At 37.2% G+C, this 70,953-nt stretch overlaps 7 protein-coding genes across 11 annotated transcripts; 2 read left to right on the forward strand and 5 right to left on the reverse strand.

The window, feature by feature from the left end:
* Window positions 1-8,100: 8,100 nt before the first annotated feature.
* Window positions 8,101-11,438, reverse strand: LOC113573395 (heterogeneous nuclear ribonucleoprotein A0-like). Of its 3 annotated transcripts, XM_081698593.1 has the most exons (3): window positions 10,291-11,438; window positions 9,348-9,474; window positions 8,101-9,021 (listed from the first exon to the last, which is right to left on the reverse strand). In XM_081698593.1, exon 1 carries the CDS (start codon window positions 11,362-11,364, stop codon window positions 10,441-10,443), a length of 924 nt encoding a protein of 307 aa, XP_081554719.1. In that variant the 5' UTR covers window positions 11,365-11,438; the 3' UTR covers window positions 8,101-9,021; window positions 9,348-9,474; window positions 10,291-10,440. The 3 variants fall into 3 exon arrangements, with proteins under 3 accessions (XP_081554719.1, XP_035388098.1, XP_081554718.1); XM_035532205.2 differs by lacking the exon at window positions 9,348-9,474; XM_081698592.1 differs by lacking the exon at window positions 8,101-9,021 and having other exon boundaries at window positions 9,076-9,474.
* Window positions 11,439-14,758: 3,320 nt separating this feature from the next.
* On the forward strand, window positions 14,759-26,580 carry spdl1 (spindle apparatus coiled-coil protein 1). The gene is made up of 12 exons (XM_027003623.3): window positions 14,759-14,853; window positions 15,270-15,434; window positions 16,617-16,793; window positions 17,546-17,740; window positions 18,516-18,665; window positions 21,055-21,153; window positions 21,247-21,357; window positions 21,439-21,579; window positions 21,671-21,771; window positions 22,556-22,743; window positions 23,226-23,505; window positions 24,786-26,580. Exons 2-12 carry the CDS (start codon window positions 15,270-15,272, stop codon window positions 24,940-24,942), a joined length of 1,764 nt encoding a protein of 587 aa, XP_026859424.3. The 5' UTR covers window positions 14,759-14,853; the 3' UTR covers window positions 24,943-26,580.
* A 428-nt stretch (window positions 26,581-27,008) lies between these two features.
* On the reverse strand, window positions 27,009-34,817 carry gsr (glutathione reductase). 3 transcript variants are annotated; one of them, XM_027003647.3, is made up of 13 exons: window positions 34,480-34,817; window positions 34,112-34,138; window positions 33,197-33,285; window positions 33,054-33,123; window positions 32,514-32,661; window positions 32,088-32,142; window positions 31,723-31,822; window positions 31,549-31,635; window positions 30,858-31,025; window positions 29,804-29,915; window positions 29,108-29,239; window positions 27,800-27,933; window positions 27,009-27,708 (listed from the first exon to the last, which is right to left on the reverse strand). In XM_027003647.3, exons 1-13 carry the CDS (start codon window positions 34,705-34,707, stop codon window positions 27,559-27,561), a joined length of 1,500 nt encoding a protein of 499 aa, XP_026859448.2. In that variant the 5' UTR covers window positions 34,708-34,817; the 3' UTR covers window positions 27,009-27,558. The 3 variants fall into 3 exon arrangements, with proteins under 3 accessions (XP_026859448.2, XP_026859449.2, XP_026859451.2); XM_027003648.3 differs by having other exon boundaries at window positions 34,488-34,625; XM_027003650.3 differs by lacking the exons at window positions 34,112-34,138; window positions 34,480-34,817 and adding an exon at window positions 33,483-34,058.
* Window positions 34,818-36,120: 1,303 nt separating this feature from the next.
* Window positions 36,121-38,816, reverse strand: uqcrq (ubiquinol-cytochrome c reductase, complex III subunit VII). Its single transcript, XM_027003570.3, has 3 exons — window positions 38,721-38,816; window positions 37,574-37,740; window positions 36,121-36,292 (listed from the first exon to the last, which is right to left on the reverse strand). The coding sequence occupies exons 2-3, from the start codon at window positions 37,725-37,727 to the stop codon at window positions 36,198-36,200; spliced, it is 249 nt and encodes an 82-aa protein (XP_026859371.2). The 5' UTR covers window positions 37,728-37,740; window positions 38,721-38,816; the 3' UTR covers window positions 36,121-36,197.
* An 801-nt stretch (window positions 38,817-39,617) lies between these two features.
* Window positions 39,618-41,668, forward strand: timm8a (translocase of inner mitochondrial membrane 8 homolog A (yeast)). Its single transcript, XM_027003565.3, has 2 exons — window positions 39,618-39,849; window positions 41,273-41,668. The coding sequence occupies exons 1-2, from the start codon at window positions 39,739-39,741 to the stop codon at window positions 41,432-41,434; spliced, it is 273 nt and encodes a 90-aa protein (XP_026859366.1). The 5' UTR covers window positions 39,618-39,738; the 3' UTR covers window positions 41,435-41,668.
* A 1,965-nt stretch (window positions 41,669-43,633) lies between these two features.
* On the reverse strand, window positions 43,634-47,085 carry zgc:101583 (magnesium transporter NIPA2). The gene is made up of 6 exons (XM_035532283.2): window positions 46,959-47,085; window positions 45,610-45,751; window positions 45,414-45,470; window positions 45,038-45,128; window positions 44,765-44,925; window positions 43,634-44,624 (listed from the first exon to the last, which is right to left on the reverse strand). The coding sequence occupies exons 2-6, from the start codon at window positions 45,749-45,751 to the stop codon at window positions 43,951-43,953; spliced, it is 1,125 nt and encodes a 374-aa protein (XP_035388176.1). The 5' UTR covers window positions 46,959-47,085; the 3' UTR covers window positions 43,634-43,950.
* A 5,424-nt stretch (window positions 47,086-52,509) lies between these two features.
* On the reverse strand, window positions 52,510-69,908 carry btk (Bruton agammaglobulinemia tyrosine kinase). Its single transcript, XM_027003636.3, has 19 exons — window positions 69,803-69,908; window positions 64,237-64,309; window positions 63,423-63,586; window positions 62,993-63,097; window positions 57,529-57,610; window positions 57,298-57,426; window positions 57,036-57,091; window positions 56,746-56,933; window positions 56,219-56,281; window positions 56,034-56,088; window positions 55,354-55,442; window positions 55,013-55,140; window positions 54,843-54,917; window positions 54,533-54,704; window positions 53,855-54,071; window positions 53,668-53,732; window positions 53,388-53,506; window positions 53,146-53,303; window positions 52,510-52,946 (listed from the first exon to the last, which is right to left on the reverse strand). Exons 3-19 carry the CDS (start codon window positions 63,561-63,563, stop codon window positions 52,875-52,877), a joined length of 1,914 nt encoding a protein of 637 aa, XP_026859437.1. The 5' UTR covers window positions 63,564-63,586; window positions 64,237-64,309; window positions 69,803-69,908; the 3' UTR covers window positions 52,510-52,874.
* Window positions 69,909-70,953: the final 1,045 nt, after the last annotated feature.

The raw sequence follows: 70,953 nt of genomic DNA on the forward strand, positions 1-70,953 counted from the left end.
CCTATTATGAATATTCATAAAAGTAATTCTTAACTGATTATAGACTATAAATTATTTGATACGGTGAGATTCGCATCCTCACGTAGCCTACCTTAAAACGGCAGCATTAGACAGCAAAGACAAATGTTTTAATCTTTATCTCCCTCTACTGGTCCAACAATGAAACTCGCTTTGTTAATAGTGTTAGAGGCTATAGGATTAAAGCTCCTGTAAGCAATTCCATTTTTAAGAACACCAACTGCCGTTACACCTTGATAGCTATCACTTTCACTCTTGGGAACTGTCATCAGTAACTGTAACAAGGTTCGGCTGGAATGAATTAGGAATCAGGAATCAGGAAACTGAATGATAATGAATGATAATGAATCAGGAAACTCATTACCTGTCCATTATTATGCTTGTGCATGCAATACTGAAAATAGAAGGGTAGGCTAAGCACTAAATATGCATGTGTTTGGAGGAAGGGACTTTGGAGAAAGGTTTAAATGGGAAGTGTGGGAATTAAGGGAGTAGCTAGACATCTTCTGTGATTAAATCTGCCGTAAGTCAGCAAGAACTGTAACACTGAGAGGTTTGATATAGTGTAGTGTGTAACCCTGCTGGAACGCATATGGGGTATTGGGCTTTAATCCCTGTCTGGGTAAGTGCTCTATGCTATACCTATAAGAGTCCTTGGGCAAGACTCCTAGCACTACACTTGGCTATGTCTGTAACATGACTGAATATTGTAAGTTGCTCTGGATAAAAGCATCTGCCACAGCTGTAAAATGTAAACTAATAAGTCATACAGCAGGGCTGGCACCAACCTTCCTTGGTGATGCACTAATCAAGATTGTTCTCCTCTCCTTGGTTACACTTGCTTTGCAGCTGAACTTGTATTTAATAGGCTAATATATATTTTTAAAAATAACAAACAATAGTTCAAGTGATTTGTTTTGTTAACAGTGGGTGATTTGCACAGGTTTGACAGTTCTGATATTTTTTGCATCACTTGCAGACATAAACCTGGGGAAATATGAAACATACCAGACAGAAGCCCAAAGCCACTGAGAAAAACATTATATGCACGAAACCACACACATAAAGCCTGTTTGGGTACTCCTGTATCTTACCTATTAGAGCAAGGTGCTAGGAACACAAATTTTGGGGGATTGGGAGCACACACACCATCTTATATGTGCGTGCTTTTTTACGATACTGTTGTTATTCCTTCCATCAGCAAAAGTAAAGATTGGAGTAAGAAATCTCTAACTTTTCTGTTACTCTAGCGTACAACACTACATTACAGTGGAAGTTAGTGTGGTTAGCTATGTCATTGAATCCCACTGCAAGGTGCGAGAGAGCAAAGGGAGAGCAATCAAAAGGAGTTTAATAAAGATGAAAGTAAACACGAGCATGCGAACCTCCAAACAGCAAACATTATACGATCATATAAAGAAGAGCGGATGGACTTAGTCCGGGGAGTGGCAGGATTGTGGGCGGAGCAGGGAGAGAGGGACAACAGAGTGCACATGGTAACGTGCGGGGCGCGACTCGGACAAGGGTAGCCGACAAAAGGTGTAACTTGGCTATGTCATCATGGCTATGGTTGGGAAGTAATCTTGTGCCAGATCTCATAAGATTTTAGCAAGATGCATTTGACTTAAATCCATGGTATGTGGACAGAAATTATGTAAATAAATTAAGTATAACCCAAAGGCAAACGACCAAGCAAAAATCACACTAATTGCTTTAACAAAAGGAGGTTTTTCTGAATATAACTGCACATATGTGAGGTTACTGTAGTTTAGAATATTTTACTGTTCCAAATATTACAGTTTTTTTGAGTCAGGGAAATTAGGTCCCTGACTCACAATTGCAAATGGTTAACCAACCATTTAAGGACTCTTAATTGCAAATGGTTAACCAATTACTCAGAGGTTTAACCATGATTATCATTCAAATATGTACATAAGCAATATATTGCTGCAGAAATTTTCATGACTTTGCAATTTTGTCCATACATGCAAGATCATGTTACCTATTCAGATATTAGCTTGTGTGCATAAATGCAAGGCAGTGTACCCATATAGCTCAATAAGGTCACATGTTTGATTCCCAGGGAGCACTCATGTTGTCATATGATAAATGTAACATAGGTATGTGGCATGGTATGCTGAAAACACTAAAGATTAGGCTACATTAGCAAGGAGCCACCTTTGTACTCTAGTCAGATCCTTTGGCACTGATCACATCTGCTAGGTACATGGATAAAACAAAAGACATATGCCTTAATCCCTTTCATTTATAAGAGAAACAAAGCAGAATATGTGAAAATCTGCCTATAAATGACAAAGTATAAACACTGTGTTGCAGTGCTGACCTCATGTGGTGTAATGTGAAATAGGAGCATATGAGTACGAGTGCATTTTACAGATGTATAAAGTAAGTTGATCTAAATATTTTTGTGTGTGTGTGAAAAATAGCACAATTTACATACATTTTTCTATTATATATGCCATTCAGTATGAATAATTAAAATGGATGTGATATGATGCTCTGGTTAAATCAGGAATGTATGGATTTGTAGGCACAGGCAAGTGTGAACTATTCCTAAACCACGTGATTAGTCAGCACAAACTACAGCATGCATTATTTATGGTATTTTATTTAAAAAAAGAAAAAAGAAAAATGCATGAGGGATTTGACTAAATCCCATGGTATATACATATATCATATGGTGTATATATTTTATATAAATGTATTCTATGGTGTAATTCAACATTGGTTTTTATGGTATAATTCAACATTAGAAACACTGTGTCATGTTACAAAGTTACTGCGTCCACTCCTATTCGAGGTCTGCAGACCAGTCATACCCTCCTATAAGAGTTAGTGTTCATCAAAGAGAGAAGCACAGGAGAATAAATGTGCTGTGTTTTGTGTACCTATGTCTACTTGTGACTAACCTGTATGACCTTGTTTTTCATCCTCGATTACACGTTTGCTTTCCCCTTATTGTATTGGCTGTTGTGTGTATATATATATATATATATATATATATATATATATATATATATATATATATATATATATATATATTGTGGTCCTTACAATTGTGGTAGGGACTGGCTGACTTTTCTGTAGGACTTGGGCTTTGTCTTCTGTTTTTCTGTTAGGGAGTCAAAGTAGTCAGTTGCTTTTTGGGTAGAATGGTTAGCTGTTTTATTGTTAGCATGGGTTTTGTTTATGCTGGCCTCGGTCACTCCCAAAGCACCAGTCATCTGTGCACCTGTATGTTAGTATCTACTTAACAGCTATTTTGCAAATACACTTGACATATTGAGATTCCGTTTTTGCTTGACTCTTCACTTTTCCTTGGTCATTTACCATTATATAGCCTTTGTTACTCACAACCCTGTGCTATGGCATCACTGCCTAGAGGAGGTTGTGGCGTATTACCCTCCTCATGTGTTTTACCTGTATTTATTTCTACCTACATTTCGCCCCAATTTGGGAGCCATACTCCACACAGCTGCTAGTGGTTGCACAGCATCATAACTGGTCACGTCACCATGACCATTCAGCCAATCAAAAGGCAAGCAGAGGAAGCGTTAACAGTCAGGCAGCTGTTCCCAAAGAGAGGGAGGCTACAGGGAGAGTGGATAGGTGTGTTGACGAGTGAAGCTGAGCACAATGATTCAGCAGGCATACCTGGTGTTTGAGAAGGCTGTGCAGGAAGAGTTAATATTAGAACACTTCCTGAATGTGTTGCTGCCAGAAGAGCTGAGGCAGCATGTGCAACTCACAGCACTGGCTAGCCTCTAAGGAGCTGTTGCCAAGGCAGAGAGGGCAGAACTTGTCATGCAAAGGAACTGTGGCAAGCAGCTCAGTGCTATGAGGCAGAAGAGCTCGAGGAAGATGCCAAATTTTGAGTGGCTCCCTAGAAAGTGGCTGCCGAACGACTAGTGTACTGGTGGTGCAGGAAGCGTGAACATCATGCTAGTCAATAGCGAGAACCTGAGCTGACAGGAAACGGGAGTAATGTAATTTGGGCAAGTGCAGTATAGAAAACATGCTGCATAAGGAACCATCTTACCACCCTCATGAACAGATTCATCAGTAAAACTGCTACCGCCAGACATGCAAGTAAAGACGTTATAGTGACATTGTCGTGGCCACAGAGAAAGACTACATGCACATCAATTTAGTGCAGCTCAGCATTAACACTGATTTGGCTCTATCCCTACATGTTTCCTCTGGATAAAAAAAAAAGTCTGTGGAGCAGAAAATTATATATATATATGTATATATACATGTATATATATATTGTGGTCATCAAGCTGTCAAACAGCCCCTGGTCAGTGCCTGTTGTCCTGGTGAAGAAAAAGGATAGCATCTGTCGCTTCTGCATGGAATGTCGGTGGCTCAACTTTGTCACAAAGCCCAACTCACACTCACTCTGATGCACTGACTACACCTCAGATCAGCTTGCAGACTCAGCATAGTTCAACTTGCTGGATCTGCCAGTAGGTGTTGGCAAGTGTCAGTCTGAGGAAAACTGAGCTGGGTGTGGTGCACCAGCTAGTTGGCAAGGGGCACTTTGCTATCGGAATAACACTAAAATGGCTGCAGCAATTCTACTAGCTGCTGTTTTGCACAGACATAGAATTATACATGCACTGCTGTGACCACTACATGATGAAGAAGAAGGTTGCCACAGCAGTCACACTCCCTGCTTCAGTCTTTCTGCTCCCACTAGCCTATGGAGAACATTGCCGTGGAAGTCCTGGGCTCCTTTCCCACCACCAATGCTGGGAACCTCTATGTCCTCATGGCCATGGATTATTTCACGAAGTGGCCCAAAGCTTATGTGGTCCTGGACCAGAGCACAGCCACAATGGTGCAGTAGATACTAGAGGAGTACTTTGGAGTTCCTGGGGAACTCCACAGCAACCAGGGGTACAACCTAAGGTAGGAGTCATGGCTGAGGTCTGACACCAAGTAGGAGACTGGAAGACAGACCACTCCGCTCCAGCCACAGAGATATAGCCTCTTGGAGAATTTTTACTAGCTGCTAACAACTCAGTTTGCCATCATCACCACCCAGCACCAGCAGAACTGGGACCACCCCTGGTCCTGCTGTCATGCTTCTTCACTGAATAGCAGTCAACTGGGTTCATTCCAGCACTCCTGATGTTCAGCAGTGAGCTCAGCGTGCCCATGGAGCTTATGTTTGGTTGTCTGCTGTAGTCTGAGAAAAACAGTGCACTCTGACCAGGGTAGGACAAGGAACCCCACCATTGTCTCTACACAGTACACCACAAGTCACCATTTATATTACATTAACAGCATTTAGCTGATGCTTTTATCCAAAGCAACTTACAGTTATTAGTGAGCACAACTTGAGCAATTGAGGGTTAAGGGCCTTGCTCAGGGGCCCAACAGTGGGAACTTGAACCAGCAATCTTCTGATTACAAGTCAAGTACCTTAACCACTGAGCTTTCACTGCCCTCACCAAGATGACAGCCACTCTCATGTCAAAGGAAGGGACGCTGCCACAAGTTCCACTCACCTTGGAATCGTCCCTGCATTGTTGCAGGGTGTTTAGGTCTAAGCAGAAGCAAGCACACTGCAGTGCTTTTACTTGCCTATGAGCAGACTGGGACTGTGACTTTAACAGTTTGAGGGACACAAACTCGTGCATTTCAAAAACTATACTCGAGCTGCCTGCAAGGACTGACCCCTTGGGAGTGGGGGGAGGGGGCGCCTGCCATGGAATACATTTCTGTGGTAAAATGCTGACCTCTTGTGGTTTATTATAGCACTTCGGAATGTTACAGGTAAAGCTTTTTGTTGCCATTTCAGCAAAGAATTATTTAGAAAATCTTCATCCTGGCCAAGAGGTGAAAAACTATTTTAATTTTTCGCTTTTAAACGAAAAGTTTATTTTGGACGGTTTTGGACTCTCTCGAGCGCCTCTAGCGGCGGACAAACCCGCCAGACACTACACTGTGGTTATCCTCTCTCTCTAACTTCTCTGTTGGATAGTCAGTTGTTTTAAAAGGAGCAGTTTCTGAATGGCGAGAGATTTTGGTAGCTATGGAAAGGACCAGGTTTTCTGGGGTCTATCTGGTAGCTGCGCTCCGAGGGAGTTTTGGTGTATATCGAACTGAAATGCGTTCTCAACGTGATTCTTTTAATCCGTATTAATTGCAGATGTCGCAAGTAATCGGTTAAATGAACTGTGAAACAAGAATATTGGATTGCAGTGTAATTAATTGTAAAGTGAAGAGTAAATATTGTAGTGCGGTGAGTTCTCTAATACTGATAGAAGTACTGGGTAATGTCGTCTGATGCAGTTATGAGTGCCCTCTGGTGGTGGCAGACATGGAAGCCTGAATTAAATCATTTGTTTTAAAGAGGGTTAATTATGGTACCATTGCATTCTATAATCGAAATTGCTTCCATAAATGCTCAAGATGTCATTACTGAATTTGGATTTTTACACTGGTTTAAGGAAATGTATCAGTTATTGTGTCCGTTTACGCATTTTATTGGACAACCTTATGGCACATTTAGTTTGATTTTAAACAAAAAAGAGACATCAAATGCATTAACGTCACATATCCTGTAGCAATGCTTGCACAGATTGTCATTACACAAATCCTTTTCACATACATACTACCCTATTTGTTCTTATAGTTATATGCTTGCTGCATACACACGGGTTGTTAAATAATATATTTAAGGTCAACTGTCTTGCACGTGTGTCCTTTATCGCACCTCTTTTAATTACCTGTACAATATGTTTGGGGCCTTAAGTCATTATTCAGGGTAAATGTATAAAAGATATTTACTTTTGGAATTCAGAAAATTTGACTTTATCTCATGTGCAAAGACCATCCTTTCTCCACAACATTCCAAACATTTTAGATTCACCACTGCTGTCTGTACATAAGGTATTAAATATGTGCAACTATCATTTAAATATGTGCAGCTCGACACTTCCCACATAGTAAGGAAATGCTCTGCTGAGAAAAAAAAGTGCAAACCAAAAACATTGTATCTGAATGTAAGTAGGCATAAAACATACTTTTGCAGTTTTTTGGCTAGTAATCTCTTTAATCTACCTACCACTGACATTTAGGACAAAAGGTTTTTGCCATGTGTTGTGATATCAATAGAGCTGTTTTCATATTGTCAAACTGTCCCTAAAAAACCTGCCCCTCTGGAACAGATGTTTGAAATGATAATGTCACATTCCACAATCATGGGTTGTTGTTTTTTATCACAACAGTGTATATTTAGTGCTGGGGGCTGAAGCAATATATAAAATAGGCCTAAAGGACATGTAATATTTTATTGGAAGAGGCCTCTGTGATGACCAAAATTGCTTTAACTAAGAAATCCCTCCCCCAGTAAGCTTACTTTGTTCATGATCAACTGGTCTCCCTCCAGATTAAGACAAACAACTGGGGCCTCAAACCTTAATTTCACTTTAAAAATCATCCCTTGGCAACAGGCATGCCTACTGCTCTTAAAGTAATACTTTGTCAAAATAAACTAACAAAAAAAAAAAAAAACTAAACACAGTGAATTAACCTGTTTGTTGCCTCAATTTCTTCATTAGTGTCATACCGGAGCTACAATAAGAAGCTTGCCCCTAAATAACACAAAACTGCATAATATATGTAATATTACATATATTACATATATCATGTAATAAAGTAGATAAGAAACTTTACTGTGTGTCAGATTTTAAACTACTTCACACAACACAGCATGCAAGATGCTCATTGGTGGGCCAGTACCTTTCCATAACAGCTAAGAAGGGTGTCCAAATTGAGCCCAACACATCTCATCTTGGGAGCACTTAAACCATTTAAGAGAAGACCGTGCCTAACTGATCAATGGTTGATTCCACAGAAATGGAGGAAAAAAACAAAACAAACCCCACCACCACCCATAAATGGGTGTTCAGTACAATACGCTACCACAGAGGATATTTATACTAAGGTGACTGTGAAACTGTATGGTTTAAAAATATCTTGCCACAAATTCTCATTCACAAGGCTGAAATCAATGACCAACAGCCCATCATTTCAGGATACACAACCAAGCTTCCATAAAATACTTTATTAGCAACAGCCACAGCAAGTACACCAGCCTTGTAGATGCATTTTATAGCATAGCAATTGCACCTAATTTTGCAGCCAACATTATACTCAAGTCCTATGGTTAAATACCAACTACTGATGAAAAGCTACAGTATTGTATACAAATTATGCATGGCAACATATGGGCTATAGACTTTCTGTATACCTACCTATGTGTTACTAATGCAGCAGCTGGTAAATGCATGGCCTGTGCCCAATTTGAGAACCATTGTGAGGTCCAAAACTGCTTAGCTTAAGACATTACTTGCTGATTTGAGTGAAGTATTTGCTTTCAGAATGTAATGACCAAAGGCCCATTACTACTGGTTTCAAACCACCAAACATGCAGCTCTTAAGCCCCCAGGCAAACTTAATATGTGCATTGGACAAAATGTGTTACCCCTTTGCATTACTTCCCAGTTTTGAACATGCCTTCAGGCAATGCACCAGCATAACCTTCAAGAAAAATTGCAGTTTCCAAAATAAAAAGTTGCATGGTTACAATGAGAAATGGTGAATGCTTACTTGAGAACTTGCCTTACTGATATATGACTTCATTTAGCACAAAACATTCAGATTTTTATTTTGATATAAAAAAGTACATTTGCAAATTGAAATCTAAAAAGTTCATCTTTAAGACATTTTTTTCCTTAAAAGCAGTACTATTAAAAGTCTGTTAAACGTGAGAAAATTTGTAATAAGTGTAATTTACTTCAGGTACCTGTGCAAGATTTGCAGTTAAAAAAATAAAAATACATAAAAAGCACAGGCACACTGCCCTGAAGTCCTTCATATTTCAGTATCAACAGAATTACAGTGCAGATCTGAATCCTTGGGTGTTGAAGTCCACGGTCACAATTGATGTGCGACATCAGTGACTGCCTAGGAGGAAGACAGGGGGAAAATGAGAAAGGGTAAACCACACACACAAGAAAAATACAGATTCAGACAGGTTCAAATTAAAAGCTTCAAAATGCTGTACAAAAAACAAACAAACAAACAAACAAACAAACAAAGACAAACCCTTAAGCAATTCATGCCAAAATTCCTATTATGAGCCCAAGTGCTAAAAAGGCCCTGAATTTGAATACGCACCATTTGATTTGATCCACCATGACTAGTTATTGCTATTGAGCAATCAAATTACACAACTATAGAACAAAGTAATACTTGACCAACACGTAGTGAAGACAGGTTGATTTACATACCTAGATTGCAGGATGATATCCTAATGAGATATTTCAGTCATATCACAATCGAACCCAGGTACTGAACAGGTTCCCTGTATAAACAAACTTCTACGGCTATTTTGAAGTACTGGAATAACTGAAACACCTAAATATAGGAATCAAAAGTAAATAAACCCTTAGTTGTTCATTGAATACATAATCGGTGTATCTCGTTAATTCTTTACATACCAAAAGACATTAGTCCCCCCCGCGTTGGCATAAATATTTTAAACCTATTCAAGAACTAAAAGGGACGAAATTTAGCGCACAGAACGAAGTTAGATTGGCCTCAAATGGCCGGTCACTTCAGCCAAAACGTCTCCAAAGACTAAATTTAAGCTGTCGTAGATTTTTTATTTAAAAAGTAACATACATTTGCATATCAGTGTTTAACAATGTGTATGTTCTGCAAACAGGGAATACAATACAATGACAATGCTGGAAGTAAATTTGTATACAGCGGATAACTGAACTACAGGAGTAGAGTGTAAAATGAAAGACTTCCCCGCGTTATTTCACAAAGTAAAAAGGCATCAATTAAACGTAGATATTATAATCTATTCTGCCACACCGGAAAGAATATAAATGGGTTTTACAGAGACGAACGATTGAGCGCAAAGTGATGTGAACAGCACCAAATATACTTTAATCTCACCACCCAGCAGTTCTGGCAGAAAACCAATTAGCCTTTAGCTGAGACAATTCGCTTTTGTTGACCAAGTCTAAAACCCAATGGACTGCAAACACATTAACAAGACTTGCACGAAATATCCGAATCTAAAAACAAAAAGGGGGAAAAGTCAAGCCAAAAGAGATATATATATATATATACACCTTTAACTTGGAACATAAATGAAATCGATGCTGTCCTACAACAAAAGGTGGTCGAACAAGTCAGGTTTCTTGGAAGGAATCTTCCTACCTGTTAGGAATTGAGGTCTTTAAGGTAAAGATTCACAGTGTCCGCCATTTCTGAAAGGTGTTTAGCAGAGACCGGATGAATGATGGATTCTGCCCAATGTGACTTCGACGAAATATACGGACAGTCTCCCGAGTCTCTCCTACTCGTGGTTTAATATGCGCCCCCATAGCCACCCCTACCATATCCAGCTGCTCCACCGCGGGGATAAGGAGCACCGCTCCGACCAGCATACGTGTTTCCGCCCTTCATGGGACCGTAACCAGACGACTGTTGACCGTATCCACTGCCAAAGTCACTGTAGCCATTACCACCACCGTATCCCCCCATCTGATCTCCGTATCCTCCTCCATAGCCACCACCATAGCCGCCGCCGTAGCCACCACCATAGCCGCCGCCGTAGCCACCTTCGCTGCCGCCATATCCTCCCCCGTAGCCTCCCCCATAGCTATTGTAACCGCCTCTTCCACCGCCGAAGCCATTTTGATTTCTGCCCATTCCTCTACCCCCTCTTCCTCTGCCTCCCCGGGGTCCACCGGCAGCTTGGATCTCTTGTCGTGTGAGCGCTTTCTTCACCTCGACTTTGTGTCCATTTATCGTATGAAACTTGAGCACGACCGCCTTATCCGCGGCGTCGTTGTCCTCAAAGTGAACAAAGCCGAAGCCGCGCTTCTTGCCGGTATCTTTATCGGTGATGACTTCAGCTTTCTCGATTGCACCAAACTTAGAAAAATACTCTTTCAGGTCGTTTTCTTCGATGTCTTCCTTGAGGCCTCCCACGAATATCTTCTTCACTTTGGCAAGAGCTTCGGGCTTGCCCGCGTCTTCACGAGCCACCGCTCTTTTCAGCTCCACGTTTTTTCCATCCACAACATGTGGCCTAGCGGCCATTGCTGCATCTGCCTCCTCGACGCTCGAATATGTGACAAAGCCGAAGCAGCGGGACCGCTGAAGCTGGTCATTTTGAACCACGACGCAGTCGGTTAGCTGACCGTACTGTTCAAAATGAGCACGTAGTCCTTCGTTGGTGGTCTGAACGTTCAAGCCGCCGACGAAAAGTTTGCAGAGCTGGTCCATTGTCGTAAGCGTACAACGTAGTCGACTTTTTCGGATGAAGAACTGAGCCGTGGCGTCCTTTAAAATGTCGCGTAATTACGTCAGTAACGTATGCTCGTTCAGAAAAACACGCCCCTCCAGTGGAAAAGTCTTTTGTATGGTTTCGTGGTATGTCAAAGGGCGTGGTTTACAAAAAACTACAATTTTCATTGTATCTTGAGGACTGGAGGTTTCGTCACTGTTTTACATAAACATATAAGAGAATTTTTTTAATTAAGTTCCAACAAACTTGCATCGCGGGTTTTCTCATTTGCTTGCCCATTCAGAAACCACATTTTAAACTTTTAAGCCACGCAGCCTTAAGGCTTGTGCTATGGAATTAATTATTTACTCCTTAGAAAAGAATGGATTTAATAAGCACACAGCAGTTTTTGCAAACTGCTTTTTGCAGTTTGTACTTTGAGATGCTCTTTGGAAAAAAATAACATATTTCCTGTATTTAAATTTGTGGGAACAGTTTCTATAAACTTTCACCAAGGGCCGTTTTTTTTTTTTTTTTTTTTTTTCAAAAATTCGGCAGTATCAGAACAAGTAAATAACGTTTTCCAAACAATTGAACAGTTCTGATTATTTGTATTTGTATTTTTGAGTTAGGATTAAATCCCACATTTTTTTTAAACAAATAGTTAAAATCTAGATCTATTTAATACCAAAAAGAGGCTTATGTTGTTACCACATAGCAAGGTTTGAACATTTTTTTTTTTTGCAGAAATAACATAAAAGTCAACTTGAAGTAATGAACATTGTAAACCATGATGAATGTATGCTATTGTGAAGGTATATTTATCAAAACGAAATTATTTTTTGAAATATAAAACTGCATACCGCTGTCACTGTTTCTGCCGTAAAAACCAATGTATTCAATATGTAGTTGCAGAAAGAGAATATAAACAAGTTTTCTATTGAAACTGTTTAGTTAACGATGTCTGCAACATAAATAGGCATTCCTGATGTTGAATGTATAAAACAATAATACAAGAACACGTATCCTTATTTTCATCCCCACCTACTGGAGCAAGGTTAGTTAGACTTGCATTTCAGATAGCTGTATATATTTTCCTGCCCTTACTGTTTCCATGCCCAGGAGCTTTTTCCTGGGTTGGGATGATGTTGGTTCAGCATATTGTAGAGTTCTTGAATCTGTTGGCTCTACACTAATGGCCTCTTCAGGTTCAGCCTCCACAGGCATAAATGTTATCCACTAGGTGTCTAGGGTCAGTTAAGAGGTTCACTGTTCTTCTGAGTATTTGGTCCACTCTGAGGCAATGCAAATTCCAGGCCAAATTCCAGATTGGGATTTGGGTCCACCGAAAATGTAAATTCTCTTCACTATTAACTCTCTTAACAGTCCAGTGCCAGTGGCATTAACACAGTCACAGATTGAAATCCTAACATCATGCTTCCTTTTTGAAGTAAGTGCATTCTTATGGCATGGAATAGCAAGGTGAAGTAATGAAAACATACACCTTCTAGAAATAAATTTGTTTATGTTAGTGTGACATTGGTCCCCTTTTCATGAATAATTTTACACAGACCACATTTACAACATCACTCTGAAAAGCCATGTCTTGACTGTAGGCCAATGGGTACTAATTGCTTTACAATTCTATCTAATGGGACATTTTGACAAATTATTGGGGGTGGTGCATGTGTGACAAAATCCACATATTTTAAATCATTCACAGAGTCTCATCTCTGTTGATAAACCTTCTGAACCAGTAAGGTTTTTTTCTGAAAATCCAGAGAACCTCAACAACATAAAACATGACTTTTTTCAATGTATAAAATGCTCAACATTGCTGTGTTGGACTGCACTGAGGCCCCTCATGAGAGAGAATGATAATCTGTGAACAGAAAATGAATAGCATAAACCTACAACTTGTGGGAGATGCTGATCTAATCATTATAAACTGTGCTGGCGATGGTCTGGATCAGTTCATGATGCCCCAGTATGCCAAGAGAGCAATATTTTCAATAAATTCCAGCAAGAGCACCCAGATGGCATTATACTTGGTGATGATGTTCACCCTGTTACCATGGTTATTTAGACCTTCTCCAGCAACTGGCACCTCTGCAGAGGTGGCATTCAACTAAGCTCACACAGCAAGAGGAACAACTGGACATTTGAAGGGGGTGCTGAAGAGACTGTAATTTAAATTTAATCCAGATTAAGAGTTTTGAAATACTGGCTCCAGGTGTTTTTATTTATTTAAATATTTACACTGTTATCTGGTGGAGTCTGTGATGTGGCAGTAATGGAAATTAAGTGAACCCTAGATTAATTTAATGTTTTTTTTGCAAAAAAAAAGTACAAATATATACATTGATTCATTATTTTAATAAAAGTATTTGCTTCAAATGTAAATATAAAATGCCTAGTTTGGTGTAGAGTATATTTGCAAATATATGAATTATCAGAGATCTCAATCAGTTAGCACAGTAGCTATATAACGGAGATGAACACATTAGCTATCTTTTGTGTTCATATTTAAATAATCACAGGTTGTATTTTTAATAGGGTTTATACTGTATTTATAACAAACTCAATTTTATCAAGGCTATCTTTAAGTCTTGAAAGTATTTTAATGAGGTGAAAAGTAAAACTAATAAGCGGGCTCTTTTTTGGGTTTTTGTGTACCTTTTTTGCTTTTTCTTCATCTTCTGTAAAAACAACGGATGGCTTTTAGTTCTCATTTAAGGTTACTCTGAAAAATTAATCTGTTTTAACACAATTTTAGCATCAACTTTGATATTCATACCCCATCGATACCCAGATGAACTATATAATAACTTTCTAATACCTGCATAAAAACATGCGCATGTATTTACTGCCAGTAGGTTTGATTTATTGTTTGATACTTTGAAAATTCTTTCCAAAGTAGTTTATAGCACAGCTCCTTAAATCCTCTGTGATTTAATGCAAACATAAAACTATGGGTGAGAGAGCTTGAAGACTAAATAAGGGGGCATGAGAGAAGGTGAACTATTCATCATGTGAGAAAAATACCATGCATTAAAAGATAAAATGTATTGTCATTCCTCTATATAGTGACTATACATTGGAATGAGATCTTTTTTTCTGGCCCATGGTTAAACCCTGATTAAGAGTCGTGTAATAATGTAGGCCTATGTTTGGTGGCTGTTTATATCTCATCTGATGAGGTCTGTAAGGCCTGAAAATTGCATACTGTTTATCAAAAATACTGTGAGGGGAACATCCCCAATAGCGGCATCGGAATTTGGGTATGTGTGTATCAGCATCGCCGAGATTGATTGCAGTGGGTGAAGTGCAGTTTCCACTCAGTTCGCACTGGGTTCGTTTTCAACTCCGGCGCAATAGGGGGCGGTAGCTAGCAAATGCATCCGTCCGGTCCGAGACGCGCGTAACTCAAAGAACAGGAATTCAAACTTATTGAGTTGGAAGCATAGAGATCAAGGACGCCGAAAAAGGTATGGGATATTATTATTATTATTATTACCTCGTTAGAGGTCGTGTACTGAAACTGACCAAACAGTGCAGTTCACTTTTTTTGTTTGTGCTGTTAAAAAAATTAAGATCGAATAGTTGTCTACCTGCAGTTCTGTTAACATGAAAACTTGAGTTGAAAACACTACAGAATTTGTAAATATTACCGCTAGCTCTCTAGCTCCGTGACTGTTTTCTTAGTCTGTGTTAGGCCGTGTTAAGCATAGACATAATGTTATGTAGTGTATGGTGTTGGTGGTGGCGGTACCATAATATAATCATAGCATTACTAGCAAGGAGCTGGTATATGATGGTATTTATTTATATGACGGTTTTGTTACTATCCAAACGGTGAGGTGCTACAAATGTATTCATCACAATAAAACACCTTATGCAAAAGATGGCAGTTCCAGAGGCAGAGATTGAAAGGTTACGAAAAAAGGTGGAGGATACAGATGAAGCTCTTCAGAAGGCTGCACAATATGGACTTCAGCTCTTGGATGACAAAATGGAGCTGCAGAGTAAATTGGAGGAGCAGCGAATTGAGATGACTGCTCTAATTGAGGTAAGATTTTAACCAGAAAAAAATCATTTACGAAGCAAACTCACACATTTATCATGAACTGTACATGCATGACCTAATAATCACTATGGTTATATTACCTTTTATGGATGTTTTGTGTTTTCAAACACAAAACACGGGAGACTATATTTTGGGAATTTCATTTCCCCTGCCTGTACACTTCTGATCTTCTAAGGCAGGCCTTCTCTCCATCCCTAAGTTCAGATTTGTCTCTGTAGGGGGCACATCTTCCAATGTCATGGCCCTAAAACTATGGAAAGCTCTTCACTTTCTCAACTTAAAACACCTCTTCTCTCAACATTTTTGTAATTTCTTCTGTAACTTCTAAGTAGGAGTAGGCGATCTACCCCCCCCCCCCAAACACTGTTTTCAAAATGATAATTAAATCCTGAGTTAAACTTTATTTTAAATATTAAACAAAGATGTAATCTGTAGTCAATAACAACACAATCATTAAATAACAGATTTTTCAAGTATTCTAGGAAAAAGTACACTAAAAATGCAAAGTAAAGTGTAAACAGAACCTTTGCCATGCTATATTTGTGCAGTCCTCTGTCATCATTCAGTATTAGGAAAATATTTTCAGTTTCATCATACCATGCATCTAGAGTGCATCAGTGTCCTAAATCCCACATACACAGCTTTAAACAGCAACATATCCATAGCTAGAGAGAATGTGACTGCCTCAGTCACCTCTTTGTGGTCTGCTGCTTTTGTCATATTTTTTTCATGCTCTAATCTATACATTAATAATAACTGGTTATGTTTCGAGACCCCATGAGATACCAAAGACTGGGGTTGTATGACCAGAGTGAAACATGCTTGGTGTGTTCCTTCAGATAAGTTGGATGAATAGATTTGTCATATTAAATCTGAAAATGCTAATCAATGGCCAACACAGTTTACAGATAACATTGATTTGATATGTGACTGTACATAGCCATCACTTTCACACTAGTGAAAGTTGAGTCAAATCGAGTCCCTTTTTGATAGCAACATGGTGACACTTTATAATAACCATACTTTTTAAGACATCAGTAGCCTTTCGATGTTTGATGACATCCAGGTTTTATTTAAAAAGAAGTGCGAATAACAATTAAAAAATCTAACTGTAAAACATTTTGTTGAAATCAAATTAAAATATGTAATACATAATGTTCACAGGGCTTGGAGCAAGAGAAATACTCACTGCAAAGAGAGGTGGAGCTGAAGGGCCGTATGCTGGACAGTGTTCATTCAGAATTTGATATGGTTAAAAATCAGCAAAAATATCTTTTAGAACAGCAGCAACAAATGTTGGAGAGGAACCACGCAGTAGAACTAAGTGACTTCAAGAACAAGGTCAGACCATAACCTGATGAATTATTGATCTATATCCATTCATTTTTTAAGGCTTGCCACAACTTGTGATGGTAAGATTTGTGCAAATTTCTTACAAAGTTTTTGAGATTTATGATTAGAGGTTAAAAAAAATCTCTGATCTCACAGCATTGTGATTTGATTGAGTCTTTATAATCATGAAATCTCAATTTTTGCCATGGTACTGTTTATCTTATTTATCTTGGTCTTGATTTGTTTTTTTGTTGTTGTTGTTGGAACAATTTAGAATTTAAAAAATACTTATGTTCCTGTGGGGAATTATTCACACAATAGTGGAATATGGACAATAAAAACAATACCGTAAAAATGGATTTAGTGGATTGTTACATTGGACAGTCTGAAAAATTTAGATAATGTTTTGTTCAAAATATGAGCATTTACTTGATAGTAACACACTGGCAAAACAACAGAACAGATATATTTGAATTAATTCTAATACAATTAAAATGTATAATTGTAAATTGTAAAATCAATGCTGTTGATTCGTCACACTCAGATCAAAACATACTGATGCGTTTCTCCCAACTTCTTTAACTTTCCTGAAATTGAAATTGAGAAAATTTGTTGATTTTCTTTTGCATCAAATAAGTACTTTTACAAAGATGCTAGACAAGATATGCTTTGTATCTTACATTTTGGTTGTTCCAATATAATTCGTGGGTGGTGTTTAAACATCTCTTTAAGGTGATTTCACCTAAATCATGTTTCTGCAGGTGGAGAAAATGATAGCTGAACTGGAAGAAGCTCAGCTACTTGAAAAACAGATGAGACACAAACTGGATGTTCAATCGCAGTCTTTAAGCAGCACAACTGAGGAACTCCGCAAAATGAAGGAACATTCCCATGAGAAAATGTCTTCAGAGATCCTTGACCTCCAAGTACAAAATATGGATCTGGAATCTTCTTTGGTAAATTCAGTTTTTTTTATTATCCTGGGGGCAAGTATTGTTTTTAATCAAAGTATTCTCTCTGAATAACTAAATTTGTATTATTTGCACACACATGAAACATATGTAGCTAGCCTAATTTACAAGATGGATTTCCACTCTTAAAAATCCTTAAGTTTAACAATGTCAGTGAAACTGGATTTAAGAAAATAAGCAATCTAGATTTTTTTACTGTATCGCCATCTTGACCTATGAGTAGAATGTGATGTCACAAGGTTTGTTGTCTTGGAAATCTTGCATTAGTTTACATTAGCTAACAAAGTTTTCCTGTCTCAGCCTTTATCTGGCATTGAAGACGTGTGGTTTTAAACATGACCACCATTTTACCAGCCATAGCCAGCAAACAAAATTGAGCTTGCTGGCTAGCTAGCTAAGTAGCAGGCCTACTGTCTCCCAAACTGAAGAACTGTTTTTATCAGCCAGACAGCAACTGCACATAAGTAAACTAAATGTCAACTTGGGCATAAAGACAGACACTTGAATTGTATATGAAGAAAGTTAAAATGTTTGTACGTTCAAAAAATGTATGAAAACATACCTAAACAAAAATCAACAATGTATTTTTCCTGAAGTAATATCTTCGTTAGCCTAGTTATTGCTTGTGCACCATTAATATGCATCTTTAATGGTTTTACTGTGCTTATAATGGCATAATATCAGTATGCAGGACACATACATGGAGAGGGTTAAAAGCACAAACATTGCTTTTGGAGTGTTTAAATGTCTTTTATTTCAGGCTGCCTTCAAGCAGGAGCTTCAGGAGTCACAATACAAAGAACAACAGCTACAGCTAGCTAATGCCATCCTCCAGAGGCACGTTGAGACACTTGTGGATGCTAAACAGGAAAAGGAAAGAGAGGTGGTTTCCCTTTACAATGCTTTGGAGGTAAGGATAATTTTGGTTAAATAACCCAATGGCTAAATGTTCTATAGCACAGAGTGAAAATTTAAAAGGGACTGTCCATAGATCTGTGTTTTCCCATTCAGTCCTTTGGAACCTCCAGACTGTCGACATTTTATCTGAAACATGGTGAAGTGGCTGTAAAGTGGGAACAACAAGGGATCTAAATCAATATTCTTGGCCAACATAAGAGATTCTGAAAAATTCCCATTTATGCTAACAAGTTGGCAATGATGTCATTATATTATACCAGGCAAGGACTTATCTATCCAGCCTATGTTTAAGCCTGTTTATCAAAATGAGGGTCAATGGTTGGAAATGCTGCACTCATGTCCAACAGTACACAAAAAGTAACCTGTGCACAATCCAAGGCAAGCAGTAGATTCTTAACCAAACTAGTGATTGCTGATTCGATAGTGTGATGCATCCATACACTGTGTGCACAATTATTAGGCAAGTTGTATTTGAGAAGTCATTTTATTATTAGACAACTACAGTGTTCAGTCAAATCAAATGTTAACCTTCAAACCTGAATATTTAAGAAGGGAAAAGTGATGTTTTGGCTTTCCTAGGAGAATATCGATGTGTGCATAATTATTGGGCAACTATTAGTATGCAGAATTATTATGCAACTAAATGAAAAATGGAAGTTTTCCTATCTCACTTGTTTTTTCTCTGTTAAAGTGAGAATAATAAACAACTTGATTTAAACATTTGACATTTAAAAAATAATAATAAAAAAAAGCCATCCTTTTTTTTTTTTCCAATAACAGTCATAAGCCTTCAATTCATGGAGTTTGTCAATTTCTTAATCTGTTGACAATCAACTTTTTTTGCAGCAGCAACCACAGGCTCCCAGACACTATTCAGAGAGCTGTACTGTTTTCCTTCAGCATAACTCTCCAGTTTAAGAAGGGCCCACAAGTTTTCAATAGGGTTTAGGTCAGGTAAGGAAGGGGATCATGTCATTTATTCTTTCATCTTTAAGACTTTCATTGGCTAGCCATGTGGTGGAGTACTTCGAAGCATGCAATGGAGCATTTTCCTGCATAAAAGTCATGGTCTTCTTGAAGGATGCAGACTTTTTCCCTGTACCACTGCTTGAAGAAAGTGTCTTCTAAAAACTGGCAATAGGTTTGGTAGTTGGTTGAGTCTATCTTCAACCCAAAAAGGTCCAACTAACTCATCTTTAATAATACCAGCCCATAGCAGTACCCAACCTTCACCTTGCTGGCATCTGAGTCGAACTGGAGCTCTGTGCCCATTACTGATCCAGTCCATCTGGTCTGTCAAGAGTCACTCTTATCTCCTTGGTCCATAAAACCTTTTGAAGAAAAATCTTTCTTCAGATATTTCTTGACATTTCACCTTGTGTGTCTTGTTCAGTGGTGGTTGGGTTTTAGCCCCACTTACCTTGGCCGAGTACTGAACACTCTGGGCACTCCAGGTAGGTTGCAGTTTTGGAACATGACAGCACTGTAGGGTTCCTGGTCGCTTCACGTTCAATTCTTCTCAAATCTTTGGCAGTTTATTTTTGTGTCTCAGTGTTACAAGAAACCTAGATGTTTCTGGTAACCCTGTTGGCTATTTGCAATCATGCCCCAATATCTTAGCAATTTTAAGAGTGCTGCATCCCTCTGAAAGATTTTACACTTTTTGACTTTTCAGAGTTAATTAAATCTCCTTTTTTTGGCCCAATTTGCCTGAGGACAAGAAGTTACCTAATAATTATGTACACCTTGATATAGGGTGTTGATCTCCTTAGGCCACACCCTCCCTCATTACACAAATCCACATCACCTGATTGCTTAAATCCAATAAGCATCAAGTGTATACAGCTTGCAGTTGGAAAATATGCATAAAAATATGGTCAAAATACTCTGTCCTAATAATTGTGCACACATTGTAAGCCAGACTAAAATATAGTGTGCTTTTAATGTGTACAGCAATTTAGCCAAGATCTTAAATGGATAATGTGTTGACAAAATAATGTTAACTGGAGAGGTCAAAGGAGTATCAAAGCAGGTTTTTGAGGGAAGGCTTTAACAATGAGTGCTAAATCATCACAAACTCTTGGTTCAGCCGCACATGCTGTGGCCTACTATGACTGGAGACGTGTATAGTTTAGCTTGGTGTCTGCCTTTTGAGGACCATGCAAATTTGCTGTTGCTGTAATAAGGTGGGAGCTAAGTATGTTGTGCAAGTTTAATTAGAGGTTGAGTTTCATTATAATGTGCAATAATTATTTTTCTAGGGTTTTTAAAAGGGGCTGGGCTAAAGAAAAAGGCTGAGTACATTTAAATATGCAATCTATTAGAATCCATTACACACACACACACACACACACACACACCGATCTGATATCTCATCCTAGAAATCTAGGGAGTCTAACCAGGACCTTCAGATCCAATTGGACCAGGCATTGCAGCAGGCACAGGATCCAAACAGCAAAGGCAACTCTCTATTTGCTGAGGTATAATCTTCAATATTACGAATGTTTTATCCGTACACATGAAATTAATGTTCTAATGTTATAAAACATTTGAATAATCTGCACTTGTTACAGGTAGAGGACAAGCGTGCGGAAATGGAAAGGCAGTTGATCAGCATGAAAGTGCAGTACCAATCTCTTCAAAAGCAGCATGCGTTCACCAAACAACAGATGATTCGCATGAAGGTAAAAACACTGCATTTTATGCACAAATCTTTCTAAAATAATACATTTGATCATTTCAGTGTCATTTTTTTTTTCTTGCAGGTACAGATATCTAATCTTATGCAACTCCATGGCAGTAGAGCTGACCCAGCCCAACTTGAGCGATTGCAGTTCATGCTGTCAGAGAAAAACAGCGAGATAGAATCCTTGAACAGAAAAGTACAAAAGCTAGAGAAGTTGGAGGTAAAAAACAATTTCCAGTAATTTTTGTTTTTTTGTTGTTGAGTAGACGTTTTAGAGAGTAAAATGGGTACTGTAACTCCTTTACCAACAGATAACTAAGGAACAGACCTCAGCTGGTCCATCCAAGACGGCAGGTTTTGTAGATGAGACATATTATACAGATCTGTTAAAAATGCAGCTCTCAAATTCCAAGTAAGTGACAATCTCATGATTAAGTCAGCTTGAAGTATTTCTGCATCCTATATAAAATGCATAGAGGCAGCATAGATCTTTGATTTCCTAATTTTAGTCTGACCTCTGGGAAGAAAACTTTGTTGTAAATATTTAGATATTTAAAAAAAAAAAGTAAAAGTAACCAAATTCCCTGTTTTGTGACCTTGTCATAGCTTAATGAAGAGAGAATATAAAAGCCTATCTTGTAGCTAGACTCACTAGACACTTTATTACATGTCTTATACATGTGTTTTGTGATGTACAGTTGTATACTGTAGTCCACTGCATAGTAGTGGATGTTGTGTTGGTGAGGGTGTACTGGGCAAAGCAGTGTTGGAGTTATGTCAGAGTCCCTGCTTGATTGGCAGATGGACTAGCTGTATGCACACAAGGTGTTTCTAATTAATGTGTCTAATATTTGTGTTTGGCGTACCACGTCATGGGGAGAACTGGAAGATTACGAGCATCATCCTAGCCACAAGGCCTTGGTTGTCATGGCTTACATATGGCAGCAGACATGGTTTCATGTCACTGCCTATTCAAACTGTATAAAATGGGTTAGGACATTTGGTTTGTTCAGTCCTTTATTCAGTTTGTTCAGTTCAGTCCTTCAGCCAGAATTAAAGTACTGAATATGATTATGCAGAGTAATACCAGTGTTAACAGTCCAGTCATCTGTTCGTTTTTTTTTCCCTTTGTCTGCATTGTAATCATTTTGCGCAAATGTAATCCTGATTTTATTTGTTTTGTATATTTTTGATAGGAAAGCTGCAGAGAAGCTAAAAGATGAGTTGTCCATGGCAAGAATGAAAGCTCTTTCTGAGAGTCAGAGAGTGCTTGAGTTGGAGAGGAAACTTTTTGGAGCAGAGAATGCCCTAAAGCAAGGACAGAGTGATAATGTCACGCTCCAAGTGAAACTTGAAGAACTACGGATGAAATATGAGCCTCATGGTAAATAGACACACATTTCAAAGCATTTTCCTTTAAATAGATAAGTGTGGTCATTGGGTCTTGTAGTTAATGCAGTTTGACCAAGCAATTGGTTTTCCCTAATCATCTTGTGAAGCTGACTTATCAGAGATTAAAAAAAAAAAAATTCAGGGGCTCAGAAAGCTTCTGAACATCAACACATTAAATATTCAATCTTAAACCAACAACAGTTAGAATAGTAAAAGTTAAGATTTGTTCCATTTAAATTGACATTTTTGGCATTTAGCTGATGCTTTTATCCAAAGCGACTTACAATTATGACTGAACGCAACTTGAGCAATTGAGGGTTAAGGGTCTTGCTCAGAATTCTGTATTTGTTAAGCCAATTTAGTATATTTATTTACTAGCCATTTCTATTGCTCTATCTCTTTTTGTATAAGTAAATATGAAACCATCGACCTGAATCAGAGTACTCAGTTAATAACAGTGCATTCTGTCTTCAGAGGTGACTAAGGCACGAACTCAGAAACGCAAACGAGAGAAATTTCCAGTAAACCTTCCTGAAGGAAGGCCAGACCATAGTGTGGATGCTCCTGCTCTGGGAAGTGAGCCAACCAAGACTCCAGGCACTGATCCAGAAACTCTCCCATGTTCAAATAAGAATCTGGTTGTGGACACAGTACAGTCAGCACAAGCCCCTGACTGTAACCATGGTTTGCTTCGGGACAGCAAATGTGTCCGCATTTGTGAGGATACCCCAGTCTCAATACCTGATCCCCCAAGGTAAATACCACTCACAGTCTGCAAAATCCTTGCTAATATAATGCCAGTAGTACTTTACATTAATCATACTTATTAAACACACCACTTAGTTATATCATGAGTCTTTGGTGTGACAATGTCACCTAATAAGTTACTGAATAAAAATCATATTCTCATGGAATATTAGCCCTTCTTCCCCTGTGGGCCAAACCTGGTGCTTGAACTTTGTTCTACAATTCCTGGTCCATTTCCGTTGGTCTGGAATAGATTTAAACAGGTTTTAAACAAGACAACTTCATTTTGACCAAGCAAGTTAAACGTAAGACATTATCTTTACTTTTAGTGAAGCACTTTGGCATGGCAGCTGCATCTTTTTTTTTGTGCTCTAAATCCTCCTACTTTCTCCTTGATGGTAGCATCTAAAAATGTAATTATCAGCATGCAGACAGTTTTGTAAGCCTAACAAAAAAATTATTAACTTTTATCATAAAATGTAGTTAACATTTGCAACGCTATGAATAACAATATATAACATTTTCATTTGGAAGATCTCACTTACTGATTGCGCTAGCAACACCCTAGCGGTATAAACTTTATATAGTTCACAAATGCATATCAGTTCTTGGCAAACCATCGAAAGGAATATTAATTGTTAAATTTAGTGTATCTAGCTAGAAGCATAGCCGACAAGCCAAGATGCTTTTTGCTAGATAGCTATTTGTTACGCATGTCTTAGATTTAATATGTAAATAACAAAAAAAAATATTTTAAAAGAAAATGTATACTTAGTCATGATCATGGAAACCCTGAATTTTACATTTTAAAACATTTGAAAAATAATGTTTATATAAAATCTTAGAGGCAGGTGAAAACAGATTTATTCTTCCATGTTTGATGAAACAATAGCATAAAAATCTATTATAATACTAATCACAGTTTGGAAACCTTGTTGTGGAGAAACTGTTTTAATAATACTGTCTAACCTTGACAAAATATGTAAATATTTGATAAATTTAGGAAAAATGTCACCTGACTTTTCAAAGTGCTACCTATACACCAAAGGATAAAAAGATAGCTGTATAGCTCTGTCTGGGACCTAGTAAATGCTTTCTTGATTGGCTAGTATATTGATGTACATCAGCTAATGTCCTCTTTCTGTCTGAATATACATCCTGCGAATATACAGAGAAACTTCTCTGGGCCTCGTATTCTAATGTTTTTACGTACCAAGTTCAGTGTATTTACTGTGTGTGATGGTTTAGATAAATTGTAAATACCACACTGGTTTGCTTTGACTGCAGGTCTTCGGTGTCAGGCAGCAGTAGCAGGACAGAGCAGCATGTGCTTAAGCAAAATGAGGAGAGAGAGAACTGGAGAGCTGAGAGACAAAAGAAAACTCAAGCACCTGTTCACATTGATCCAGAGAACACAATGGAAAGACAGTGTGCTCAACAGTAGTTCAAAATTCTCATTGTAAAGAAACAAATGTATTATGTTTTTTAATTACTTTCTTAAATGTTATCGGTGGACAATAAACACTTTAACTGTTCATTTACATAATTTATTAGAACTAAGCTCTATAACTATAGGCTATCAATTCTTTTCAGTCAGTCAGTCAGATGCACTAAGAGGTTAACTGATGGTAACTGACAGTTGTCATGTTTCTAGTGTCTTCTTTCAATAATGATCCGTTTCAAAAAGGTGAGGTAATGTTTGTATATTTTGTGCATGCATAAATGCATATACGTATCTGTTTTATGCCGATCATCTGAGTGCTTCCATAAGCAATATTTACAAATCGCCTTTATGGTATTATTATATATTAAAACATCTAGCTTCTACCTGTCCTTTGGTACGTCACAAGGAAGAAACCAAGCATGAGGGTACAGGATTCCAGTACAGCAAAGATTTCCTTCTGGCATTGTCAGTACCAAATAATATTGACTGTGCCAGGGAAAATTGTGTGACCTGAAAGCTTTACCCAAGAATTCCTGTCAGTCCAAGAGCCATGAGCTCTTCAACAGGGAAAAAAGTCAACATTAAATACCCACCACACTTCACTGTGAAGTTATTGTTCTACATGGGCATTTCTTGGTTTATACCAAGGTATATTTGAGCAGGGAAACTGTTGCAAACATTTATTAAGAATTGAAATTGCCTCCAGTTTCAAATGACTTGACTGACTCAAAATATTTACTTCCAATATTACAAAAAATCTTAATGATTTGAAAGTATATATATACACACACACACACACACACACACACACACACACATACTTTTAAAATATAAAAATATAAAGCACCCAAGCCCCCTGGGTAAAAAGGTGATTGCGTTATATACACACACACACACACACACACACACTTTTAAAATATAAAGCACCCAAGCCCCCTGGGTAAAAAGGTGATTGCGTTAGCATGACAGGCAGTCATTTTAACTTTGGGCTTATTTGTTATTTGTCCTTAAAACATTGTTTCAGAACTGGATAAGGTGTGTCTTGTTGCACTTGAGCATTTATATTCTTGGTTAGCAAAGCTTTCTGTTGTGATACCCTGCCATGGCTCATGTTCATGACTCAACCATCAGGGGGGAAAAAATGGCAAGATCACTGACCTTATTCGAGGGTGCTGTTCTTCAGATTTTGTTTTGGTCCTTGCTCTTGGAGAGATTTTAGGTGGGCATCAGCTCCTGGGAAAACTGACTACTGTTCCAAACTTTTGGACAATATGCCTGAATAGTTTGGTGGAGTCCTAGAGTCTTAGAAATGGCTTTGTAATCTTTACCAGACTGATAGGTGTCCGCAACCTTTTTTTCTGAGGTCCTCAGTAATCTTTTTTTTTTGAGGTGAGATGTGCCCAAAGTTAGATTTTGGTTGGCAGGCTGCCTCGAATCATGACTGGTGGCTAACTGACACTAGTTACTAATCACTGATCCTGACTAACTATTCGGTTAGGTTGCATTATCTGAGGTGAGGCAAACATTATTTCACACCCAAAGACTGCAGAATTGATACCTTGTACACCAAAGACATGAAAGAACTTGTGCAACGTTTTGTGCCACTTATCTATATACTACTACTACAATTCACTCTAAAACCTGATTAAATATGTGAAAATTTGTACACAAATCCAAGAATTCAAAAAGGCCACTTTTTCATAGCACTGTAAAAAGGAAAATGTACATTCACAAGTGGAGAGAAGAAATGCCATATATTATTTGATCCTTTGTTGAGGAGTAAAAAATAAATAAATTATGGTATATTTGTCACTCTACTACCCATCACAAACATACATGAAATAGTATGGGTTGTGACCCAACAGCAGTGCTTTCATTTGTAGACTATATGCAGTACACTTGCCTTACTGTTGCAGTCTTTCACAAACAAATTATCATTGTTCTTTAAGAACAAAGTGTTCTTTAAGCACAAAGCTTAGTTCCATCAAGTATAAGCTTTCTTTTTGCAACTAGTTTGTGCACCTGAAATCACTTTGTCAGAGTGAAGAATGATTTAGAGTACAAAGTAAAATGCAGACAGACCTTTTTAGATTTTTTAAACAACTATTACTACATATCATGATCTTGGTTACTGCAAATTGCGATGATGCACAAATGGGTGTTTTACATCAAATTTTACAGGTGTAATGCTAATTTGATGTTACCTTGATTTAATTCAATTTTGTTCCTCCATGAATTAACAATATTGACTCACATCCCATTAAATCAGCATAAATAAACCATTTGGGCTGCTTTATAATACTGGTTCCTTATGTCTCCTTCCCAAATGCTCTTAATTGTTTAATTCTAAGTGTGTAAATGAGGAATGAAGAGGATATGAATCAGGTGCAGAAACAACTATTGGCACATTCTTGTCCTTTTCACATACTCTAAATTTTACTTAACTTGCAGCCAAATAAACACAATGTACTGAGTCAACACAAACAAATCTTAAACTTCCAACCTATACAACCTGATATTCATTCTGAACTTGTCATTGCCATCTTGGCTACCACTACCCCCTACATTTAGGATAGCCTAAGCTTGATGTGGACTCAAACTAAAAACTGAATTTGGTTAACGCATCGTGACTAGCTCTTCTGAAGATGTAGGGTGAATGGCAATAGTGTTGTCAAAGTCTGCTTTTGTGGCACCCATCTTGATGGCCACAGCAAATCCCTGAAGCATTTCATCACAGCCCGGACCCTGCATGTGAAGGCCAACTACCTGACAGGTGGAGAGCATAAGAAATATGACTATTGATAGAGGAAACATTTTGAGAAAGAGCAAAAGATCTGAATAACAACTCAGCACTTACCTTCTCTTCCTTTCCTACACACACCAGTTTCATGACACATTTGGTCTTGCGTGATGTGATGGTATAGTACATTGGCGTGAATGAAGTGGTATAAGCCTTCACACTTGTCTTTCCCCAGCTTCTGATAGCCTCATCTACAAAACATGATTCCTAATATGACAGCATTTCTAAAAATATTATTCTAACAAATCAACTAGAAATAGAAGTGGACTAAATTTTTTACATTTTATAATGAATTCACAGCGGTCCCTCCTTTTACACAGTATATAATAATTAAAATAACAATAATAGTTGCATTGTTTAATAAACAAACAAACAAAAATAGAATGATTTAGCCACTAGAAGGTGGTGTTAAATGTCCAACATACCACTCCAACAATGAAATAGTGTTCTGGGCTAATTTGTTCAGAAAAGTCTAAATTTCTCCAATTGTTTGCTGTCTGTGCAACATGTGACCCCTAAATGGAAGCAATTCAATTTAAGAAAGTGAAATGTAAAATAATATTTTTATATTTTAAATGAACCTTATTCATCATTATAATATGTAGGCTGAAAATGCAAACTATTATTCGATAGAGAATGAGGTCAGTAGAGTGCATTTCATTCATCAATATAATATATTTCTCTTCAGCATGCATATTTGCAAAGTTGTTGAAATAAATCTTTTACACTATTAATCCACTACACTTATCAAGGGCAAGGGGTGTGTGCAGTTTATTTTCTGTCCATTGCCCTTTTGACATGTATGAGGTAGGATATCTCTTGTAGGATGCCCACTCCTAGGCAAATGAAAAATAATACTTAGCACCATGTAATCTATTGACCTGACTATAGATTGATGGTGGCCCAAGTCTTAAGAGGCATTAGAGCACAATGTCTTGAAGTTACTCTTCATGAGAAGCAGAAATCAATATTGTGGCCATTAGCTGCTAGAATAACATAACTGGCAGAGACCCCACCGAGGAGGTAAGAACAGCAATAATAAACCATGGTGTATATTGTTTGTTTATAATATATGTATGTATTAGGTATCCGCCTTAGAAGGTATTGAGCAGAATTGTAGGTGTTTTTGAAAGAGTTCACAAACTGCACCTTCATAAAATTTACTCAGAGAGATGTGGCCCATTTTAGCACTCAAGCTGCATAAAGGAGTGTGGCTTTTAATCTTTGACCTTCCAAACAAAGTTAAACATTCAGTGTGAGTTTGTCCTGTTTTTTTCAATGTCGATTTATGTCATGAAAACCGAATATCAAAGGTTTTATAACATTGAGACTGAAATCATTACTTGATTTGTGCATTATACATACCTTCAGTTAGTCCAATGGTGCCAATAGGTGGGTGGGTAAAAACAACAGTAGGAATGTTGGTGTAATCTAATTTAGATTCTGCTTTTCCCTCAAACAGTCGATGTGCAAGTTTTCGGCCAGCTGCAATGGCAACTGCCCACACAAACAGAAAAACAACACATGTAATATCAGCTGTTCCCTGTGGAATTTTTTTTGGGTTGGTGAGAGTATGGAGTATGTTATTCTGGAAAATTTCAACCAAACAGTCAGAGTTGTAGCTATTGCTGAGCATTTGAAACAAAGGGTGGTTACTGTACTAATGAACAATAAATCTAAAGATCAAATTGCTTAGCTTAGTTCGTGTTCTGTGTATTCATGGACTGTTTTACTTATGAGGATAATCCATTTACTTATGTATTGCAGCTCGTTGGTCAGGATGTTCTGATAAATGTTTGGCACTTCTGTGCCTCCTAGAGTTTTATGTTTTTTAAAAGGCTCTTAGTTTTATAATGCACACTAAGAGATAACGAACACTAATACAATCTAGGTGCTGCAAAGTTTGAGATTACTTTCTCTATATTTAACTTAACCATGAATGCAAATATATAGTCAACAAATTTGTATAGCCGTCATACACAGGTGTAACTTGTTTGGTTGACTTTCTACAATATTAAATGGCTAAAGTAACATTTTGGTCTTCAACAAAGGAAATTCTACCAGGTGTCAGGAGAGCCTTCCCACACACATCGCCAAGTGCATAGATGCCCTGGCGTGTAGTGTTTTGGAATTCATCCACCACAATGCAACCCTTTGGATCAAGCTTCACACCCTGAAAGTCAAATGAAAATTTTATTACCAAGTGAAAATCAAAGAGGAGTCCAACAAGGCCATGCACTATGATTAAAGTCATGGACACATACGTAAGAACTGGAACTGTTTTTCATTCAATTGTTATTAAAACTCCAAAATAAATGCCATATTCAGATACGTAGTCTGCATATAATGACGAGATAATACTGCTCAGACCTCAGGACCACTGTGTACTTCCTGGACACCTCAATAGTGAGGACTACTAGTTCACAGAGTGCAAAACTTGGGTTACTTCTACAAGCCTGTTATTATTAGGAACTACTGTACTATTACTGTGGCATCAAGTGTTAATTTAAAGGCTGACAGCCAATTAATGTGGTGGATCCCAGATTGCTAAATTGATGCAAATTTGCAGAAAAGGAGAACTACACTCTTAACCAGAGTGATTTACATATTTATTAGTATGACAGTGTTTGTGATCCATCTAACTCAAACCCTTAGCTTTTTTGACCTTTAAGGGACATGCTTGTTTAAACTGGCATGGCCTAGATGCAGTTGGAAAACTCATGCTCAGAAAGCTCTGTGCAAGAAAGAAATATCAATGGAGGCATAAACTGCATACAGGTAATGTAAATAACCTTACCCAAAAAATAAAAGTTAAGCTTTGCTTAACACCATCTTATAAACAGATGACTTTTCCCACACATCCATTGTCACATCTTTTGAAATGGTCAACTCTAAAAATAGACAAATGTCCCAAAATCCCCTAAATGCCCAAACACTTACAAAAATTATCCTTATCTTTTATAATATATATCCATTATAAATGTAATATTTAAATATAAATATGACTTAAAAATACAAACACCAGTGATTTTCTACATGATGCTGAGATGCCCAGAATATACATTTTTATATTACATATATGTAAATTAAAAATATTGGGAATTTCTTTTCTTACCATCTGACTGAGATTGAGGCCAGCGGTGTTGGGCTCTCTTCCAATGGCCCATAACAGACAGTCCACTCCCTGAATCCTGTCAGTCTTCTCCTTTGCATCCTTATCTTTAACATCTTTTGTGCCTAGTGTGATATTTAGACCCTGTTCCGTTTTCTGCACTGACTTTACCTATGGAACCACAGCACACAGACATGAGTACTAGGAATATTTATTTTCATTGTTTTGTTTGTAGAAATAATACCGGTCTCCCCTGTATAAAAATAATATTGGGAAACCCCTTTTTTTCTTTCAGAAAACAGATATATTTACACAGCAAAACTGTTTCAGACGGAATTATCTCATAAAAACATTGACACTTAAAAATGATTATGAATTTTACCAAACACAAATTTACATTTCACTAATTAAATCTCCTATCTTACTTGAGGTAACTGGCAAATAAGATGGCTGGTTAAAATCCAGGGTAGGAATTTTACTTTCTGATCCTGAAAAGTATATTGTGGCTTATCACAGAAAAGTGGCTTACTACTAATCTGGGAAGACAAGAGCCAACCTTATCTGAAGCTTTTAAAATCTGTTAGTGCATGTTCTTGACCTCCTTATGGTCCTTCGCTAACAACTGGAAAGCGCTGGCAGCAGATCAAATTCACCCCAAGTTAAAAATTTTCAAACAAAATGACAGAACACTTACCTGAGTGTTCCTCCATAAGTCAATACCACTGTTTTCCAATTCTTTGGTGCAATTTGAACTTATCAAAGCATCAAAATTTCTTAGTACCTTGGGGAAACACAGAAAATATAACCAATTCAATTTCTGCTGCTTCTTTGTTACATAATTCACTATGTCTGGAAATGGGTCTCTTACCCCATCATGACGGATGATAAGGGATGTTTTGGATCCCAGAGAGGACAGTATTCCAGCCATTTCCACAGCAATATATCCTGCCCCTACAAGAACGCTATGTCTACAAAAGGAGAGACATTAGGCAGATGTCCACTGTTGGCCATTTAGCTAGGATGCTTTCAAAAATTCATATAGAACAGGACAAGCAACACCAGTTTTGTTCAAAGTGATGTGCTGAGTATCAGTCTCAAAGGTGAATCAACAAAAGCATCTCTGCAAAAATGACAATGTTAATAAAACCATGTCATATAATAATGTCTTTGATTAATTATTACTATTCATATAAAGTTAGTATTTGTTAAAATCATCAAGTCAATACAACTTACCTAGGACACGATTCAAGTTCAAAAAACCCATCGCTGGTGATGCCAAGACTAGCACCTTCAAGAACATCAAATGATTTTCAAATAAGCAAACGCCTCCCCCCCCAAAAAAAACACCAAACCCCAAAAAAACAAAAACACTCCAGATAATAATACCAGCAAGTCTACTGCTACTAGACTGGACCATATATTTATGGCCTGTGAGAGGATTCTGTCAAACCATGCAGTATATGTTTGGTTTTCAGATTCACTGCAGTCATTCCCTGAAAAACATCCTTTAATACTGGTTTTTAAACTTTATTATAGGGCCGGTTTTAAAAAACTAAAAGTGACGTTTAAAAAACAATTTATATATCAATTTCTATAAATTATTTATCAAATTTCCCTTACTAGTTCATTAATGTATACTAAGTACAAACCTTTACTCACCTGGGACATCTTCATCACTAACTGTTGATGGATGTCCACCAGTGGCAATTAGGATATGTGGTGCTGTGTATTTCTTTCCACTGACTTCAACAGTGGGCTCTGGGTCATCAGTAAACCGGGCATTGCCTTGAATGGTCTGAATTCTGGCCTGTGGGTATTATGTATCGCACATTATTTTCAACAGAAAGCCATAAGAAATTTGAAAATTCACCAACTTGTGTCCATTAAGGCTATACAAACAAAATCAGCTGAGTATTAACATACTCATGTACAATGCTATGGTTCCACTGCTCCTCCCTTTTAGAGTTTATTGCACCTGTCCTGTTACACCACCTTTCTGTGTATGAATAGAGCTCTTGTTGTGTCATTTACTCAAGCCTTGTTTGTGTATCATCTTAGCAATTCTGAGCATATTCCTTGGTTCTCATTTGTTGTAGTTTCCCAGATTTTATTATTTCTGCCATTGAAGATTCATTGCAAAATGTATTCATATTTACAGATATAACAAACGTAAGATGAGAAGTTAAAGGGGTTGCCTACCTTATCAAGATTGTTCCGGTAAATCTGATTCAGATGACTAACGTAAGCATCTCTTTTGTTTTTAATCAGTCTGTAAACACAAATCTTTTAATATTTTGAGTCAATAATATCAAGCACGTCATTACTCTTCACTCCTTACTCACTGCCAGCTGAAGTGTGCTTGTGCTCCCTCAAAGCCGTAGTCTGCATGATCATGAAGATATTCAGCATGAACCGATGTATTCCACATCACCTTCCAAAATACATGGAAAACATTTCCCCCCTGTTAGGCTATTTTTTTTATACCATTAGTCGACACAGTCACAAGACTCCATTATGTTCAGGAAATATTAAAGCCTCTGCCAACAGCTTTAAATATTACAAAATTCTTAAAAAAAACAAAAAACAGATAAAGGTGAAGCAGCCGTTGCTAAATACTTATTAACCAACCTTATAGTTAAGAAATCTGTATCGTTAAACTGCAAATCAAACAAACAAACAAAAAAAAAACCTTTGTGGATGTGAAACTGCATTGGGCGTCGGTCTGGAACATAGCTAGGGGCGTTAGATAAGTATGTTAACTGAAAACCGAACTGATAAAAAGTAATGTTGCTCCGGGTTAAAGTTTCTTATCAATGAGAAAAATGAATGAATAAGTTTTCAAAAATCTCTGGTTCCGGTATGCATAAGTGACAGCAGCAGCCATTTGCTGATGCAGACATTTACCGTCTGATAAAATTTCCAGAAATGAAGCATGAGCTTCCTCTTTTTTGCTTTACAGATAAACGAGCCCGCCCCCACTCCCCCTCAGGCGCGCATGCACACGCACACACACGCACACACGCAGGCATGTATGTTTTAAGCGACACCTACTTCTCAAAACTGACCAGAACTGGGGAAAGAATTAACACATTTCAGCTAAAATAAAAAACCTTACCCAGAACACGTTTCTTGTAGCCTACAGTTTGCTATAGCTAGATAACTAATAGAATCTAATCATACAATATATGTTGGAAAGGGCTTTAAAATGGGTCACACAAAAGAAATTGGATTAGCCTACATCAAATGTAAGGTATTACCTTCTTAGGAACACAGCCAACATTTACCTGTAACAGAAAGCAGTTTATTATGTGCTTTTGGTTCAGGACTAACATCAAAAGACGTGACAATTCTAAACAAACATCTTCACCTTTGTGACATTCACGTCTTTATTTCCACAACCATTCTCCCATTTCCGCATACACAGCTACATCCCAACAGGTGTGTAGAAAAACACTACCAAAACACATGCCCTTCACTTCAGCAAACACCGCACAGAACATTCAACAGAAGCTGCGTCAAGAGGCTTTCCACTGCTCATGTGATAAAGTAGACGATCGCCTACATAATAAGTCACAGAAGGCTCCTTCATTATAATACACTCCAGTTGAAGCTTGTATTTACTTACGCAAGTACCTCCAAGTCTGTTATTTTCGATCACGGCGCAGGTGGCACCGAGTTCGGCTGCCCTTCGGGCACCGGCCAACCCCCCGGAACCACCTCCTATTACCAGAAAGTCGAAACGGGTAACGGCGTCCGACGCCATTCTCCGCCGGAGAACGCAAACCAGTGAGACCGGGAGACGAAATGTAAGATAAGACGCCTGCATCCGAGAGAAATGTACTAATACCTCCATAAGCAGGAAGTCGGACCGAGCCTCGTTATTGAACTAATGGGAGGGACAAAGAAAGGAACGAAAGCCAGTGCTGAGTCATGGTGAGCTGTCTGCTGCATAAAACCCATAATAAATATTATTATTAATCACGTTTTATATAGCGCCTTTTTAAAAATCAATGACGCTTTACGGACATTAATCCGCTTTTTCCAAACGACACACACGGATGAGAAGCGGCAGCCAATTTGTGCAGTAGGTTGTCGACTGGATGAATCGAAATCTAGACGTCAAGTAGGATAGTTTGCATTTACAGTGATCTCGCAACATATTACAGCTTTATTATAGATCATTTTGTTTTCTTGTTGGTGACGTGGATGTAAATTGGATAAAATCCCACTGCTTTTACCCATATAGCCTTTACGAGGCAATGAAGCCCGACTATATAAATAGCCCGACTTGTCCTTCTTCACATCATATAAAAATTTAGATACCATTGAACCAAGCTTTTTCCACCTTCCTTTTACCTAGGGGTCGAGTATGATGACAAAGTAACCATTTACATTAATCATTTAATCAACAAGGTATTACAAAATTAGGCTTCTACGTCCAGATTTTAATACCACTGGCCTAGGCTATTTGCACCCATGCTTGACAACACAAATCTCGGGAGGGGAACTCATTCCGAACAACACACCTTCAGTCCACAGCAAATCTTGATCCATCTCGTCTCTCTTCGTTGGCAATTTTCCCCTTGAAGCTCTGGCATGACAAAGTAATTTACACTAATAAAATATGCTGCAGTGAGAGAGTCTTAGTAATCTTGATACCACTTCTGACTGTAAATGATGGTGTGCACAATGTATATAAATGAATTGCGTTTTTGATTGTGTTAATTCTGTCACTTGACAATATACGAAATGTACATGGATAGTTTCTTGAATGGGGTGGCTTGCACTGAACTCATTACTGCCATAAATGTTGAAAATGAAACAAATTTAACAGTCATCATCATTTGCCTAGGTAATGGCTACATGTAAAATCACAGCCAAGCTCTTCATAAGAGACAAAAACAGTAGAAATAACTAAAAGGTTTGTGATCACTTGGGTTTTTGAAAATATATTTCTATCAATTAGCATTTTTACACATGTAAATATGTCTTTTTGGTTGGGAAAAAGACAACTGTCAAATAATTGAGGCCAAATCCGCTCTTTATACAGAAGAAGATACTTTGAGGAACATGAAGCTCAAATGTTGCAAAATTGTTTAAGTAACTGTTCCATGTTTATCTATCTATTTATTTATTTATTTTTAAATGAAAATCGAACAGTGTCCCCACCTCTCAACATCAATGTGTTAAATCTAACATTTTACACAATCAAATTTGTTAAGGGTTTTGGAGATAAAAATAAATCCATGCTAGGGTGAGTCAAAAGTCCCATTTTCTCAGCAATCTTCTTTATTGATAAATTAAACAAATGTGAAACATGGACAGTGTTAACACAGACAAGCTTTACTTGTCATTCTCATAGTCTGCAGTAACCTTCCTTTTGCTCTGCTCGTGAACTTGACTGCCCCATGTGTAGATGAGGCACATCAAAATTATGGCTGTGGAAGACAAACAAAAGGACAGTTACCAACTGAATAACAAAAATAATTGTAGCAAACTTGTCAGTACTATGATCCATTAGGGTGCAGCATAGTTGGACGTTTTGTTCAAATTTGGTAGGTTCGGTAGAAAAGTACAAAACATCTACACTGTACATGCATTTGTTTATTTCCACATTTCATGAAGTGAAATGAGACACCAGAATCTTCCCATTCTCATAAAATTCTTTGTCTACAATTCTGTGCAAATGTATTTATTTTCTTATTAATAAGTGATTTTCCATGCTAAGATGGGTATGCCTTACCCCGCATTCACAGTGGCAAGCAACTCCATGTAATATAGATGTTATGTCATTGACACTTGCAGATTTACAATGAGAAAATGAAGCAAAGTGAGTGAGCCAGGCTTGGCCTGACTGCATGATCTTAATCAGAAGTTAGTTTTGCCCTGTAAAAGATCCATCTTTTATTAAAGATGGTGTAGGAATTTCCTGTACCATGTCTCTCCAAATATGAGTGTTAACAAAAAAGGAGAAACAAAACAAAAACAAAAAATAAATAAATAAATTGTTGATCTAAAGTGAGTTTGATTGCCTTAACAGGCTACACAGCTTGTAAACCCAACTAAAATTATAAGGTAAATCACTATTTGAATGCTAGCATGTATTGCTGCCATGCATAATTAATTAATAAAGTTAGATGCTACAAGGGCATCCCTGCAGTAAACTCAACTCAGCACATATTAGCCAGCAGAAAATGATTTGGGTAACATGAGTTTGGGGGGGGGGGGGGGGGGGGGAGGGAGAAGAAAGGAAAAATAAAATAAAAATCTCCTCGTGTGAAAAGGGAAGGTAGTAAAATATGTCAGGAATATATGAGCCATGATTTATTACACATCATTTGACTTTTGTCAAAACGTATGAATCACTGAAGTGTAGCATGAGTGACAGAGATGACTTGTATATCAGCCCTGATCAAAGAAATTGTTTATTTAAAAATTACCTAATATCTTAACAGTGTCATTTTAAGTAAGTGCATAACTTCATTCACCAGATCATTCTTTTAATGATGACCACATCTGACACTATTTTTTAGATTCACTGACTTTTCTCCATTCATAAGGTAGTTTTAATAAGCTACAAATTAAATACATTTCAAATACCAATCTTCATACATTAGAATTGGACACAAGTTAAACTGCATTTATACTTGACTGGCATATTACAATAATATTGTTGCTCAGTGTAAATGCAGACTGAAAGATACAGATACATCACTTACGGGGTGCAATCTTAAAGACAGAGCCTGTGAATCGCCTCCAAACATTAGGAATTCCTTTTGAAAAGTAGTTAGGGAAAGCCCGCTGCTCAAAGGGGGAGATGGAGTAAGTAATTATATGTCTTATCCTGGCCAAATCTCCAAAGTGACGACCCATTGTGTCAGGATGGCTGATTTAAAGAAAACATATATGTGTTAGCATATTTTTGTTACACTTTTAAAGTTATAGCAAACACATTGTAAACTCAACCACTCTAGGAAACCCACAGGGTTGGGTGGTTGGGGTATGGTAATTACTAACTTGAACCCCGAAGCACTTGATGAACAGTAACATTCCCTGGGGAAACATTCCCTGATGTTGAAATTCAGGATACCGTGTCCTGAATCAGCTTTAACATAAAATGTTAAAACCAGCCTATTTCAATACCCTCCCACTGAAGAAAGGGACACACACACACCCTCTCCCTCTCCCTCTCTCTCTCTCGTATGAGGATCTGACTCCCAATTTTTTAGCATTCAGTAGTGCGCTCTGTCGGATGTCTAGGTATAAAGCATAGCTTTGCAAACATCTCGCGAGATTACATAACAGGGACGTTACCAACCGATATTTTGTATTTGCAAAATGGCGAATATCACTACTTTTTAGTTAGCGTCATTTAGCTAGCTATCTACCACAAGGAAAAAAAAACGATCCAATCACAGACAAATATAGTCTGTCCAAAAAGTGGTTGGGGTATGGTAATTACTAACATGAACCCCGAAGCACTTAATGAACAGTAACATTTCTTCTGATTAGTTAACTAGCAGACCTGGAACTAAATATCCACAGCCAATAACAGAGCATTTGGTACCATGTAGCTATTTCCCCACGCTGCGAAAGACCTAAGTATATAACCAATGCCGCTGAAGATTAATGTTCCCGCTAAACTGGGGTAGAAAGTCAGCTAACATAGCTAGGTGGATAGCCAGCTAGCTAAAGACCTTGCTTGACATTCAAGTTGGTTATAGTAACGCAATTGGTAAATAAAAAAAAAAATAAGGTCGTGGGGTTCTTTCCTCCAGATTGGTGTCACATACATATCATTACTTACTTTTCTTAACTGCTCGAAAATAGGATCTACCACGGGAAACCAACATTTTCTATACCTACCTCACTGCCGTTCCTACTGCTGCGTGGAAACCGTGTGAAGATGGTAACGTTATGGAGTTTTGCACGATGGCCCCAGAAATGGACCTTTCAAAAGAAAAGGCGGTGATGTGGTTTGATTAGGTTGAACTGAATTTAAATCAATTTGCAAAAAAATCCCAATGTTTTGTTCATTTTTTTCTAAGGAATGACCATAAATTATTGCTATAACTGTCTACTGCCTAAACAAGACATTATGTCAGAATAAGCTCATAATAACATGAAACCACCAGACCCTTTCTTGCTAGAAAACAACAAATTGTATATTTAATAATTGTTTGTTGTTTTCTTAATGGAAGCAAGCTAAATACATTGCAATCAGGGGAAACTTTAACACAATGCTATTAGGCAATCGTTTAGTGTTGTTTTTATTGATTTATTTTAGGCTGTTTTATTGACATGCTAACTATTTCCTACTCTTTGTACTGATGTTTTCCATTTTCACCATTTTTTGGATGATGTTTTTGTTCTCATTGTTTTATCCTTTTCATGTGTGAGCCTAAAAACCAGTCTACTCAAAGAGTAAATGACAAAAGAGACAGTTATGACCCAACAAGCGCACTGGCTTCTCTCTGATTCAACCCATGTTTTCTTACATTATTTACTGTGCAAAATCTGTTTGTGATTGGTAATAGTGGTCATAAAGATATTTCCTCTTTATTTTAGATTCTATTTTTTTCAGAAGGCACATTCTGCCCACATGAACCATATTGTAATGTTCATTTTAACACATATAATTTAATATCATTGCATAATGATTTAATCTGATACGTTCATGAATTTCATTTAATGAATTCAAACTCTTATTTTGAAATGTAATAAGACCCGCTACTGGAGCTAATTTCACAATTTTTGGCGTTTTTCCTTAGCCTTTCCGGTCATGGCTGTAGAATGTACAGTGAAGCTTACACGTGAAGGTCAGGACCACGAGTATTGAAGAAATACTTCGCGTTGAATCATACATCATACATAAATCTATGTAATGGACGCGCAGGGAGCCACGACTGACCCCCAGCTTCAGCAGTTCATCGAGATCGAGTCTCAAAAACAGAGGTTTCAACAGCTGGTTCACCAGATGACAGAAGTCTGTTGGGTAAGCATGCAAGATAGCGTGGTTAGCTACAACATGAAATATGGCTATCTGGCTAGGTATTTATCTTAAAGACGTAAAAACGTATAGGTATGAGGTCGACTTGTAACGTTGTCTCTCTAGGGACAATCGCTCCAGATCTTTCTAGTTAACGTCAGTCAATGTACATATAAAGGGCTAGCTGGCTAGATAAGATTGCCAAAGCTTCCAAATTAACGGTCACTAAGGAATAAGCAGTGCATTAAGAATTTAGACTTGCGCGATACACTTAACACAAATGTAAAGACAAAAAGCAATTTGTAAGGTTCCTCTGAGATAACACTATAAGTCTTATATGGGTGTCCTCTGAAATTAACTCTTTAGGCATTAATAAATTAAATGTACATAGATAGCTGGGCCTACTAACTATAGGTATGTGCAGGGCTCCAGGGTCAAGCTGAATTTCGTACTAACGTAGAACTGCGCAGCTATAGCCTGCCTGGACACAGATTATAATATTCAGAAGTCCAAAGTAAAATGTTTGGTGTCTTTCTTTACTCCTTTTGGGATAGAAAAGCTAAGTGCATGGTTACTTTGAGGGAAGAAAAGGTAAAAGAATTTCTGGCATTTGCTATTCAATATCAGTACCTCCCAATCCAGTGTATGCATGAATGCTTAAAATGCCTACAACATTTCCTCAACATAATTTGCATAACAGAACATAAGATGCACTGACATGTCCTTAGTGTAACTTACCAAGATCCTCTCAAAGAATGCCTTTGTGATGTGCATTTTCAAAACACACTTGTAAATTAATCTAATCAGGTGATGGCTGTCAGTTGCAACATGCATGCAAGAACTTTGCATTAGTTTCTCTTGAAATTCCAGCATTCCAAAGAATGAGTGATGTGTTCATTTAGTATTTTGGACATGAAGAAACTGGATAGTTTTCCACTTTCAGTAATTTTCTACAGAACCTTTAAACATGAGACCATGCATTATTGTTGAAAAAGAAGAGGTAATAGTAATAGAGTCGAGGGTGTCAAGAAGGATAACACTACCAGATAATAAGTCTGTTGGGTAAGTATGCTTGCTAGCTAGCGTACTCATCATGTTAGAGAACATGATGTTTATATAGAATTTTGAGGGACTGTTTGGAGGGGCTGATTATCTTAATCAAAATTAAATTCCTTACATAATTTAAAGGGATATAAATTAGTGGGTAAAGTTTGAGAGAATAGTCCTTATATCGACTCAATCATATGAATAAAACTTTACTAGTTGCATTTAAATTTTCTACTTTGCATGTATATTTATCTTCAGTGTAATTTCTGTGAAAGACAAAACAAGCATGTACTTGTTTTTTTTCCCTTCTTCCACTAGCTAAATCCCAACAATGTGAACGTTTTGTAATTGCTGTGGTCCTCATACTTGTTGTTCTGTCTAGGAGAAATGCATGGATAAGCCTGGCCCAAAGCTCGACTCCAGGGCAGAAGTCTGTTTTGTGAACTGTGTTGAGCGGTTCATTGACACCAGTCAATTCATCCTCAACAGACTGGAACAAACTCCGAGGACAAGAGGCTCCTTCTCTGAGACCATAACAGACTAATAGTAATCTAAATCGAAAAGACTGCACCAGAAGTCATCTGTTCCTGCTGTAGTTAGGTAACTGTCTTTATACAAAGTCAACATCCTACCCTAACCCAACCCCCAAAGTGCCTCAAAGTGTCCCGCTTTGCATTGCATGCAGGTTAGAGGATGAGCAGTGTCTTGTAAAAGGCAAAGTTGCTGTAACAGTATTTGTTCAAATATGCATATGGAATAAAGTAAGGTGAAATATTTATCCCGCTGCTATGTTGTTAGGAAATAACAAATTGTTAGTTTATGATGCTTCACCCCTGGTTTAGTTAATGAGGGTTTTAAATGTTTATTCATTGGGTAGAATTTGCTGATTCTTATGAATGTTTAGAAGTTTGCTTGATTGTTTGAAGGTTTTTTCAGATCATGTAATGAACAAACCTTTGAAGAAATGGGCAGACTTGCTGATTGTGTTTTATAAAACCAATATGCAAATATAAATATATATATATTATATAAATATATATAATACCAGTGCTAATGCAAATGTACTTTGTCCCTGCATTCATTTAACTGGTCCGTAAACACCCTTGTCTAGGACAGTTCCTCCTTTCAAATGATTGGCTAAAGTCAGAGTTTCTTATAAATTCTTAGTTTCTACAGTTGTTTATTTTGAATTATGTTTTGGATTATTGTAATACTGAATGATCCATCTTTGGTCAAGACAAAACTTGTGGTCAAAATATCCAAATAATTTTGAGAATTCATGATGCAGCCCGAGAGAGGGGTTAAACAGAAATGGGCTTACTATATAACGATATGGTTGATTTAACCAACTGAGTGCTAAGATTTCTTTCTGGCTATTGCTAACTAAGCTAACTGCCTAGTTAGCAATAGCCAGAAAAAATTTACAATTATTTAATAATTGTAAAATGTTACAAGGTGTGGGCTCAGCTGGAGTGTAAATGAGGAACGTTAGAACAGACAGGGTGGATGCTGTCCTGTAGTTGTTTGGCTGTCTTTCAGCACAGCATTTCACAAATAGATAATAGATTCATGAAAAATCAGTGGAAATTATTTACATTTCCATCAAATTGTAGTACTGATGCTTAGCTCTGGTTACTGTTTGCATAAACCATATTCCATTTTACTGGATTTTTATTCAATTTGATAGGCACCTTTGGTAATTATGGAGTTACCAAATTAATTGTCATTCATCTGTCAGGAAAAAAATCAAGATCTTTTGATTCATTCTGATGCCAAAACTGAGAAGACATTCATGCCAATAAGACAAACATATTGAAAACTAGTTTATATCAGGCTACATTTCCAGTATGTCAATGCTTAGAGCTCTTTATAACAAACAATTTTGACACACCAATTTTTTGCACCCACAAAGGCAATGGCTCTACCACATCCAAGGTATTTTAATCCCTAACTCCAGTGTGTCATATGTATTACACCAGTAAAATATATGGTATTTTGAATACATGCACCATTTTTCATAACATACTTGTGAAGACTAGCCATAAGTTCAGCTTTGGTTACATGTACCCACAACAACCACAGCCCTGTAAAAGCAAACTCCAGGCACTCCAGGTTCCTCCTTGGGATTAGATACTTTCTTTTGGCAGCCATTCCAAATATCTTGTTTGCATGTTAAACGTGTTACTGCTTTATACAAGTCTTTTGGCTTATCAAAATAGTGCATGGACAAAATTTGGGGGTTACCTCACTGAAGAAAAGAGTATAAAAAACAAAGTGCTATTAAGGTCAAAGTCAGATGAATACTCATGATGCAATGTCCATCCAGAGTATTCATTTAAAAAGACTCTTTAATTGCATGTGCTCTCTCTCTCTCTCTATATATATATATATTCTTCATTAAATATGCTCATATACAAACATATATACAATTTTAATAGTGTTGGTAATCCACATTCATGTGTGTTTTTCACTCATCTTGGGTCCAAGGAAATGTATGCAGCACCCTAGGACCTGCTTGGGGTTAATGACACACTGGCATTGGCCAAGACAAAGACACTTGAACCTACAACCCTTCAGTATTGGCTCAGCTAATATGGTGCCTAATTGAGATTGAAACCTTAGGATGCTTAGGAGCCCTTCGTCAAATTGAAAGCAACTACATCTAAGTAGTGAGGTCTGGCTAGGCGAGGATTTGTGCAAATGTGTCCCACCACTAGAAACAAAATGTGTGGTGTCAACTTGATTGTTTTGAAAAAGAAATGTTTTTATAATTCACATGGGCTATGATACTGTGTATAACCTTTATAAAATAAAGATAATAGTCACACATTCAAAATGCTCATACTGTTACAGAACTGCAAAACATGCAAAACTGCAAAACCAGTAAAAATGGGTGTAATCCCCAGAATGTAAAGATATATCAAATTATCCAGCAGTGAACAGCTGTAAAAAGTCCACATATAATTGGTTTAATAAACATACTTCACAGTATTCTGAATTTAATTAAAGCAGTGCAATAATGTACTCAAGAATATTTAATTAAGAATGTATAATTCAAGATTATGTAGTAAAGTCTATAACATTAAGATGGGTAGTTGGAAGGCAGTTCTGACATGAATTCTTAGAACAAAATCTATTTTTCTTACTTCCTATGGCAAGTTTGCTAATGTCCTCCTTCAGACTTTCTTGGTTTGGCAGAGCAATGTAAGGCTGATTACATGTGCTACCCCTGACAGCACCGTGCAGATATAGAGGGAGAGAGTCCCAAGTGAAAGTGGTGTCCTTGAAAGCATGGAGAAGAAAAATACCCAGCACAATTGTGAGAAATCCACTAACAGTCCCAATAGCTCCATCAATGGACATGCGCAGCCACTCCTTAAACAAGATGGCTGAACATGCCATAACCGATGTGGTGAAGAAGACATAGTAAATAGGGGTGACAATAGAGGTGTTGAAGATGTCCAGAGCTTTGTTAAGGTAGCTGATCTGAATGCTGACACAGATCACAAGGCAAATGAGTAAAGCCCAGAATAGAGGTTCTTTTAGTACTGCTATTCCTGAAAAAAGCTCTTTGATGCTGATACCAAGGCCTTTCACACAGGACACAGATAGTGAACCAATCACTGAACAGATGAGGATGTACACCAGCACATTCTTTTGTCCATAACGAGGCGCAACAATGAAGATCAGGACCAGGCTGCTTACAACAATGCAGACAGCAAAAACTATAAATCCTGAGAGGTAAAAAACAATAAATAAAAAAATAAATAAATGGATACATACATGCATACATACATACCTACATGTAGAGTATAGAAGAACTACTACCACTTAAAAAATAGAGACCCCTGAACAGGGTAAAAATCAAAAGCACCTGTATCTTCAAGCTTCTCGCCCATAATCTTCAGACTAGCAACCTCCTCTTCTTGGGGCGCATGAATGACCATCACTGTAGAACCCAGGAGGCACAGTATGCAACCAATCTTCCCATGAATATTCAGACGCTCATTCAGGAAGTATGATGATAACACAGCACTGCAGGGGAAAGTCAGGAGAGAGTGTTCAATCCGTCAACATATCTACATACAGTATCTAGCAGAGCAAGTAATTCCTTTCACTCACTTCAAAGATAGAGCCATAGACCCACCTTACTAAAACACTCATTGCTCCCAAAGGGGTGACTAATGTGGCAGGTGCAAAAGCATATGCTGCAAAATTTGCCCCCTCACCAACTCCCACTGAAAATGGAATGGAGGACAGGCATGAGCTTATATGCTATTTAGGCAGCACATCTTAAGATCCACTACAATTTACATAAGAGCAAAAAAAAATATATATATATATATATTTGATACAAGAGAATGTATTAAACGTTAATTTGGGTAGAGTGAAAATAATGCTATTACAATGTCATTTCCAAGTATATTGTTACAAGTAATACTTTAAAAATGCACAAGCTGTCTGTGGTTTAGAAAATATGCTCTCTCCAGAATGATCCTTAGAAGCCAAATATTACATCATACTTGATATGAGTCCAGCCCACCACAACCATTCCTTTAGGTATGCATAGCCACCTTGACCTATGTGTGTGGAGAATTTAGAAAATCAACAATAAAATAACCCACATAAAACAAGAAAAGAGTTGTAATAAATAGATTTTTGAAGATACTCATATGAAATGTGTAATGTGAAGCTGTACATAAGTAACATTAAATGTACCTGCTCTCATAGATCCATTGCTTGCAAGTCTTAAAAGGCCTTTCTTTTTCAAAATAAAACTCCCACCAATGAAGATACTTGAGGAGATAGCAAGTGACAGCCCGATGTAGAAGCCTGAGCGATTAACAGTGCCAGCATCCATCTGAATGTAATCACAAATCACTGGTATTAACAAACCCAAAGGGAAAAGACCTTTAGAAAAAATGACTAAATGGCACTGGACATTGCAGGTACTCGTCTTTTTGGCCTTTGTTCACTAAACAAATGCAGTCTAAAGTTTAAGTAACTATTAAAATATACTCTGAATTTATTTTTCATGAAGGCATTTAGCAATACAAAATATGTGAATAACTTAAGTTTCATATGAGAACACACAGAAGCCTGAAAATCCTTCTGATATCCTGGTGTGTAAACTCAACAGTACATCAAGCATGGTTAACAGGTTCACTTTGCAACCATAAATAACACAAAAGTCATTAGTTACACACAGACTGTGAGTGGCAAAAGATATGGAAGCTTTCCAGTTGTTTACTGGGGCTCCACTCCCATGTATTTAGGATCTTCAAAACATTATGGGATAAGTCAACGTCATGTCAGTCACAGAATGTTTGCTCCTCTGCCCCAATGGGTCTGGAATGTCTTTGTAAACATATACTGCAAAAGTTATCAAGTTATTATTTTTCCTACTTTAAATAAATTATTAGCAAGATTTACCAGATTTTGCTTTAGGCCCAGACCTACTTTTCTATTGCCTTTCAGATGAAACATCTGAGGTTTTAATTGCTTGTATAGAGTGCATTTTGTATATTTTGCACGTTTTTAGGGTTAACGAACCTAGTGCTTGGAACTCTACTGTAATTTTGTTTGGTTGTTAAATTAATCCGTCATTCGATGACTTAAAACATTCGCTCGGACTACAGAGTCGAACCTTTGCAACACAGCTACCAGCCGTTTCAAGAATTAGCCTGAAAAATACAAATCCTCCTACAGAGATTTCAAAGCATAGGACTACAATTGTGATACTCCAGCCACATTCGTGTGGGTTGTACGCCGTCATCTAACAGGCGTTTTGCTCATTCGTACGACTTCTTGTCCGCCTTGTTTAGAGCCTTACACAGTATGAGAGGAGTATAAAGAAGACTTTTGCGGTATAGAGGAAATCGTTTGTTATTAAAAAGTGACTGGCACTAGAAATCCTCGGACGCCTACTTTATTGTAGACTGTACACCCACCTTGTCTAACAAGCCAGATATGACCATATAATTGTACTTAACGATGTATATGTATGAAGTTGCTGAACTTTTACTAATATACTCAACCCAAAATATAGTCGCTTTAATTAGACAAACCTTAGTATCGTAACAGCCATCGACGATAAATCTTGATAAACTTCCTGTTTGTCACGTGAATTGTCACAAATTTGTAACTGCAGCGGTTGCCAGATTGTTTGTTTTGAGGCATAATCTGTAAACGCGTTAAATTAATAGAAATAAAAATCAAATTTCAATATAACATGAATGTTTATATAACTCATATAAATCAGATAATATTGCTCTAAATTGAAATGACATTACTATCATTGTTATTTTTTATCATGAATGATCAACTTAAAATAAAAGTGTAGTAAAAAAACATGGCATGAGCTTTGTATTAACAATCTAACAGCCTTTCAGGAAACAGTCCGAATAGCAATTAAACCTGAAGAAACTATAATATACCAGCTCAGGTCCATTTTCCTTATATCAGTCTGGCAACACACTACTCAAGAAGTTGGCGGTTTGCGGGGGGCGGATTAATCTCCCTCTGGTGCCAATAATGTAGCAGCCATTTACAGTAATTCACAGGTATTTAAACCAAATATATACGGGCATAAATTACTATTTTGAGCCTTGTAGGTGGAGAAAAAAACGTCTAGTGCTAAAAGTAAAACTAAAGCAGGTGAGACTGTTACAGTGTTTAAAATGTTTTAGACTGTGCGTTTGACAGTATCAAAAAAGGTTTCTTAATTTTAGTAGCAAAATAAATATCTCTGTAGGTTGTTATTAAGTATACAACTCCAATGCTTTTATTTTTATGTTTTGATATTGCATGCTCAGGGATTAACACTTTTGTTAAGATTCTTCGTGGATTCGAAAAATTACGAAAGCAACGTACAATGAATTATTTTCATAGGCGACCTACAGCATCTATCCCCGTGTTAATGCTGTTTCTTTTTGTTTCTACCTGTTTCTAGTGTACAATTTTTTAAAAACAATATTATTTTTTAAAATTATGACACAATGAATTAGTTTAGGAAAGTTCTGTATGATTTATCGATAAAGCCTACAATTAAACTGGCAAAGTCTGGTGCCATTTTCTGCTTGTTGCAGTATCCTTCATTTCCAAAAAATATTGATTCCAAAAAATACAATTATTTATAGTCAAAACCAACCCCATAATTCTGACCTCATTTCTAAGAATAATAAAATAAAACCAAGGACAGTGTTAGGACTGACTTTTGAATTAAGAAAGTGCGTGCTTGGTACCTCCTGTGAAACTACCATGTATAGAAATTTTACAACCACAACACTGGACATTGCACTCATCCCCCTCCACCTCTCAGACCATCACTTTCTATCCTTCTCTCTCACCCTCCCTTCTCTTTCCATCCAGTCCTCCCCAACGTGGTCCTCCTCCTTCTCTCACAATCCGCACTCTATAACTCCCTCTTCCCTTACTTCTACTATTTTGTCCACCCTTCCACACCCTGACTCTCTGTCTTCTCTCTCTCTGGATACAGTTACAAATACTTTCATTTCTACACTCTCCTCATTAATGAATCTTCTGTGCTCTCTCTCTCCTCTAGACCTGCAAGGTCTTCCCCACCTGCCCCCTGGCTGATAGAAACACTCCACTTTCCAAGTTCTCACTGGAAATAACATCTGCAAAGTCATTCTACTACAAAGGGAAATTTGAATCATCAGAATTTGATCCACGTTATCTCTTAACTATTTTTTTCTTCTCTCCTTAACCCCCTCTCCTTCCTCATCTCTTACTCTTGAGGATGTCCTTCTTTGAAGAGACAGTTGAAGCAATCTGCCAGTCCTTTTCCTCTGTTCCCACTCTGTTACAACCAGTGTGCATTCCCAACATCCAACTCTCTGGCTTCTTTTTCTCCTCTCTCCTCAGATGAAATTCTTCAACTCCTGACTTCCAGCAATCCGACTACATGTCTGTTGGATCCCATTCCTTCCGCTCTGTTCCAGACGATCTCAAGAGATCTGCTTCCTTTTATCTCTGTCATCATCAACAACTCCTTATCCTCTGGACATGTACCAACTGCATTCAAAACTGCCAGGGTGGTACCAATCCTCAAGAAGGCCACACTTGATGGCTCCAATGCTACCAATTACAGACCGGTATCACTTCTTTCTTTCCTCTCAAAAGCCATTGGATGAGCAGTTTACAATAAAATATATCTTTTCCTCACCCTGAACCAGCTGCATGATCCCAATCAGTCTGGCAGCAAACCGGCACATTCAACAGAAGCAGCCCTCACAGCTGTGACGGAGAAACGACATGCTGCTACAGCTGCCAAACTGTCATCTGTTGTGATTCTTCTAGACCTTTTGGTGACCTTTGACCACAACATTCTCCTCTCTGGTCTCTTCAGCCTTGGTGTGATTGGCTCTTCATGGAAATGGTTTCAGTCCTATCTGGAGGGATGATCCTATCATGTAACATGGAGAGGATCCACATCCAAACCATGTAAACTCTCCACCAGTGCAACACAGGGCTCAGTATTAGTCCCTATTATCTCTTCTCTTTGTGTACTCATTCTCTTGATGATGTGATATCTTCTCATGGCTTCTCCTACCACTGCTATGCCGATGACACTCAATTATTTATTTCTTTTCCACCGTCCGACACGCAGGTCTCCAGACGTATCTCAGCATGCTTGACTGACTTTGCGTCATGGATGACAGCCCACCACTTGAAGCTCAACCCCAGTAAAACTGAGCTTCTGTACATCCCAGGAACTCCCAACCCTTACCATGACCTCACAGTTTCCTTTGAGAACTCCCTGGTATCATGCCTGTAGCCTGGGCATACCTTTGGACAACTAGTTGTCATTCCAAACTCATGTTTAAATCTAACCTGGTCTTGCAGATTCCTCCTTTGTAACATACGAAGGATTTGGCCCTTTCTCTCGCAGGAAGCTGCCCAGGTGCTTGTGCAGTCTCTTGTGATCTCAGTGCTATCTCAAAGCTATCAGACCTCTACAACTTGTCCAGAATACCAATGGCATGACTGGTCTTCAATCTTCCGATTCACTCCACTGCTGCACTCCCTTCATTGGCTTCTAGTAGCTGCATGCATCATATTCAAAATATGCTTGCCTACAAGGCCAAATATGGACCAGCCCCTCCATACATGATGTCAATGATCAAAGCATGATCTGTACCTCGAGTACCTCGAACCTCAAGTATGGCTCGGCTTGAAATACCACGCTTCAAGTATGATGGAAGAGAAGCATCGAGACTATTCTCTGTCCTGACTCCTAGATGGTGGAATGAACTTCCACTTGCAGTCCAGAGGGCAGAATCCCTTGTAGTTTTCAAACGTAAACTGAAGACCCATCTATTGGTGGAATAATTAAATGACCACTGACCCTGCTCCTATGTTGACTAACTGAAACTAGTACTTATGGTAGTGCATTGTTTATTACATTGATGTTGACTGGCAAACTCTATTGCTTATTGTTTATTGCACTTATTGTTCATTGTCTAAGAAAGAGCTTATGTATTTTGTACTTCTAGGCAACATCATTGTTCCCTGTATTTCTACAGTATTCTAGTTCATTGGTGTATTGGACTCTAACCTACTCTAGTGGCTAGGATGTATTCTGTGAGCACAAAGCACTTTTGTAAGTCTGCTAAATGCTGTAAATGTAAATCTAAATGTTTTTACTTATAAACTCATTGTTATTCCCATGATAAAGGGAAAAGGTTGCCATAACCATCACATACAGCACATTGTAATGTCCTGGTTGTGTATTTTTTACAATAGTTACCAGAGGCAAAAAAAAAAAAAAAGTCTTCTGAATGGCTTCCTATAAAAGAAATGATATCACAGAGGTGTTCCTGGTGGGTTTTTCCTTTCATCATGAACAGACCAATATAATAATTACCTATCCACTATTTATTCCTGTTGCACCAGATGCTGAAGTAGCCCTCCTTTGTTGGCTTCTGGGGTGCCAAATTTTGCAGTTCACACCCACGTGTTACAAATTCAGTAGTATAAATATGCAGATTCTAGAATATCTACAGTGTCATTTTGGCACTTTTGGAATTTGAATTATTTATCAAAATACAATATTCTTTTTGATAGGCCTCCACAATGAATTGTTTCTCCAAAATAAATAAATAAATGAATCATTATAATCATGTAAATCATTTTCTGGTTGCAGTGGTTAAGGTGCTCAGTTTGTAATCCGAAAGTTGCTAGTTCCAACCCCACCACACAAGTTGTATTCACTCATAATTGTAAATTGCTTTGGATAAAAGTGTCAGCTAAATGCTGTGTAAAAAAATTGTTTAAGGTAACCTTACCTGTCCATATAAGCACAGCAATATAGGCTTATTTTTGTGGTGTGAATTCATCTCCTCCTTTATAGTATGTGGAGTGTGTCCATGCAGTTATCCAGGATGATTGAATGCTTGTTTATCTTAACAAATCATATACCAAGCTTGGTAAACAGACCATAACTGATAAGATTTTTAACTCTAACCTGGCTCTTTTTAGTTCAACCATGACTTTTCATGAAACTGGGTCCTCGTTCTAACTACATCTTTCCATTGCAACCATAGGCTAATGTGAACTACCTTAAACAGCTTTACAATAGGGTAACAAATTGCAGAACAACGCTAAAATTTTTCTGTAGGTAGATTACTCCGAATTACTCTTCTATGCCTTCAGATTATGGAAATGTCATGCATCTTTGAAAAACCAAGATGATTGGTTTTTGGTTCCTAGCTCATTTAATTATAGTTTTGTTTTTGGAATTCGCAACCACAGGATAAGCCACATATCACATGGAAGTATCCTACATATACAACAATAACACATCCAGTTCCCTACATGGCCAAACCCCCAGTACTTGGGTATTTAGCTCACCCATCCTGACTTCTTTTGCACCATAAACTGTAATATAAGTCTTTAAAATGTATGACAGGGTCAGAAAAACTATGACGAAATCTGATCTGTCAGAACTTTTTAATCAATATTTTATGTATTGAATAAGTACCTTTACATGGTATCTCATAGCCATACAAGGGCACCATTTGTAGTAAGTTTTCTCCTCTAAAATCAAGTAATTGCACAGTATTCAATGTCTAACTGCCGCCTGTCATGGAAAATTCTAATTACAGTTCACACTGCCATCTAGTGTTAAGTTTTGAAAAGTACTTTCTCATCTTTTTCTGTTCTCATTCTATTATTTATTTGCAAAATTATTTTCATCTACTTTCTGTAGTAGATATGACCCTCCCCCATCTACTGCAGAGATACAATAGTGCTTGGTATGGTTTACACATTTTAAGATGTTAATATCACTGGATTCAGTCACATTAATTTCATTTTGTTTAAGGTTGTAACTCATGACTGGATTAACTCCAATGGCTTTACCACATTGAAATAAAATGAAAATATGCCTAAATGGACATCCATTTCTGGTGGATGCAGGAAAATATGTACTCTCCATCTGATCTCAGACAGGGAATATAAGGTATGGCCATGGACAATGGGCTTATTATATATCTTTCTCCGCTCAGAACAGTGTCTCTCTGAAGTACAGTGTCTTACTAATTGTGGACACAACTTCTCTTCTTCTTGAGACACAGCATCAGTGAAAGATTCAGCAAACATTTGTAAATTTATTAAAAAACATCAAGTTCCTATATCAACACAGCTGAAATCTTTCTAAATGGTACTTTATGCAAACACAATTATCATAGAAAGGCAAATAAAAATATATAATGCTGAATTCATACAGTTATGTGATCTTATTTAGCTATGATGGTTGGCTTCAGAAATGGAGGCTAATTTTATACAGTAAGTACAGTACTACAATTTAAAAGGGAAAAAGAGAAACTCAGTATATGTATAAAATATTAATTGTCTCTTAAGATGTTTACATAATTATAAACAGCCTATTAATGTAGCACAGGGCTACAGCTCTTTCCGAAAGGCATATGCTTTCTGGGATCAATGTTATAGCCTGTCTTCTAGTACAGATTATCCAGCAAATCCTGAATAGAGATGACAAGAGCCTGAAAGGTAGGCCTCTCATCTGCTTTCTGCCATGAGAGAGAAAACAAAGCCTTTTTTTTACTCTCTAACTCATCTAACTCTTTAACTTCATTTTCATAAAAATTAATAAACATAATAATATATAATAATAATAATAATAATAATAATAATAATAATAATAATAATAATATATAATCTATATGTAATATATAATCTTTCAGTCAAAAACATCAGCATAATGTATACCTCATGCCAACAGTTCATCATTATGTTGTAGATTTTGTCATTGGCCATCTGAGGACGATACAGCCTATAGCCAGTAGAAACCTTATCCACTATCTCTGTGTTGTTCAGACGTTCATATGGCATTCTACCCAGTGTGTAAACTTCCCACATTAAAACGCCTTTCAGGAAAAAAAAAATACTGTTAAATCATTTCAGAAAATAAGTGATAAAAATCTGCAACTTTGAAGCATAGCAACACTAACCAAATGCCCAGATATCGGATTTGCTGCTGAACTTGCAGTAAAGCAGTACTTCGGGAGGTGACCAGCGTACAGGGAACTTTGAGCCGACAGAGCTGAAATACTCATCATCAAGGACATACCTGCATAACATAAATTACACTCCCATAAAGAGAATATTCAGAGAAACAAAGGGCTAGCCTTTCTATTGCTTCAACTGCCACATGCTGTGAAAAATATAAGGGCAAACTCTAAAGGAAGTGAAGGCTTAAAATAGTTTTTGTAACCTTGTAGGTTTTCTTACCTTGACAATCCAAAATCAGTCACTTTTATGGTCCCATTTGAATCTACTAAACAATTCCTAGCAGCCTATAAAAACAATAGACTTCCCCATTATACAAATCTACAGTGAATTATTTCATACCACAATTCAGTAAAAATAAAAATCTTTCAGGTTCCATTATGTTTATGTGTTTTGTAGGGAAACATACAAGGTCTCTGTGGATGTATTGCTGGGACTCTAGATAAGCCATTCCTTCGCTCACATCTTTACACATCTCAAGGAGCTGGACAGCTGAGGGGTGTTGCAGGTTCTCCCGTAGGTAAGTCAGTAGACATCCATTGGAAAGAAACTCGGTGACTATATAAATGGGTCTTTGTTTTGTGCAAACACCATAAAGTTGAACTAGATTTTCATGGCGAAGTTTCCTAATATTATAAAGAACAAAAGAAATCACTATATATCTATATCTATATCTATATATCTATATCTATCTCTCTCTCTCGCTCTCTCTCTCTCACTCTCTCTCTCTTTCTATATATATATATAAAGAGAGCGAGAGAGAGAGAGAAAGTGGCACCACTATGCACAAGACAACTGACTTCCTCTGACCTCTTCCAATGCACTACTCACTAGAGTTCTAAACTGCCACTGGAAGCAACATAAGAACAAGAACAGTGTGCCTGGAACTTCATGAAATGGTTGTTCATGGCTGAGCACAGTTGAGGAAGGATCTCTGTCTGAAATGTTCTTATTCTCTCGAAACCTTGTTTCAAATTTTACTGAAATCTCTTCCCCAGTTACTTCCTGGAATCTTCTTCATATATATACTCTATATGCTTATTTTTTGTGTGTTATGTGATAATTTATGCAATTTGTGGTGACTTACATCATGACTTTAGCCTCCTCAATAAAATCATCTTCTGACATGGAACCCTCTTTGATCATTTTGATGGCTACGTCATGTCTGCCTTGCCACTTTCCATATTTAACCACCCCAAATTGTCCATTACCCAGCTCTTTAATAAAAGTGAGCTGGCGAGGATCAATCTCCCAGACCCCTAAAGTACATAAAACGAACCAGTGTCTTAAACTCAGTGAAGTTAAAAAATTAGGCACAATTGTAAAATATACTTGGCTCAATAAAAACTTTGAAAGTTGAATAAAATTGTATACCAGATGTAAAAGTATAAGCTCACCATAACCCAAACCGGCAGTAGATGGTGCATTCTGAGTTCGATTTGATACCACATATTTTAGCCTGCTTACCAATCCTGAGACCATAACAGGAGTAAATAAATTCATTGTTCATAAAACAATAATTAAAAACACTGCCTTCATATGTGAATAGCAGAAGCAATTAGTTTACCTGCAGCATTGTGCTGGTGGTAATTGATGAGCTCTGGTATACTGTTAAAATAGTGCTTCTCTGCCAAGTAGAACTGATCTTGATGGTTCGTTAATATGTTGTAGTGTCGGCATGTGCCAAGAGTCCCACTGAAAAAAAAAGCCCAGACATTTTTACTGAAGCTCTTGTAGTTAAATATGATTTCTTGTCCAACAATTTAACACTCATCTGAAACATCAGTCATTACTTCCTTTAGAACATGTATACATTTACATACATAAATACATAAATGTATCTCTGTGTTCTGCTGCAAATTATGCTTTTTTTTGGTAATTTAATATGTTTGTGTAATTCAAACTCACCCTGGCTGACTGGCCTTGGTGTAAACAGAGGCAGTATATTTTCCAGTGTATTTTCCAGAGTCTCGTACCAGAAAACCACCATCTTTATTCTGTATTTAGAAGAGAGCATTGTAAAACCAATCTAACTGGGTAAGACTGTAACAGTTGGATAACTCTATGGAAATTAGATCTCGGTCACAAATATCACACATCATTTGTCATGTTAAAAAAAAGAACAGTGAAGAGTAAAATAACTTTAAAAATGATAAAATAACAACAAAAATTACTTCAAGTGCAAAAACTTATCATGTAGTCTTCAAATAAAGAATTCCCTTTTTAGTACAGTATTCTTGCTTTTGGAGGTTTGGAGTCACAGCTTATTTGCTCTGTAGAATGTGCAAAATCTAAAAATATAAAAAATATCAAAGTTCCCCTAACATAGCTATAGTTTCAATAGAACTTTAGTACACTTTTTGTTTATTGACTAAGCGCTAAGTTGTGTGCTTGAGGTCATTTATAAATTTAAAGACTCTTTTATTCTCTCTCAATTTGGAGTATTTATATATTTTATTTATACTTGGGAAAGTATGTTTGATACTTATGACACAAATCAAATTTTTTAAACTAGACAAGTTCTTAAATGTGTTAAGCTTTTAATAAACCAGTCACATTTGTTATGGTTAGTCTGGCTCTATACTCACCTCAGTCCTAAGTAAATTTTCTGCTTGACTGCGATTTATGTTCTTGCAATACCATCTACATTGAAAGAGCATATTGGACAATGTCTTTCAAGAAATCTATGATATTCTATATGCATAAATTGTTGACATACACGTTTAAAATCTTTCAGAATTAGTTGCCGTAAGATCTCACGAGGTACACTCACTCAAACTTTTCCAATCCATTCAAGACCTCAACAACGTAGTTACTAGGAATGTATCCTTCATTGCTGCAAAAGTCAGGATAAAATATTGTAACGCGCTTGCCTTATCTGACAGGGCACATATTTTGTAGAAGGCAGCATTTCTGAACCCAACCCTTGGGACCCATCAGAGCTGGTAGAGAGCAAAAATATAGATAATTTGGTGGGTCCTGAGGACTGGGCTAAGAAATACTGGGGTAAGGTAATTATTTTCTACTGACAACTCCTAGCCAAATTACCCAAAAATAGCTACCTTAGCATATGAAGGATTTGTTTTACATTTTAAAATATTCTTAATTTTGATAGCGTTTGCTTCTTGTGTTAGGCAGTTTGTGTTAATTTTTGTACACCAATCCTGTGGCTACAGGATGTCTGGTTTTGAGTGTCTGGTTTTGAGAATATTCTTATGCTTACTAGTGGATTCTTATGAAAAATATGTGTCATGTACTAATCACTGGTTAATAAAGCTCTTTTTGCCATTACAAACTTACCCATATTTATCTCTGGCTCTAAACCAGTTAGCATCACTTATTTGTAAGATTATGTACTCCTCGTCCTTCCTCAGTTCTAGGTCCTGAGGGGCCATAGGAGCGTAGTCATACTCAGCGATGACCGTCATACCCTCTGAGAATTTAGGCTGCTTAGGTGGCTGTGGAGGCAGAGGTCTTGAGGGCTTTTCCTATGGTGAATAGGTAGATAAAAATACATATGTCAAATTAAGATCTATACTGATACAGTATTGGGTAGTAATTGACATGGTCTAGAATGGTAACTAGTTGACCTCTGGTGTAGGCGGTAGTGGTTTTCTGGATTTACGTCGAGATCCTTTTGAAAATCCTTTGAAGGGGAGGGAAATGATGAAGTTTACTAGTGGAATTGTATTTTTTTTTAATTGATATTGAAGAGAATATGTTGTTTGTTTGTTTTTTTTACTATTGTTACATCATGCATTTGTATTGCAATGTTTCCAGAGACATATTCAGAGCTGTGTTAAGAAATTCCAGTTTGGATAAACTTGATTTCTCTGCATGACTTGTACAGACCTCCATTCCTTGTCTCCAGCACTCTGCAGCCCATGGCCTGTTTAACTTCTTGCTGGCAACACTTCCACATGCCATCCTCCCAAAAACAGGGGTGATACTTTTGCATTAGATCCTTGTTGAACCGCACCACTTTATCACATATTTGGGAAGACATTAACATTACATCAATGTTAATGTCCATTTATTTAAAGAAATTGTGTGTCATATTATTTGTGTGAAAAACATACTGACCATGCCTAAGTTTGTGTATCCACTGCTTTCGCACATCATCTGATTTGGCAAAAATGTAGAGTGGTCCCTCATCATAGATTATCTGTGGCAAAAAAAGATACATCTTACATGACTATAACTGGTGATTTTGCAGTTCATGAACAACACAATGTATTATTTCTGAACATACTTATACTTTTTTGCTCTTTAATGCGCTTGATAAATTCTGATCTATTTTTTCATCAGTGGTCATTATTCTGACAATTACTAGTCAGTGGAGAAGCCCATAGATTTTATTTCTAAATATATCCAAACCAGTAGTACAATGAGGGGTTAAATGTTCAATGTGTTGTCTTCATGATCATGTTTGATGTGAACTTATTGTATACATATATATTGTATTTTTATTTTGACAATTCCAAGCACTTCAAGTTAATCTGTTGTTAAAAGCACTGTAATATTTTAGGCAGTCTGCTGGAGTTCGATATATACTTCACTGAAACTCACCATGTTTTATCCAGTTTATTACCTACAAATTTACTGACAGATTTAGGAACTAATAATTATGCCTCAGCTAAAAAAAATCACAAGATGATCTCCCAGCCTAAAAAATACACCCAAATTGAAAAGAAAATAGACCCAAACATTTAAAAGATTAGTGGTTACTGTGGTTCGAACTTTCCAGTATATCCGTGACCTTAGAGAAAGCTGTAGCTCATAAACTAAGAATATTTGCATGTAATATCTCAGTGTAGACTTAGGCTACAATACAGACACTGTTATGGTAATAAATGATTTACTACTCAGACCAGATCTCTTTTTTCTTGCATTTATTCAGGCATGCTACTTATGTCATATATGTTAGGGTTACATTAAATGATACATAATGATATTCCCATCAACAACATCAGTTTCAGTATACTGCATAATATGGAAAACATTCCACACTGTATTCAACACTGTGATGTATGGTGGTCTTTCAGGGCTGTTTCTGTTCATGGGGTCTGGGAATCTTACTAAGAGTTATGGATATTTATGAATACAATATGACTGTGTTTGATGGGATGAATGCCAGTCAAGTGATTCTAAATTAATGCAAAGAAGGTGCAATGCTCCCATTCCTACAAGCAATCAGGTAAGTGAACACATCTCTCGTACATCAACGTATTGGGTTTGTTATCTTAGGTTTGTCTTGGTGATGAGACAGGTCTCTGTCTTCATCACAATCAAAATTCTGGATCTCCCCCCTCAAAAAACAAAGTATATGCAATTAATTTGCTGAAAGAACCCATGGATCAGGCTGCTCTGAACAATTAAAAAAAGAGTTGTTATATCCCTGAATAGACAGAATTGCAACAGAACTTGATCAGCATTTTGCATGTCACTGACCTTGTAGAAGGCATACATACATGTAGTCCAGTTTCACTACACCTTTTATAGGAGTCATATTTGGCCATGTTCACAATGCACAATACCTCTGAACTGAAGCCAGAGTGACGCTGGCCAGGATTTTTCATGTCTCACAGGCAAAAGCATTGCCTTATATTACTTATAAACAATAGGACAAAGCTGTAACTGAACAGAACAGTTCACATTTAAGTACTTCAACTCCTGTGTGGAAATAAAGTTAAGATAATCATGGCAATATTACATTTTTGTTTCATTCAATGGCAAATGTACAGTGCTAAAAAAGACTAGGCAAGAATGGCTGTCATACTCATTTGCTCAGTTAGCAAATAAGATTAGATTAAGCTCTAGGCCAGATGGAATGCCTTTATTCGGTCAGATATATGTATAGAAGAAAGATATGTGTATAGTAGAAAGAAATGTTTGTCATTGCATATCCCAGCTTCTTTACAAGCAGGGGTCAAAGTGTAGTGTCGGTCAGCCATTGCACAGTTCCCCTGGAGCCAAGAAGGTTAACGGCCCAACAGTGGCTACATGGCAGAACCAGTACATGGCAGAACCTTCCAAATGATTGCCCTAAGTCCTATCCACCTGACTACCACTGCCCCACATAAAGGACATTTGCTAGGTTTCAGTATACTGGCAGTCAAAAAGAACTAATAAGATGCATGTGTCATACACTGATGTTTAGCAACCATTTGTGACACAAGAGACATGTGCCTTTTGACAAAAAAAGGATGCGCCCCTTTGGTTCACTTAAAGGAGGAATAACACCTTTAAGAATAAAATAACTGATTTACATGTGGTACAGTCCTGCACAGCAGGACAGCAGGCCATCAGCACATATAGAAGGTTGTTTGTCCTAGTCCTGTGGGATTTTATCACTTTGGATTTATAGCGAGAATCCAATTGCAATGAAGGCAAACTTGTTGCCAAAACATAATTTGATTACTGCTCTGGTCTTCATGGTTGGATGCAGTGGCCATGGATTGGCTGAACATGGCCACTAACAGTGATTTGTCTGCCTTCTGAGGCAGTAAAACAATTGTTCCCAGTTATGATCCTGGCGATCTCCTGGTGAGACCCATACATTTCAGCTATGTGCCTAAATTGATAAATAAATGATGTGGACTGTGGTGTTTTATCAATCCACAACTCTGGATCAAAGATTATTGGGAATGGCATTACATAGGACTTCATTGCATGTATAATTCATTGCATAATGATAAAATCAGTATGTCATTCTGTTCTTCAATCTGGTACTAGCAACAAGTGCTTGAACTTTGAACAATTGCTACTTTTTTATCTTTTCTTCATAGAAGATAAAAAAAAAAGGAGCTGCTTGTGGGTTTATGGTTTGACCATCCATGCCACTGCTTAGTCATTTAGGCCTCATTTGTCAAGGACTGTAAAAGGTTCAGGTGGTGCACACCTTTAAAGTATGTAAACTCCATGGGAAGGCCTAATTTCTTTTATGGCGTATTAACAGGGGCTGGAAATGCAAGAGAACTTTTGGTAACTAAGGCAGTGTGCTGACACAGCTAAAACTGTAGAAGGAGTGTGGTTGTGTGGTTTGGAAGACTGGTGACAAATGAGTCACAGCTGCTTTTTGTATGTGACAAACTGCGAGTCTATTATCAAGGGATGGTAAACAGGGAGACTTTTTTGAAAGCTGAGAAGACCACTGTTTAAGACCAACTGATTTAAAAAAGAGAATGAGTTTTATGCCTTGTCCCCTTTTTATGGCTTGTCCCCATCTAATGATGGGCTGAATGGTTTTGAGAAAAACCATTTCAGTGGCATTTATACCTGGACACAGTTCAACAGCTATGCTTACAAACCCTGTCAAGCATGTCTCATTTCAGTCCCTGTGAAGCAGTATCTGGTGAATGATGCTTCACTGCTATATACTCTCTTCTCTTTTTTTTCCTTCCTGTGCTACAGGTCCTGCTATTGCTTTTGTCTCAGTTCTCATGGTCTCTGTTGGTCCAGCTCTTCTGAGCTTCTATCTCCTAGGGTATCCAGAGCCGCTGTTGGTGGGCCTGACAAAGTCAATCCAGTGATTCTTCCTGGGGCATCTCTAATGGTGGCTCCAGTCCCTAAAGCTTCCAGATCCGACAGCACCACCTGAGGATTTCATTCCACTCAACCAAGCTCATATCGCTTAGTGTCCTAAATCGCCACCAGTGTGGAGGGTATCCTCAGGCCGCAGCCTAGTAGGCAGTACTACAGCGACCCCTCCTGCTACCTCTGCACTGCTCTTTGGGCCAGAGGGGCTACACTCTTTATTTTTTCCTTTTCCTGTTTCCTGTTAGTCTCTGTCCTTCTATGCAAAGTCTTCTCCTGTGCTCGTAATTCCATGTGTTGTCCGGACAGATGTTGGCAGTGGCTGGACACTTTGGACCATTGATCCACTGTGGTTGTTTTTCTTACTTCAGAAGCTACAAATTAAATGGTGTTCTATTGCTGAGTCTGGTCAAGTGCACCTAACACCTCTTTTCAACATCCATTGTATCTGTGTCTTGTTGATTGTCATCATGGGCAATGCATTTGTCTTTCCCTGTATGGTCTGCAATGTATTGCCAGTGGGTCTTGGCATTAATTAGCTGTGTCCCATTTTTCTGTGCCTCATATTGTCCTGTGTTTGTCCTGTGCCTTTTTAAAAAGGGCTAAGCCATACACATCAACTCACATGTACGTCATAGTAATAATATGTGAATGTCTAATGGTTTGGCATAGGATATTTGACATCTTTATTCTGTCTATAATTACAGTTACATTAGACTTATATAACCCTTTTTCAATAATCCAAAGGTGCTTACAAAGCAACCAGAGAAAAAATTGTAAAAAAACCCCAAACAAACAAACAAAAAAACCACATGTAGATAAGCACAAAGGCAACATAAATATAAAGAATGCAAAACAATACAGGTACAGGGCAAAGAGCTAGAGGAGCGGAGCAGAGCAGATAGAATACATCAACTGAGGATAGACACAGATAGGGAAATGAGATGAATGTTTCATGTGCTTTGGTGCCCCTTCAAAATCAATACCAGCTAAGTGATTTTCATGCTCAACTAGCATAGACAATATGTCAAAAAATTTCTAAAACATCGAATGTTTAACTTAGCATTATGTTAGCATTTTGCATTTCAGTATTTATTTGATTATGTTGATAAACTTTTAGGAGATAAATATATTTTTAGAGAATGGAGAATCTTAAAGTATAGTGATGAAAGTCTTTGCACAATTTACAATAAAAGGTGAGAATTCAGTTCAACCCTGGATATGAGGAAAAATATTCGATGTTTATATCAGCACTTTTGATGCTCCTATGGTAACGCAAAACTAACATTCACATTTAGAAATAAGTATTTATGATGTGATTTATGTATCATCTTCTCCAGCTTCAACAACAAGGGTCAAATTTTTGTTTAGTTTCTTTCACTTACAATTCCTTCTTTCATTTAGAATTTCACTTTGCTGGAGCTTTTGTCCAAAGTGACATTAAGCAACTGCAAGCTCAGTCCCAATGGAGACACTTGGATGCTTGTGATAACTGCTGAAGATGCAATGATAGCACCCACCAGCAGGATATCATTAATGCTGACTGATGAATAAAATATATTCTTACCATCATTACCTCTAGATACAGTATACAATACATATTAGTTACTGCACCTGTTGTGTGCTGTACTTCCTCTAGTTTTGGTCTGAGTTTCACTTCTGCTTGTTCACTCTGTTAACTACTTATTATGACTGCCTAGCTAGGTGTTAGTACTTCAATGACAATACAATTTATAATGAACATGTGATTTTGTTGAGGTTGATCAAGGATGACTCAGAAAATATGTTATTCTGCTATACTGGGACTTTCAATTTTACATACAGTTTAGAACTATTTCAGAGAGGAGGTGTATGCTTTTGTATATATTTTAAAGGAAAAAAAAAATTCTACCTGTGTTTTTTAAATTACACAAACTCAGCTCCCGATCTGTATAACATTAAAAAACTACAATTGTACTACATTAGTGAATCTGTTTCAATGACGCACATTATTATGAAGGGTGTCTCTCACCTGAAATGGGAAGAGTCGTTCAGGAGGGGCATTATCCTCTGGGATCACAGTCTCAACACATTTAATCTTCTCAATGTCCACAGACCCCTTTAAGCCTTTCCTTTTCTGCAATACAGATTTACTAAAGTTTCTTTATTGCATTACATGGCAATCAAAATATCTGAGATAAAGAATCAAACACAAATAAAATGGTTGCCTGCATGTTCAAAATTTCACTACAGAACAATTGACAGGTTAGCCTCTATTGTAATTATATACAGTATAAGATATCCATTTTCAAATATCCTGTGCCAAACCATATGATATTCACACAAGGGCCCAGTCCTCTCACTTCATAAAGGAAACGACAACCTCACAACTTTGCAAGCTTTAAATAAATCAGTATAAATTATTCCATTTGTCAACCAAAGAAATTTAATATTTTACTTACCCCTTTTTCATAATCATAGTCATAGTATGCAATTTTATCTTGTGTGAGTACAAACAACCTCTCTTTGAAGTTTAAGGGTGAAGTTTTCTTCTTCTGTTGTGATCGCTTTATAAAAACCTCCTCCAAAATACTATCTGACATTTTTCATTCAGGTATGACCTTACCTTGAAAACAAAGACAGGTTATTATGATTCATGAGTTAGGCAAAGCAACACTAAACTATTGTAATGCCATAAGTAACATTATACAACCCCCCCCCCCCACACACACACACACTGCTGTACTGCTGTTATCTATCTATCTATCTATCTATCTATCTATCTATCTATCTATCTATCTATCTATCTATCTATCTATCTATCTATCTATCTATGCAAAATGTGGGTATTTGTGCTTGTACATTTAAGGTACATTGTTTCTCAACCCAGTCCTAGGGACATGCTTTTGTACCCAACCTCCAGTATGTATGAAGCAAACTTCAAGAATGTACAACTTAAGACCTGGCACAGATGGACTGAGAGCTAGGTTAAAGCAAAAATGTCTGGGGGATCCTAGAGACTGGGCTGAGAAACACGGCTCCAGGATATTGCATCATACAGGGGATAGGCGGAATTGTTCAACATGTTCTCTTTGGCTACTATCTTCTTATCTTGTTATTCTTGTATATATTTGGGAAAAAAATTGCAACTATTAGTTGGATTTATAGTGTACCCAAGTCTCATAAACACAGTCTAATGAACGTTTAGATTATTGTATATTCTTATATGATTGAGCATAGTTTTGTTTAATCCTTTAAAAAATCTTCTCTACTCACAGTGTTTGTCTATGCTCTCTGCTCAGCAGCTTTCTTTGATGAACACGTAGGTGAAGCCCAGCCTGGTTTGAAACTGCCACACAAAGTGCCTTGTATCAGTATTTAATTTGTTGTCATTTGCATAAACTCTCCACTGCCATGTCAATGGTGACCTTTGTTGTTAATGTTTCCTCAATCAGCACATCTGTTTCCTCTCCAGTCTTCTTCCTGCTCTGTGTCGTGGGGTTTGAACCTGTTCTCTGAACAAATCCATGTGCTCCTGACTATTCTCTGTTAATATACCCATACTATACCCATTACCCATGAAGTCTTTAACTTCAGGACAGAGTTGTATTTCCAGTATCCACATTGCTCCAGATTTTGCTTATACATTCAAACCTACCTTACTTACTAATCATCAGTTTTCATTTTTAAATAATTGTGACAATCATGTCTGCAGATGACCTAGCAATTTATAAATGAATATTCATTTTTCCATTAATTATTGAATTACATTGCATATTCTACTTGCAAAACAGCACTGAAGGAACTATTTGCTTTCATTCAGCTAACTAAATAGAGAACCCATTAAATATGTTATGAGTTGTAAGTGACTAGCTTCCCAGGTTTTTGACAGTAGGCCTTAATTTTGTCACAACACAACACAAACCCTACTAAGACTTTGAGATTAGAACCTTTTATCAACTAGTCTCAAAATTGTAGAGCACTCTAAGGAACACATCACAAAGCGTCCACTGACTGCTGAACAGCCCTATAGGTGAATCTTTAATCTATTACACATCAAAAATGTGTACAATGTGTACATTTTGTTGTGTTAAAGATGTGAAATTATATAATTTTAAGTTTACTAGAGCAGTAAGTCCTGCAGAGTTTAACAGGTTTAATTTACTTGAAAGTTTTATATATCTCCACCACTCCACTAGTGTATAATTACATAGATTACAGTAGTTAGTTTGTCATTTATTAAACACTGAGTTGATCGTTGTCACCTCTGTCTGGTCTGTGGTAAAGAAACTGAACTGTCTATTTTAATCACCATCTCAACATTTCCTGGTTTCTACAGCTGCCACCCCTTGTAACACCTCTCAACAGTTCATCACAGAGAGTTTTCAGCCTTTTCTTTCTTTTTGCTTAAGATGACATAGTTGCTTTACAACTAATTCATAACATTCACAGACTATTCAATCAACATTTATAAACTAATTCTGTTATTTTTGCTTTAGCTAGAGTATCATTTCAACACATACAACACTAAAAACTGATCAACCTATCAAACAACCAAAAGTATCTTTGCTGAAGGTTGTGGACTCAAATAATAGTATACTACTGTAAATAACTACATGCAGGACATAGCTATAACTTTCAGTGACAGTTTAGCTTGGCTTGGCTAAGACTTACTAATCTAACATGGCGGCTTGCATCTAGTTTGAGGAAGTTGTATAAATACAGATCGTTAGTACAAAGGAAAACATGTGCCTTGTCCTATTTCTTTTTTTTTTTCTCTGACTGACAACACAAAGTTTATTATTTATCTGTTTTCATATATATTTTTTTACCCATTAGCCTATACCTTCATGGTAATGAAACTGACATCTGAACAGAAGGTAAATGCATGTTATTGTATACTGGAGAGTCATATCATTGCTTTAATACTGTACATTAAAATAGTAGTTTATAATATACTTTGTTAAGGTATTCCTTCAAAAATAAGACTAAAGGAAGTAAAACAAATGCAAAACACAGTAGTATTTAGTAGCATTTAATTCCTGATAGCTGAGTAACAATGGCATAACTTGCACAAAAATATCTAAATTCCTGAAATAATAATAATAATAATAATAATAATAATAATAATAATAATAATAATAATAATAATAATAATAATAATAACTGCTTTTCCCACCATGGGTAAAATGTATCCAGTAATGCAATCTCTATTAGACAATGTGTGAAACAAATGTTAATAAGACCAAGGATATGGCATGAACCTCAACCAATAGTATATAACCTCAAATAAGTACATTTAGTTTCTAGTCTTATCCTTTAGTGACTTTGTTTAGAAATGTCTGGTTTTAAGGCTTTCTGGATTGCTCAGTAATTGCTAATTACCACGAGAACTATTGGCACAGATGTGGTCTAATGATAACTAGAAAATTATTATCTTTTCATTACACCAAACAATTCTTCAGTGCCTGCTCTATATCCTGTGATATCTAGGTAATTAAATGTCTATTATTAGTAAGTCAAAGCAACTGGACTTAATATAATCATGAAGACATTTTGGGACTCATCCAACAGACTCTGAATTAGGCTTGAATAAGTCATGTCAGCTTTATTAAAACATTATTTAAACAGCTGGATGTATGCACCACTTATTGAACAACTAACTAGAAGCTGCCTCCTCTGTGAAAACTTGTACATCAACCTGTTCATTTTACAGTTGCAATTAAACAATAATCTGATACTTCATTTCAAAACTGACTGAATGTAACTCTGAATAAATTATTTTGATATTTGGAGGATTTTGGACATAAATAATGCGTAGGTTAGCTCTTTTCCTCTCAACTCTGAGTCTGAATCTTCAGTAAGTCTGTGGTGATGATTGTTTTTTTCATTTATGGTTAACTTGAACACAATGTTGAGCAACAGGAACCCTTGAGTGCTCTCTGTCAGTAAGGTTCCTGTCTGATAAGTATGTGCATGGTGTTGTGTTCATAGGAACTAAGCTGAGGTCATACAGCTACACTGGACTGGAGATTAATCAACAAGGAGGTCCACTACCACAGATCTTCCTCACTTCGCCTTAAAGTTTAGTGCATTCATCCATTTACATCACTGCATTACATGGGAAAGCAATACTATCAAGTGTCATACAATTATTTAAGCAATTCACAGGAGCTTACCTAGAGGAAGTAAATTACGTAAACACATCTTACCATTTTAGCATTGAAAGGTGTCACTGTATGCACTAGAAATTAATGGACTATGCTGAGAATGCATGTACACTTGTATGCAGGTCCACATTCAGTTTACATGAATTTTGCATTTCTTTTTAGAGTAAATACAGGTTTAAATGTCACTACATTTGTCACCACACATGGTTCTAAATAATACCATATCATAAGAATATATTACTACTACTACTACTACTACTACTACTACTAATAATAATAATAATAACAATAATTTAATAAAATATTAAATATTATTGGTTGAGATTGCATGAGCCTAGAATACCTGTTACCTCTTCTTATGACATTTGTAGGAAACCCAATGACTCTTTCTCACACATTAACTCACACTTTCTTTCAATAAATTATTATTTTAAGGATTATTTGAGAACATTGTTGAAAACAAACTTTAATTTGATAAGATGAATAAGGAAGCTAAAAGGCACTGCCATTGCTACAAACAAAACAGTCTGTTTGAGTTGTTACGTAGACAAGTTTGACTATCTCCTCTACCGATCAACTTATCATTGCCATTGCTCATTTTAAAGAAAATTAAATATGTGTAAGCTATGTTACAGACAAAGAAGAGAGACAAAGAATTGCCAGGATTTAACGTGCTGACAGCACCTTTCTCATTAAGACTTCATGTGTTTGGTTTCATGTGTTTAAATGACCTGTCTGAGAAAAGACCTCACTGAAACCCTCACTATCCTCTGTACTTCCCAGTCCAGTACATCACTTGGGGTTTTTATATTTTTCCACAACAAAGTAATTCTTATCATATTTCAGAAATATATGTACACTTCTTCATTTACTGTTTGAGCAAACTTACAATGAACGTGAGTGATTGATCATTTTCATTGCTTATAAGATATGATAGGGACTGTTGATGCTGTTATGAAATAAGAAGGAAATATGGCCTATATGATAGGAAATATGATAGGAAAAAATATAACTACTGTGTGTTACTGTGCATTACACAGGACTCTCCAGTTCATACAGCAATAGGTGGCATGCTGTTGACAGTTGTCTGTAAGTGCTCTAAACATAAAACTATAGCCTAGAGTCTGAGTGTAACAGGAGTTCTCACTGAAGTCCATCATCGTTTTAAGTGCATCTCAGGTTATTAATAAAATTGAATAAAACATTAAATGTCTGTAAAGTGTGCCTACAATAGGTTAGGAGTAAAATCCGATTTATGCTGACTAGTGGAATTATACTTTGTTCAAAACATTAAGAGAGAAAAGACCTACATAAACGAGGTCTACTTGAATAAGGAACTTCATGATTTTTGGTTCCTCACACATTATTACACAGAAAAGATGCCTTTTCATAAGTTGAAAACACACAATGATGTCCAGAGCTAATTAACCTGTGCTATGTTTGAAACCACACTTTATTCACTATACTATACAATGCTTTATTTTGGGGGAGAGAGGAATATCCAACAATGTATCACAGTAGGTAGTGCCCATCAGTGTACTCCAACATGTACAGAATTCCATAATACAGTGTGTCATTTGAAAACAATGCATGGCCTCAGGTATATACAAGATGAGCTTCCTAATTATAATTGGCCAGTTTGTCAGTGCCAAGGTGCTAAAAGAACATTCCAGCTTCCTTCACTTACTGGCTGACCTTTACAAATTACTCTGAACATTAGTATTTGGTAAGAAGTACCTTTGTTAGGGTATTTGTCATTTTTTAACTGTGTGTATGAAGACGCATATTGTTAAACTCTAGGTATGTTGTTGCACAATGTTTGCAATAGTGTTAATGCAGTGGAATGTAAACCTCTTTTAAATCAATTACTTCACTCATGAATTCTGATCCCTATATCAGTTTGCTAATATAGTGGTCCTAATTCTCCAATGTAGGGAGCAAAAAGTGTGGCATTTTCAGTATAGTGTCTGCATAAGTCAACCTCTTAGTCATTCTAACTGCTGAAACTAGTCAGAGATCACTATAATAGAATGTAATACCTTATGCATGCTTATGCCACATGCCGTTACTTAAAGGTTTAGATTTTTTGCATATTCTGATGTTATCCACAGAAACAAATGGGTCAAATGTAAAAAGGATAATCTGATAGGCTAAGATTATTCAGAAGCATTTCCACAAATTAAGATGCAAATTATTTACAATTGTTTACATACATACATAAATTGCTGTTGCCTTCTATAAATTCCTCATTAAAATCAGCCTCCCATGCAGCAATACTGACATGCTTGGGACAACAACAATATGCTGTAGTTGAATTAGTAGCTAATAGACATGTAGAAGTACAATGTATAGCCTACATAAAACACGCAGAAGGTCTCTAGAGGAACCAGAAGATCATTGGTTGAGCCACCAATGGACTCTTGTCTTCATAAAATAAAAATTCACAATTCTCTTTCAAGACTCTGTTTTAACTGATTGATGATTACAAGGCATGGATCATTGGATCATGAATCACAGATCGTGGATCATCATCTGTACAATATGCGCACAAAGGTTTCATATGTATAAGTGAGCAAGCATTTATAGCAGTGAACAGAGATCAAACTGTTTGACATGATCAATTTTGTTTGTCCAGTGTCTTCTACATTTTAAAAGAATATTCAACAGCTTACCTGATCTCTCTGCTCCACTGTAACATGCAAACACAATCTTAGACACTATCTTTCTGCTGTCACGTACGCTTGACTTCTCTGTTCCTTCTACTCAGCTTGTGTGAATCTATGCAACAGTTGCATAAACTCCACCCTTTCGCAGGACTTCATCACCAGTTCCCCTTTTGTTTCCTGCTCATTTTCATATCACCCTGGTGTTGTTCTGTTGTTAAACAAGAAGATATTACACAGTGTACCCATTATTTTCTCTAGACGAAATCAAGTGATCTGTAGGCTAAACGTGTGTGTGCGTATATATATATATATATATATATATATATATATATATTTCGTTGGACTGCCTTTAGCTTTGATTACAGCACGCATTCGCTGTGGCATTGTTTCCACAAGCTTCTGCAATGTCACAACATTTATTTCTGTCCAGAGTTGCATTCATTTTTCCCCAAGATCTTGTAGTGATGATGAGAGATTTGGATCACTGCACAAAGTCTTCTCCAGCACATCCCAAAGATTCTCAATGGGGTTCAGGTCTGGACTCTGTGGTGGCCAATCCATGTGTGAAAATGATGTCTCATGCTCCCTGAGCCACTCTTTCACAATTTGAGCCTGATGAATCCTGCCATTGTCATCATGGAATATGCCCGTGCCATCAGGGAAGAAAAAATCCATTGACTGAATAACCTGGTCGTTCAGTATATTCAGGTAGTCAGATGACCTCATTCTTTGGGCACATAACGTTGCTGAACCTAGACCTGACCAACTGCAGCAACCCCAGATCATAGCATTGCCCTCACAGGCATCTTTATGCTCCCTAGCAAATTGAGCTGTTTTTGCCGGTTAGCTTCACTGACAAGTGGTTTTCTTAAGGCTACACAGCTGTTTAGTCCCAATCCCTTGAGTTCACTTCGCATTGTGCATGTAGAAATGCTCTTACTTTCATTATTAAACAAATCCCTGAGTTCTACTGTTGGTTTTCTACAATATGATTTCACCACACGTTTAAGTGAGTGACGATCACGATCATTCAAGATTTTTTTCCGACCACATTCCCTCCTCAAAGATGATGTTTCCCTACTGTACTTCCACTTTTTAATAATGCGTTGGACAGTTCTTAACCCGATTTGAGTAGTTTCAGCAATCTTCTTTGATGT

This window comes from Electrophorus electricus, chromosome 16, assembly GCF_041902795.1.
Source record: "Electrophorus electricus isolate QZ-2024a chromosome 16, ASM4190279v1, whole genome shotgun sequence".
Classification (NCBI taxonomy): Eukaryota; Metazoa; Chordata; class Actinopteri; order Gymnotiformes; family Gymnotidae; genus Electrophorus; species Electrophorus electricus.

Coding starts and splice junctions, on each gene's coding strand:
- zgc:101583 (XM_035532283.2), bottom strand. CDS start 45,751: ATGGATGCTGGCACTGTTAATCGCTCAGGCTTCTACATCGGGCTGTCA. Junction 45,129..45,413: donor GTGGGCTGGACTCATATCAA/GTATGATGTAAT, acceptor TTCCATTTTCAG/TGGGAGTTGGTGAGGGGGCA. Junction 44,926..45,037: donor GCAATGAGTGTTTTAGTAAG/GTGGGTCTATGG, acceptor TTTCCCCTGCAG/TGCTGTGTTATCATCATACT.
- LOC113573395 (XM_035532205.2), bottom strand. CDS start 11,364: ATGGACCAGCTCTGCAAACTTTTCGTCGGCGGCTTGAACGTTCAGACC.
- btk (XM_027003636.3), bottom strand. CDS start 63,563: ATGTCAGATAGTATTTTGGAGGAGGTTTTTATAAAGCGATCACAACAG. Junction 57,611..62,992: donor AACGACTCTTCCCATTTCAG/GTGAGAGACACC, acceptor TTTTTGCCACAG/ATAATCTATGATGAGGGACC. Junction 53,507..53,667: donor ACTGATTTTGGATTGTCAAG/GTAAGAAAACCT, acceptor TATGTTATGCAG/GTATGTCCTTGATGATGAGT.
- timm8a (XM_027003565.3), top strand. CDS start 39,739: ATGGACGCGCAGGGAGCCACGACTGACCCCCAGCTTCAGCAGTTCATC. Junction 39,850..41,272: donor AGATGACAGAAGTCTGTTGG/GTAAGCATGCAA, acceptor TGTTCTGTCTAG/GAGAAATGCATGGATAAGCC.
- gsr (XM_027003647.3), bottom strand. CDS start 34,707: ATGGAGGTATTAGTACATTTCTCTCGGATGCAGGCGTCTTATCTTACA. Junction 33,124..33,196: donor CAAGCACACTTCAGCTGGCA/GTGAGTAAGGAG, acceptor TTGTGTTTACAG/ACTGATTAAAAACAAAAGAG. Junction 32,143..32,513: donor TAGTGATGAAGATGTCCCAG/GTGAGTAAAGGT, acceptor ATGTTCTTGAAG/GTGCTAGTCTTGGCATCACC.
- uqcrq (XM_027003570.3), bottom strand. CDS start 37,727: ATGGGTCGTCACTTTGGAGATTTGGCCAGGATAAGACATATAATTACT. Junction 36,293..37,573: donor TGTCTTTAAGATTGCACCCC/GTAAGTGATGTA, acceptor TGTCTTCCACAG/CCATAATTTTGATGTGCCTC.
- spdl1 (XM_027003623.3), top strand. CDS start 15,270: ATGGCAGTTCCAGAGGCAGAGATTGAAAGGTTACGAAAAAAGGTGGAG. Junction 17,741..18,515: donor TGGATCTGGAATCTTCTTTG/GTAAATTCAGTT, acceptor CTTTTATTTCAG/GCTGCCTTCAAGCAGGAGCT. Junction 21,358..21,438: donor AACAGATGATTCGCATGAAG/GTAAAAACACTG, acceptor TTTTTCTTGCAG/GTACAGATATCTAATCTTAT.